We start from the raw sequence: 72,089 nt of genomic DNA, 5'->3' as shown, positions 1-72,089 counted from the left end.
AAGAATAATATATGGAAAGCTCGTAGGCAATGGATCGGTGATAGAGAATTATGCCGGATGTGGTTCATCATGTAACAGTCATAACCTAGGGTGACACAGACCTAGATCCAATTCATCAATGTAATGTAGGCATGTATTCCGAAGATAGTCATACGTGCTTATGGAAAAGAACTTGCATGACATCTTTTGTCCTACCCTCATGTGGCAGCGGGGTCCTAGCGGAAACTAAGGGATATTAAGGCCTCCTTTTAATAGAGTACCAGACCAGAGCATTAACACATAGTGAATACATGAACTCCTCAAACTACGGTCATCACCGGGAGTGGTCCCGATTATTGTCACTTTGGGGTTGCCGGGTCATAACACATAGTAGGTGACTATAGACTTGCAAGAGAGGATCAAGAACTCACATATATTCATGAAAACATAATAGGTTCAGATCTGAAATCATGGCACTCGGGCCCTAGTGACAAGCATTAAGCATGGCAAATTCATAGCAACATCAATCTCAGAACATAGTGGATACTAGGGATCAAACCCTAACAAAACTAACTCGATTACATGATAAATCTCATCCAACCCATCACCGTCCAGCAAGCCTACGATGGAATTACTCACGCACGGCGGTGAGCATCATGAAATTGGTGATGGAGGATGGTTGATGATGACAACGGCGACGGATTCCCCTTTCCGGAGCCCCGAACGGACTCCAGATCAGCCCTCTCGAGAGGTTTTAGGGCTTGACGGCGGCTCCGTATCTTAAAATGCGATGAATCCTTGTCCTTTATTTTTTCTCCCCGAAAGTTAATATATAGAGTTGGATTTGAGGTCGGAGGATCTCTAGGGGGGCCACAAGGTAGGGGGGCGCGCCCCCCACCCTCGTGGCTAGGGTGTGGGCCCCCTGGCCTTGATCTTTTGCTAGTATTTTTTATTATTTCCAAAAATATGCTCCGTAAAGTTTCAGGTCATTCCGAGAACTTTTGTTTCTGCACATAAATAACACCATGGCAATTCTGCTGAAAACAGCGTCAGTCCGGTTAGTTCCATTCAAATCATGCAAGTTAGAGTCCAAAACAAGGGCAAAAGTGTTTGGAAAAGTAGATACGACGTAGACGTATCAACTCCCCCAAGCTTAAACCTTTGCTTGTCCTCAAGCAATTCAGTTGACAAACTGAAAGTGATAAAGAAAGACTTTTACAAACTCTGTTTGCTCTTGTTATTGTAAATATGTAAAGCCAGCATTCAAGTTTTCAGCAAAGATTATGAACTAACCATATTCACAATAACGCTTAGGTCTCATGTGTACTCATATCAATGGCATAATCAACTAGCGAGCAATAATAATAAATCTCGGGTGACAACACTTTCTCAAAACAATCATAATATGATATGACAAGATGGTATCTCGCTAGCCCTTTCTGAGACCGCAAAACATAAATGCAGAGCACCTTTAAAGATCAAGGACTGACTAGACATTGTAATTCATGGTAAAAGATATCCAGTCAAGTCATACTCAATGTAAACTAACAGTAATGAATGCAAATGACAGAGGTGCTCTCCAACTGGTGCTTTTTAATAAGAGGAGGATGACTCAACATGAAAGTAAATAGATAGGCCTTTTCCAGAGGGAAGCAGGGATTTGTAGAGGTGCCAGAGCTCAGTTTTGAAATAGAGGTGAATAATATTTTGAGCGGTATACTTTCATTGTCAACATAACAACCAAGAGATGGTGATATCTTCCATGCTACACATTATAGGTGGTTTCCAAACAGAATGGTAAAGTTTATACTCCCCCTCCACCAACAAGCATCAATCCATGGCTTGCTCGAAACAACGAGTGCCTCCAACTAACAAGAGTCCCAGGGGTAGTTTTGTTTGCAATTATTTTGATTTGATTTGCATAAAGCATGGGACTGGGCATCCCGGTGACCAGCCATTTTCTCGTGAGTGAGGAGCGGAGTCCACTCCTCTTGAGAATAACCCGCCTAACATGGAAGATATGGACAGCCCTAGTTGATACATGAGCTATTCGAGCATACAAAACAGAATGTTTATTTGTAGGTTTAGAGTTTGGCACATACAAATTTACTTGGAACGGAAGGTAGATACCGTATATAGGTAGGTATTGTGGACTCATATGGCATAACTTTGGGGTTTATGGGATTGGATGCACAAGCAGTATTCCCGCTTAGTATAGGTGAAGGCTAGAAAAAGACTGAGAAGCGACCAGCTAGAGAGCGACAACCGTCATGAACATGCATTAAAATTAATCAACACTGAATGCAAGCATGAGTAAGATATAATGCACCATGAACATAAATATCGTAGAGGCTATGTTGATTTTGTTTCAACTACATGCGTGAACATGTGCCAAGTCAAGCCACTCAAATCGTTCAAAAGAGGATACCACCCTGTCATACCACATCACAAACATGTTCATTCATAATGGGCTGAATCAGGAATGATGAACCATTATAAGCTCCTAGCTAATTAAGCATGGCATAAGCAACTATAATCTCTAATTGTCATTGCAAACATGTTCATTCATAATGGGCGGAATCAGGAACGATGAACTAATCATATTTACAAAAAAAGAGGCTGAGTTCATACCAGCTTCTCTCATCTCAATCAGTCAATCATATATCATCATAATTGCCTTTCACTTGCACGACCAAACGATGTGGATAATAATAGTGCACGTGCATTGGACTAAGCTGGAATCTGCAAGCATTCAATAAACAGGAGAAGACAAGGCAATATGGGCTCTTTTGTTAGATCAACAATAATGCATATAAGAGCCACTTCAACAATTTAATCATGATCTTCTCCTATCGACCCCCAACGAAGAGAAAAGAAATAAAACTATTTACACGGGAAATCTCCCAACAAGCAAAAGAAGAACAGGAAATCTTTTTGGGTTTTCTTTTTAATTACTACTACAAGCATGGAAAGTAAACTAATTAAAAACTACAACTATTTTTTTGGGTTTTCCTTAAGGTTTATTAAATACACAAGAAGAAGGCATAAAAAGGAAATAAAGTAGCATGGATATTACAATGAAAAAGTATGAGCACCGACATCTAGCAATGAGTGTGTGAACATGAATGTAATGTCAGTGAGAGATACGTACTCCCCCAAGCTTAGGCTTTTGGCCTAAGTTTGTCTAATGCCACGGATGGCCTGGCGGATATCCAAAGTTGTAGTTGGGGTCGTACTGAGATGCGACAGTCATTGCATCGTGGGCTGTAGCTTGGAGGCAAGCTATCTCAGCTCTCCTCTTATACTCTTCTGCCTCCTCTCTGGTTATAAAATATCTCCCTTTTGCCTCCTCACAAAGGAACTAGTGAGATAGTGGTACTGACGGCATTTTTCTTCCTCAATGCTCACAAGATCAGCGTTACGCAAATATGCGTTAAATTCTTCCTGCATTCCCACTCGATCCATGAAGTCCTCTGAAGGACATTCACAAGGCCGCACTGGAGCATTCCTTGGTGGTTCATCATCAGCATCACGCATTGCAAGCCTGGGTCCTTGCTTCCTTGAAGAACCACCTTGCTACATTTTCCTAAGCATATTTATCCCTCAAGGAACAATCCCCCAAACAAGTTTTGTGAGAGGTGCTTTGAGCAAGGAAATCAAAATTGGCAGCAAAATGAGCTTGGACTCGGGTTTGAGCTGGATAATGGTGTTTGTGGGAGGAACCAGGAGTGTGTGGGTGCAGGAATAAGTGGAGGAGGGCCACCGTGGGCCCACGAGGCAGGGGCGCACCCAGGGGGTAGGGCACGCCCTCCACCCTCGTGTCTAGGTGGATGCCCCCCTGCTGTGTTCTCAGTGCCAAATATTCTCAAATATTCTAGAAAAAATCATATTTAAATTTCAGGGCAATTGGAGAACTTTTGTTTTCGGGGTATTTTATATTTCACGGATAATTCAGATAATAGACAGAAAATACTATTTTTATTTTATTGAATATAAATAATAGAAAGTAAAAGGAGGGTACAGAGAGTTGTGTTTTCTAAATTCATCCATCTCATGATCATCAAAAGGACTCCATTAACAAGGTTGATCAAGTCTTGTTAACAAACTCATTCTGAATTACATGGAACCGGAGAATTTTCGAATAATACTAGGTTACCTCAACGGGGATATTCCCATCCCCAACAATAAGAATATCATATTTCTTCTTGACAGTAGGAAGAGGAAATTCAAAACCTCCAAAAATAATCGATGGAATTTTTCCAATAGAATTGATATTGTGGACTTGAGGTTGTTTCCTCGGAAAGTGTACCGTATGCTCATTACCATTAACATGAAAAGTGACATTGCCCTTGTTGCAATCAATAACAGCCCCTGCATTATTCAAAAAGGGTCTTCTAAGAATAATAGACATACTATCGTCCTCGGGAATATCAAGAATAACAAAGTCCGTTAAAATAGTAACGTTTGCAACCACAACAGGCACATCCTCACAAATACCGACAGGTATATAGCAATTGATTTATCAGCCATTTGCAAAGATATTTCAGTAGGTGTCAACTTATTCAAATCAAGTCTACGATATAGAGAGAGAGGCATAACACTAACACCGGCTCCAAGGTCACATAAAGCAGTTTTAACATAGTTTCTTTTAATGGAGCATGGTATAGTGGGTACTCCTGGATCTCCAAGTTTCTTTGGTATTCCACCCTTAAAAGTATAATTAGCAAGCATGGTGGAAATTTCAGCTTCCGGTATCTTTCTTTTATTAGTAACAATTTCTTTCATATACTTAGCATAAGGATTCATTTTGAGCATATCAGTTAATCGCATACGCAAAAAGATAGGTCTAATCATTTCAGCAAAGCGCTCAAAATCCTCATCATCCTTTTTCTTGGATGGATTGGGAGGAAAAGGCATGGGTTTCTGAACCCATGGTTCTCTTTCTTTACCGTATTTCTTAGCAACAAAGTCTTTCTTATCATAACGTTGATTCTTTGATTGTGGGTTATCAAGATCAACAGCAAGTTCAATTTCTATATCATTATCATTAATAGGTTGAGCATCAACATGAACATCATCATTAACATTATCACTAGTTTCAGGTTCATTACCAGATTGTGTTTTAGCGTCAGAAATAGAAATATCATTTGGATTCTCAGGTGTTTCAGTAATAGGTTCACTAGAAGCATGCAAAGTCCTGTCATTCTTCTTTTTCTTCCTTTTAGAAGGACTAGGTGCATCTATATTATTTCTCTGAGAATCTTCCTCAATTCTATTTGGGTGGCCTACAGGATACAAGGGTTCCTGAGTCATTTTACCAGTTCTAGTAGCCACTCTAACATCAAAATCATTATTCTTACTATTCAATTCATTGAGCAAATCATTTTGAGCTTTAAGTACTTGTTCTACTTGAGTGGTAACCATAGAAGCATGTTTACTAATAAGTTTAAGTTCACCTTTGACATTAGCCATATAATCACCCAAGTGTTCAAGCATATCAGCACTGCATTTTAATTCTCTACCAAAATAAGCATTGAAGTCTTCTTGCTTAACCATAAACTTATTGAACGCATCTAAGCATGGGCTAGCAAACTTAGTAAATGGGATTTCAGCTTTATCATATCTATAGAGAGAATTTACCTTTACTACCTGTGTCGAGTTATCAAGACCATGTATTTCTTCAATAGGAGATGGATTAAAATTATGCATTTCTTCGACGGGCGGTAAATTAAGACCATGTGTTTCTTCAATAGGAGGTAAATTCTTAACATCTTCAGCTTTAATACCCTTTTCTTTCATGGATTTCTTTGCCTCTTGCATATCTTCAGGACTGAGAAATAGAACACCTCTTTTCTTCGGAGTTGGTTTAGGAATAGGCTCAGGAGTTGGCTCAAGAAGTATCCAATTATTTTCATTTGTCGACATATTATTCAATAGAATTTTAGCTTCATCCGGTGTTCTTTCCCTGAAAACAGAACCAGCACAACTATCCAGGTAATCTATGGAAGCGTCGGTTAGTCCATTATAAAAGATATCAAGTATTTCATTTTTCTTAAGAGGATGATCAGGCAAAGCATTAAGTAATTGGAGAAGCCTCCCAAAAGCTTGTGGGAGACTCTCTTCTTCAATTTGCACAAAATTATATATATATCCCTTAAGGCAGCTTGTTTCTTATGAGCAGAGAAGTAATAAATCATATCCTGGGGACTACGCACACAACCAGGATCAAGAGAATTAAACCATATCTTAGCATCACCCTTTAATGAGAACAAAAATATTTTAAGGATATAAAAGTAGCGAGTTCTCTCATCATTAGTGAACAGGGTGGCTATATCATTTAATTTAGTAAGATATGCCACAACAGTTTCAGATTCATAGCCATAAAAAGGATCAGATTCAACCAAAGTAATTATCTCAGGATCAATAGAGAATTCATAATCTTTATCAGTAACACAGATAGGTGAACTAGCAAAAGCAGGGTCAGGTTTCATTCTAGCATTAAGGGATTGCTGCTTCCATTTAGCTAATAACCTCTTTAGATCATATCTATCATTGCAAGCTAAAATAGCTCTAGTAGCTTCTTCATCCATAACATAACCCTTAGGAACAACAGGCAATTCATATTTATTAGGGGGAGAGTCTTCATCATCACTTTCATCAATATTATCAGTTTCAATAATTTCATTCTCTCTAACCCTAGCAAATTGTTCATCAAGAAATTCACCAAGTGGCACAGTAGTATCAAGCATAGAAGTAGTTTCATCATAAGTATCATGCATAGCAGAAGTGGCATCATCAATAACATGCGACATATCAAAATGAATAGCAAAAGCAGGTTTAGGTGTCGCAAGCTTACTCAAAATAGAAGGTGAATCAAGTGCAGAGCTAGATGGTAGTTCCTTACCTCCCCTCGTAGTTGAGGGATAAATCTTGGTTCTTGGATCTTTCAAGTTCTTCATAATGATAAGCAGATATAAATCCCAAGTGACTCAAATAATAGAGCTATGCTCCCCGGCAACGGCGCCAGAAAATAGTCTTGATAACCCACAAGTATAGGGGATCGCAACAGTTTTCGAGGGTAGAGTATTCAACCCAAATTTATTGATTTGACACAAGGGGAGCCAAAGAATATTCTCACGTATTAGCAGCTGAGTTGTCAATTCAACCACACCTGGAAACTTAATATCTGCAGCAAAGTATTTAGTAGCAACGTAATATGATAGTAGTGGTAACGATAGCAAAAGATAATGATAGCAAAAGTAATGTTGTTGGTATTTTGTAGTGATTGTAACAATAGCAACAGAAAAGTAAATAAGCGAAGAACAATATATGGAAAGCTCATAGGCAACGGATCAGTGATAGAGAATTATGCCGGATGTGGTTCATCATGTAACATTCATAACCTAGGGTGACACAGAACTAGCTCCAATTCATTAATGTAATGTAGGCATGTATCCGAATATAGTCATATGTGCTTATGAAAAAGAACTTGCATGACATCTTTTGTCCTACCCTCCCGTGGCAGCGGGGTCCTAGCAGAAACTAAGGGATATTAAGGCCTCCTTTTAATAGAGTACCGGACCAAAGCATTAACACATAGTGAATACGTGAACTCCTCAAACTACGGTCATCACCGGGAGTGGTCCCGATTATTGTCACTTCGGGGTTGCCGGATCATAACACATAGTAGGTGACTATAGACTTGCAAGATAGGATCAAGAACTCACATATATTCATGAAAACATAATAGGTTCAGATCTGAAATCATGGCACTCGGGCCCTAGTGACAAGCATTAAGCATAGCAAAGTCATAGCAACATCAATCTCAGAACATAGTGGATACTAGGGATCAAACCCTACCAAAACTAACTCGATTACATGATAAATCTCATCCAACCCATCACCGTCCAGCAAGCCTACGATGGAATTACTCACGCACGACGGTGAGCATCATGAAATTGGTGATGGAGGATGGTTGATGATGACGACGACGACGAATTCCCCTCTCCGGAGCCCTGAACGGACTCCAGATCAGCCCTCTCGAGAGGTTTTAGGGCTTGGCGGCAGCTCCGTATCATAAAACGCGATGAATCCTTCTCCTTTATTTTTTTCTCCCCGAAAGTGAATATATAGAGTTGGAGTTGAGGTCGGAGGAGCTCCAGGGGGGCCACGAGGTAGGGGGCGCTCCCCTCACCCTCGTGGCTAGGGTGTGGGCCCCCTGGCCTTGATCTTTTGCCAGTATTTTTTATTATTTCCAAAAATACGCTCCGTAAAGTTTTAGGTCATTCCGAGAACTTTTGTTTCTGCACATAAATAACACCATGGCAATTCTGCTGAAAACAGCGTCAGTCCGGGTTAGTTCCATTCAAATCATGCAAGTTAGAGTCCAAAACAAGGGCAAAAGTGTTTGGAAAAGTAGATACGACGGAGACGTATCAGACACCAACTCGTCGTCACCCTTGGGAGAGACGGAGTGAGCAGGTGGCGGAGACATGCTAGCCATCTCCTTTGAGTCTAGAGACCCCTCTGTCGAGGATCGCGAGGACCCATTGCGTGCTGGACTGCAATAACAAGGTTTAAGGTATATCAATATTACAAACCGGGAAGGCCAGATGTTTTCGGATTCTGGTACTTACGAGGCAGCCCGAGGCTTGGTCCGGTGAGGTCACTCCGGACTGCTATCAACATCCCACATGGATTTATCCACGAGGGAGCCTCTAACCCTCTTAGGCGCTTTCGTCTCTGGATTTGTGGGGGTCGCTCTCTTCTTCCTCCCCACTTCAGGTGGGGAGTCGCTTTCTTCTTCCTCTTCGTTGTCATCGTTAGCGGACGAAGAGGAAGTCTCGTCTTCGGACATCATGTCCGGAGCACCTTTTTAGCGAGGGCCCTTCTTGGCCCCTTTGGCCGCTTTCTTGGTCGTCTTCTCTGGCACCTCATAAGTGTTGGAAATATGCCCTAGAGGCAATAATAAAATGGTTATTATTGTATTTCCTTGTTCATGATAATTGTCTATTGTTCATGCTATAATTGTATTAACTGGAAACTGTAATACATGTGTGAATACATAGACCACAACATGTCCCTAGTAAGCCTCTATTTGACTAGCTCGTTGATCAATAGATGGTTATGGTTTGCTGACCGTGGACATTGGATGTCATTGATAACGGGATCACATCATTAGGAGAATGATGTGATGGGCAAGACCCAATCCTAAGCATAGCCCAAGATCGTGTAGTTCGTTTGCTAAGAGCTTTTCTAATGTCAAGTATCATTTCCTTAGACCATGAGATTGTGCAACTCCCGGATACCGTAGGAATGCTTTGGGTGTACCAAACGTCACAACGTAACTGGGTGGCTATAAAGGTGCATCACAGGTATCTCCGAAAGTGTCTGTTGGGTTGGCACGAATCGAGACTGGGATTTTTCACTCCGTATGACGGAGAGGTATCTCTAGGCCCACTCGGTAATGCATCATCATAATGAGCTCAATGTGACTAAGGAGTTGGTCACGAGATCATGCGTTATGGAATGAGTAAAGATACTTGATGGTAACGAGATTGAATGAGGTACGGAGATACCACGATCGAATCTCGGGCAAGTAACATACCGATAGACAAAGGGAATTGTATACGGGATTGATTGAATCCCTGACATCGTGGTTCATCCGATGAGATCATCGTGGAACATGTGGGAGCCAATATGGGTATCTAGATCCCGCTATTGGTTATTGACCAGAGAGATGTCTCGGTCATGTCTGCATGGTTCCCGAACCCGTAGGGTCTACACACTTAAGGTTCGGTGACGCTAGAGTTTGTTATGGGAAATAGTATGTGGTTACCGAAGGTTGTTTGGAGTCCCGGATGAGATCCCGGACGTGACGAGGAGTTCCGGAATGGTCCGGAGGTGAAGATCGATATATTGGACGAAGGGTATTAGAGTCCAGAATTGTTCTGGGGGTACCGGGTGACGACCAGCGTGTCCGAAAGGGGTTTCGGAGGCCCCGGCAAGCGTTGGGGGGCCTTATGGGCCAAGGGGAGGGGGAACATCAGCCCACTAAGGGGCTGAGCTCCCCTCCCACCCCATCTCACATAACTTGGAGAGGTGTGGGCGCCTCACCTAGGGCAGCCACCCCTCCCGGCTTGGGGGGCAAGTTTCCTAGGAGTGGGGGCGCCCAAACCCATCTAGGGTTTTCCCTGTGACCGCCACCCCTCCCCTAGGGAACCCTAGGGCGCCTCCTCCACCCCCTCTCCTCTTGCTGGATCAAGAATGAGGAGACGTCCCCGGTCTGTACGTGTGTTGAACGCGGAGGCACCGTCTGTTCGGCACTAGATCGGATCTTCCGCGATTTGAATCGCCGCGAGTACGACTCCATCAACCGCATTCTTGTAACGCTTTCGCTTAGCGATCTTCAAGGGTATGAAGATGCACTCCCTCTTTCTCGTTTCTAGCATCTCCTAGATTGATCTTGGTGACACGTAGGAAAATTTTAAATTTCTGCTACGATCCCCAAAAGTGGCATCATGAGCTAGGTCTATGTGTAGATTCTATGCACGAGTAGAACACAAAGCAGTTGTGGGCGATGATTTGTTCAATTTGCTTACCGTTGCTAGTCTTATCTTGATCCGGTGGCATTGTGGGATAAAGCGGCCTGGACCGACCTTACACGTACGCTTACGTGAGACTGGTTCCACCGACTGACATGCACTTGATGCATAAGGTGGCTGGCGGGTGTCTGTCTCTCCCACTTTAGTCGGATCGGATTCGATGAAAAGGGTCCTTATGAAGGGTAAATAGCAATTGGCATATCACCATTGTGGTTTTGCGTAGGTAAGAAACATTCTTGCTAGAAACCCATAGCAGCCACGTAAAACATGCAACAACAATTAGAGGATGTCTAACTTGTTTTTGCAGGGTATGCTATGTGATGTGATATGGCCAAAAGGATGTGATGAATGATATATGTGATGTATGAGATTGATCATGTTCTTGTAATAGGAATCACGACTTGCATGTTGATGAGTATGACAACCGGCAGGAGCCATAGGAGTTGTCTTAATTTATTTATGACATGCGTGTCAATGGAAACGCCATGTAATTACTTTACTTTATTGCTAACCGTTAGCCATAGTAGTAGAAGTAATAGTTGGCGAGGCAACTTCATGAAGACACGATGATGGAGATCATGGTGTCATGCTGGTGACGATGGTGTTCATGCCGCGCCTCGAAGATGGAGATCAAAAGGCGCAAGATGATATTGGCCATATCATGTCACTTTATGATTTTCATGTGATGTTTGTCATGTTTACATCTTATTTTCTTAGAACGACGGTAGCATAAATAAGATGATCTCTCACTAAAATTTCAAGAAAGTGTTCCCCCTAACTGTGCACCGTTGCAAAGGTTTGTTGTTTCGAAGCACCACGTGATGATCGGGTGTGATAGACTCTAACGTTCGCATACAACGGGTGTAAGCCAGATTTACACATGCGAAACACTTAGGTTGAGTTGACGAGCCTAGCATGTATAGGCATGGCCTCGGAACACAAGAGACCGAAAGGTCGAACATGAGTCATATAGTAGATATGATCAACATGAAGATGTTCACCGATGATGACTAGTCCGTCTCACATGATGATCGGACACGGCCTAGTTGACTCGGATCATGTATCACTTAGATGACTAGAGGGATGTCTATCTAAGTGGGAGTTCATTAAATAATCAGATGAACTTAATTATCATGAACATAGTCAAAAGGTCTTTGCAAATTATGTCATAGCTTACACTTTAGTTCTACTGTTTAAGATATGTTCCTAGAGAAAATTTAGTTGAAAGTTGATAGTAGAAATTATGCGGACTGGGTCCGTCAACTAAGGATTATCCTCATTGCTGCGCAGAAGGCTTATGTCCTTAATGCACCGCTCGGTGTGTTGAACCTCGAGCGTTGTCTGTAGATGTTGGGAAACATCTGACATACGCGTTTTGATGACTACATGATAGTTCAGTGCATAATGCTAATAGTTTAGAAGTGTGGCACCAAAGACGTTTTTGAAACGTCGCAGAACAAATGAGATGTTCCAAAGACTGAAATTGGGATTTCAGACTAGTGCCCACGTCAAGAGGTATGAGACCTCTGACAAGTTTCTTAAGCCGGCAAACTAAGGGGAGCTCAGTCATTGAGCATGTGCTCAGATTGTCTGAGTACTGCAATTGCTTGAATTGAGTGGGAGTTAATCTTCCAGATGAGATAGTGATGGTTCTCCATAGTCACTGCCACCAAGCTATTAGAGCTTCGTAATGAACTATAACATATCAGGGACAGACATGATGATCCTTGATAAACTCGCGATGTTTGACACCACGAAAGTAGAAATCAAGTAGGAGCATCAATTGTTGATGGTTAAACCACTAGTTTCAAGAAGGGCAAGGGAAAGAAGGGATACTTCATGAAACGGCAAATCAGTTGCTGCTCTAGTGAAGAAACCCAAGGTTGAACCCAAACCCGAGACTAAGTGCTTCTGTAATGAGGGGAATGGTCACTGAAGTAGAACTACCCTAGATACTTGGTAGATGAGAAGGCTGGCAAGGTCGACAGAGGTATTTTGAATATACGTTATATTATTGTGTACTTTACTAGTACACCTAGTAGCACCAGGGTAAAAAATACCGGTTCGATTGCTAAGTGTTAGTAACTCGAAATAAAAGGCTGCAGAGACTAGCTAAAGGTGAGATGACGATATGTGTTGGAAGTGTTTCCAAGGTTGATGTGATCAAACATCGCACGCTCCCTCTACCATCGGGATTGGTGTTAAACCTAAATAATTGTTATTTGGTGTTTGCGTTGAGCATAGACATGATTGGATTATGTTTATCGCAATACGGTTATTCATTTAAGGAGAATAATGGTTACTCTATTTATTTGAATAATACCTTCAATGGTCTTGCACCTAAAATGAATGGTTTATTGAATCTCGGTCGTAGTGATACACATGTTCATGCCAAAAGATATAAGATAGTAATGATAGTACCACATACTTGTGGCACTGCTATTTGAGTCATGTTGGTATAAAACGCATGAAGAAGCTCCATGTTGATGGATCTTTGGACTCACTCGTTTTTGAAAAGATTGAGACATGCGAACCATGTCTATTGGTAGATATGCATGAAGAAACTCCATACAGATGGATCATTTGGACTCACTTTATTTTGAATCACTTGAGACATGCAAATCATACCACATGGGCAAGATGACTGAAAGGCCTCGTTTTCAGTAAGATGGAACAAGAAAGCAACTTGTTGGAAGTAATACATTTTGATGTGTGCAGTCCAATGAGTGCTGAGGCACACAGTGGATATCGTTATGTTCTTACTTCACAGATGATTTGAGTAGATGCTGAGTATATTTACTTGATGAAACACAAGTCTGGATTATTGAAAGGTTTAAGTAATTTCAGAGTGAAGTTGAAGATCGTCGTGACAAGAGGATAAAATTTCTATGATATGATCATAGAGATGAATATATGAGTTATGAGTTTGGCACACAATTAAGACATTGTGGAAATTGTTTCACAACTAATACCGCCTGGAACACCATAGTGTGATGGTGTGTCCGAACATCATAACTGCACCCTATTGGATATGGTGCATACCATGATGTCTCTTATCGAATTACCACTATCGTTTATGGGTTAGGCATTAGAGACAACCGCATTCACTTTAAATAGGGAACCACGCAATTCCGTTGAGATGACACCGTATGAACTATGGTTTAGAAAAAACTAAGCTGTTGTTTCTTAAAAGTTTGGGGCTGTGACGCTTATGTGAAAAAGTTTCAGGTTGATAAGCTCGAACCCAAAGCGGATAAATGCATCTTCATAGAATACCCAAAGTAGTTGGGTATACCTCCTATTTCAGATTCGGAAGCAAAAGTGATTGTTTCTAGAAATGGGTCCTTTCTCGAGGAAAAGTTTCTCTCGAAAGAATTGAGTGGGAGGATGATGGAGACTTGATGAGGTCATTGAACCGTCACTTCAACTAGTGTGTAGCAGGGCACAGGAAGTTGTTCCTGTGGCACCTACACCAATTGAAGTGGAAGCTTATGATAGTGATCATGAAACTTCGGATCAAGTCACTACCAAACCTCATAGATCGACAAGGATGCGTACTACTTCAGAGTGGTACGTAATCCTGTCTTGGAAGTCATGTTGCTAGACAACAATGAACCTACGAGCTATGGAGAAGCGGTGGTGGGCCCGGATTACGACGAATGGCTCGAGGCCATAAAATCCAAGAGAGGATCCATGTATAAAAAAACAAAGTATAGACTTTGGAAGAACTACTGGATGGTCGTAAGGCTGTTGGGTGCAGATGGATTTTAAAAGGAAGACGGACAATGATGGTAAGTGTCACCATTAAGAAAGCTCGACTTGTCGTTAAGATGTCTTCTGACAAGTTCAAGGAGTTGACTATGATGAGACTTTCTCACTCGTAGCGATGCTAAGACTCTGTTGGACTTATGTTATCAGTTACTGCATTATTTATGAAATCTTGCAGATAGGATGTCAAAAACATTGTTTTCTCGACGTTTTTCTTGAGGAAAGGTTGTATGTGATACAACCAGAAGGTTTTGTCAATCCTGAAAGATGCTAACAAGTATGCAAAGCTCCAGCAATCCTTCTAAGGACTGGAGTAAGCATCTCGGAGTTGGAATGTACGCTTTGATGAGATGATCAAAGATTTTGGGTTTATACAAAGTTTATGAGAAACTTGTATTTCCAAAGTGAGTGGGAGCACTATAGAATTTTTGATGAGTATATGTTGTTAACATATTGTTGATCAGAAATGATGTAGAATTTCTGGAAAGCATACAGGGTTATTTGAAAAGTGTTTTTCAATGGAAAACCTGGATTAAGCTACTTGAACATTGAGCATCAAGATCTATAAGGATAGATAAAAAACGCTTAGTAGTACTTTCAAATGAATACATACCATGACAAGATTTTGAATGAGTTCAAAATAAATCAGCAAAGAAGGAGTTCTTTGCTGTGTTACAAGGTGTGAGTATTGAGTAAGACTCAAGACCTGACCACGGCAGAAGAGAGAGAAAGGACGAAGGTCGTCCCCTATGCTTTAGACGTAGGCTCTACAGTATGCTATGCTGTGTACCGTACCTAAAGTGTGCCTTGCCATGAGTCAGTCAAGGGGTACAAGAGTGATCCAGGAATGGATCACATGACAGCGGTCGAACTTATCCTTAGTAACTAGTGGACTAAGGAATTTTCTCGATTATGGAGGTGGTAAAAGAGTTCGTCGTAAAGGGTTACGTCGATGCAAACTTTGACACTAATCCGGATGACTCTGAGTGGTAAACCGGATTCGTATAGTAGAGCAGTTGTTTGGAATAGCTCCAAGTAGCGCGTGGTAGCTGCATCTACAAGATGACATAGAGATTTGTAAAGCACACATGGATCTGAAAGGTTCAGACCCATTGACTAACAAACCTCTCTCACAAGCGAGATATGAACAAACCCCATGGGTGTTGGATTCATTACAATCACATAGTGATGTGAACTAGATTATTGACACTAGTGCAAGTGGGAGACTGTTGGAAATATGCCCTAGAGGCAATAATAAAATGGTTATTATTGTATTTCCTTGTTCATGACAATTGTCTATTGTTCATGCTATAATTGTATTAACTGGAAACCGTAATACATGTGTGAATACATAGACCACAACATGTCCCTAGTAAGCCTCTAGTTGACTAGCTCGTTGATCAATAGATGGTTATGGTTTCCTGACCATGGACATTGGATGTCATTGATAACGGGATCACATCATTAGGAGAATGATTTGATGGACAAGACCCAATCCTAAGCATAGCACAAGATCGTGTAGTTCGTTTGCCAAGAGCTTTTCTAATGTCAGGTATCATTTCCTTAGACCATGAGATTGTGCAACTCCCGGATACCGTAGGAATGCTTTGGGTGTACCAAACATCACAACGTAACTGGGTGGCTATAAAGGTGCATTACAGGTATCTCCGAAAGTGTCTGTTGGGTTGGCATGAATCGAGACTAGGATTTTTCACTCCGTATGACGGAGAGGTATCTCTGGGCCCACTAGGTAATGCATCATCATAATGAGCTCAATGTGACTAAGGAGTTGGTCACGGGATCATGCGTTATGGAACGAGTAAAGAGACTTGCCGGTAACGAGATTGAACGAGGTATGGGGATACCGACGATCGAATCTCGGGCAAGTAACATACCGATAGACAAAGGGAATTGTATACGAGATTGATTGAATCCCTGACATCGTGGTTCATCCGATGAGATCATCGTGGAACATGTGGGAGCCAATATGGGTATCCAGATCCTGCTATTGGTTATTGGCCAGAGAGATGTCTCGGTCATGTCTGCATGGTTCCCGAACCCGTAGGGTCTACACACTTAAGGTTCGGTGACGCTAGAGTTGTTATGGGAAATAGTATGTGGTTACCGAAGGTTGTTTGGAGTCTCGGATGAGATCCGGATGTGACGAGGAGTTCTGGAATGGTTCGGAGGTGAAGATCGATATATTGGACGAAGGGTATTAGAGTCCAGAATTGTTCTGGGGGTACCGGGTGACGACCAGCGTGTCCGAAAGGGGTTTCGGAGGCCCCGGCAAGCGTTGGGGGGCCTTATGGGCCAAGGGAAGGGGGAACATCAGCCCACTAAGGGGCTGAGCGCCCCTCCCACCCCATCTCACGTAACTTGGAGAGGTGGGGGCGCCTCACCTAGGGCAGCCACCCCTCCCGGCTTGGGGGCAAGTTTCCTAGGGGTGGGGGCGCCCAAACCCATCTAGGATTTTCCCTGTGGCCACCGCCCCTCCCCTAGGGAACCCTAGGGTGCCTCCTCCACCCCCCTTCCCCCTATATATAGTGAGGGAGAGAGAGAGTAGCCGCACCCCTTCCCTGGCGCAGCCCCTCCCTCCTCCAACTCTTCCTTCTCTGTAGAGCTTGGCGAAGACCTGCAGGAATACCACAAACTCCACCACCACGCTGTCATGCTACCGGAGTTCTCCCTCAACTTCTCCTCTCCTCTTGCTGGATCAAGAAGGAGGAGACGTCCCCAGTCTGTACGTGTGTTGAATGCGGAGGCGCCGTCCGTTCGGCACTAGATTGGATCTTCCGCGATTTGAATCACCGCGAGTACGACTCCATCAACCGCATTCTTGTAACGCTTCCGCTTAGCGATCTTCGAGGGTATGAAGATGCACTCCCTCTTTCTTGTTGCTAGCATCTCCTAGATTGATCTTGGTGACACATAGGAAAATTTTAAATTTCTGCTACGATCCCCAACAATAAGGTGCTGGAAAAAGCATTTTCGTCAGTAATGGGAATTCTTGGTCTTCGAGCAGCGGAGCCGGGCAATTAATCCCCTCAGCTATCTTGATCCAGGCCTGAAAACACAGGTAGGAAAGCTTAGGCTTTTTCTCAAAATAGGCTAGTAAAGGGTACGCCTTGAAAACATTAAAAGAACTTACCGGGTTAGCCTGGCGTTTTAAGCTAAGCCCGCGATCTTCGGTCATGGGCGGTGGCGTCTCGCCGGCCTTGAAGAGAACTTTCTAGATTTCTTCGTGTGTCGTGCCGAAGAGCTCTAGTAGCGTCTGGTGCTTGGCCGGATCGTACTCCCACAGATAGCAAGTCCGGCGTTGGCACGGAAGGACCCAACGAATGAGCATGACCTGGACCATGTTGACAAGCTTGATCTTCCTATATATCATGTTCTGGACGCACATCTGGAGCCTAGTCAGCTCGTCCGCGGGACCCCAGGTTAGGCCCCTCTCTTGCCAGGAGGTGAGCCGCATAGGGATTCCGGATCAGAATTCGGGGGCCGCCACCCAGTTGGCGTCACGCGGCTCAGTGATATAGAACCACCCCGATTGCCACCCTTTCACCGTCTCTGCGAATGAGCCTTCGGGCCAGGTAACGTTGGGCATCTTGCCCACCATGGCGCCTCTGCACTCTGCTTGTTGACTGCTCACCACCTTCGGCTTCACATTGAAGGTCTTCAGCCATAGGCCGAAATGAGGCGGGATGCGGAGAAAGGCCTCGCACACGATAATGAATGCCGTGATGTGGAGGATGAAGTTGGGGGCTAGGTCATGGAAGTCTATCCCGTAGTAAAACATCAGTCCACTGACGAAGGGGTGAAGAGGGAAGCCCAGCCCGCGGATGAAATGTGTGAGAAACACAACCCTCTCGTGGGGCTCTGGAGCAGGGACGACATGTCCCTTGGCCGGGAGTCGGTGAGAGATCTCCTTGGCCAGATATCCGGCCTCCCGGAGTGCCTTGATATCCCTCTTCTTGACGGAGGAGGCCATCCCCTTACCCCCAGCTCGGGATCCGGACATCTTTGGAGTGCTCTCTCGGACGAGGGAAAAGCTAAAAGCTTGGGCGCTGGAGCTCAGGGACAGAAGGACTGAGGAGGAGCCGAGGTGTGGGTGAAGAAAGGGAATCTTTATCCCCTTATAAAGGCCATGAATATCAAGCGTCCCCCCACTCGTCTTAAACTCGCCTATTCCCAAGGGCTGTATAAACGGCACGGTTGGGTTACCCATGCCCGCATTGACGAGAATCCCACGATAAGGGGACACGATCTCTGCCTTGACAAGACATGCCAATGGCAACCGTGTCTCGAGACGTGGGGCGCTGAAACATGAAAGCGGTTTGGAACTATGGCCAGTCAGACGTAATATCGTGCTGCGAAAAAGTTGTCAGCAGACGGAACTCGTGTAAGAATATATTCTCTCTGCGGTTGTGTATGGTGTGTGTGACAGGTCCAGATACTATCATCGCATCTGAAGACTATCTTGAAGTTCGGATAGAAGGGAACCTGCCTTGCAATGCCGAAGACAATCTGCGCGTCGGACTCCTCGTCATTGAAAGCCAGGTTCGGGGGCTACTGAGGGAGTCCTGGACTAAGGGGTCCTCGGGTGTCCGGCCTATTATCCGTGGGCCAGACTGATGGGATGTGAAGACGTGAAGGCCGAAGAATGTACCTGCGTCCGGATTGGACTCTCCTTGGCGTGGAAGGCAAGCTTGGCAACTGACTATGAAGATTCCTTCTTATGTAACCGACTCTATGTAACCCTAGATCCCCCCCTCCCGTGTCCATATAAACCGGAGGGGTTAGTCCGGAAAGGATATACTCATTACCATAGGCTAGACTTCTAGGGTTTAGCCATTACGATCTCGTGGTAGATCAACTCTTGTAATACTCATATTCATCAAGATCAATCAAGCAGGAAGTAGGGTATTACCTCCATAGAGAGGGCCCGAACCTGGGTAAACATCGTGTCCCCCGTCTCCTATTACCATCGATCCTAGACGCACAGTTCGGGACCCCCTACCCGAGATCCGCCGGTTTTGACACCGACAGAAGGCGCGAGCGCAGCAAGATCAAGATCCCGACAACGTCTCGATGGCCTCTTCCGACCCTCGAGCACGTCCGGGCAAGCGGCGGACCCTGGAAGATAGGCAGCGGGGAGACGCACGCGTCGTCGTGGGATGGCCTCTCGACGACCCCCGCCAGACCGACGGGTGCGGCGCCCTCAACATCGACGAGCCTGTGTTCGGAGTTGGCGGCACCCTTCGAGGTCGGCTGCCCTGCCTTTACGCGCAAGCTGCGGCAAGTCCATTGGCCGTCCGTCCGCATGTTCAAGCCGGAGATACCCGAGAAGTACGGCGGGAGTGAACCCGGCAGAGTTCCTGAGCATCTACATCATCGCTGTTCAGGCTGCCGAGGAAGAGACGAGAAGGTGTTCACCAACTACTTCATGTTGGCTCTAAAGTCCAACGTGAAATCTTGGCTCATGCACCTGTAGAAGAACTCCATCTCATCATGGGTAGACCTGTGCCATGAGTTCATCGGCGCCTTCACCGGTGGCCACCAAGAGCCCGGCAGGCCCAGCGACCTACAACTTCTCTAGCAGAAAGAAGGAGAAACTCTCCGTAAGTATTTACAAAGATTCAGTAAAGTCCATAGGAATATTCCGAATATCCATCCTGCAGCTGTTATAGGAGCCTTCCAGTCCAATGTGCGTAACCGTCGCATTCATTCTAAGATGAATGTGCGGTTGCCCAAGACTATGAAGGAGCTGTACACACTAGTGGGTAAGTGTGCTCGGATGGAGGAAGGAAGTTTGCCGCTGAGGAAGTCCTGGATTATGGGGTCCTCGGGTGTCCGGGCTATGTGACGTGGGCCGGACAGATGAGCCGTGAAGATACAAGATAGAAGGCCTTCCCTCATGTCCGGATGGGACTCTCCTTAGCGTGGAAGGCAAGCTTAGCATGCGGATATGAAGATTCCTTTCTCTGTAAACTGACTCTGTACAACCCTAGCCCCCTCAGATGTCTATATAAACTGGAGGGTTTAGTCCGTAGAGGCAGTCACAATCATAATCATGCAGGCTAGACAATTAGGGTTTAGCCATTACGATCTCGTGGTAGATCAACTCTTGTAACCCCTATATTCATCAAAGTCAATCAAGCAGGACGTAGGGTATTACCTCCATCAAGAGGGCCCGAACCTGGGTAAACATCGTGTCCTCTGTCTCCTGTTACCATCGATCCTTAGACGCACAGTTCGGGACCCCCTACCTGAGATCTGCCGGTTTTGACACCGACATTGGTGCTTTCATTGAGAGTTCCACTGTGCCATCATCGAAAGGCTCGATGGCTCCATCAATCATCTACAGCAACGCTGCCGTGAAGGAGATTTTTCTCCCCAGCCAGATCTTTGTATTTGGCGGCTTCGCACTGCGGGCCAACTCGGTTGGTCATCTGGAGCAGATCGACGGCTACGCCCCTGGTCACCAAATCAGTTTTAGAAATCTGAACTATGTCACTAATATCCGAGGAGACTTTATCTTCCAAGGGTTCGCGGCCTCACCCAACGCTCCGGCCTTAGATCCGGAGCGCGTTGTCAGGTCCGAAGACGGGAGTCTAGAGCCCGCCGGACTCTCTGCGGCCTTAGAGCTCAACACTGAGAGAGTAACACCTCCGGCAATCATTGCAAGGCCGGACTCTTCTCCGGACACTAATTCTGAACCCTGGAGGCTCGTGTCATGCGAGCTCGGCCTAGAAACTTCCGACCCCGTCCAAACCCCGCTCTTAAACGAGGCTCTGGACTTAATGCGATCCCTCGTCATCACATCAGAATCGCTCCTGAATCACACCCAGCCCGTACTAGGGGCTAGAAACAAGGAATTTTACTTCCCACCCACCACCCACTTCATAGCCACTATCGAGGACCTAATCGACATGCTTGATTACGCCTCCGAAGACATCAATGGTATGGACGACGATGCTGGAGAGGAGCAGGCCCAAAACCCGTCGGTCACCGGACATTGGACGGCCACCTCCTCGTATGACGTATACATGGTGGATACACCTAAAAACGGCGATGGCGATGACGAGAAAAACTCAGTCGAGAATGAACCTCCTGAGATACCGCCAAAACATCGACGTCAGCGGCACCTCTCTAAATCGCGCCGCGGTAAGAACAGTAATACCGGCACCGAAGACAATGATACTCCGGAGAATGCTAAAGACCAAGAAGACCCTATCGAACCAACATCCGAACAGGATGATCGGGAGGACGGGCAAGTTGACCCTGACGAACAAACAGGGAACAACGACTCGGAGGACAGCAACTATCTGCCACTCTCCGAAGACGACGTAAGCCTCGATGACAAAGATTTTATCGTGCCAGAGGAACCCCTCGAAGAAGAGTGCTTCAAGCGCCGGCTAATAGCCATGTCTAGAAGCCTAAAAAATAAACAGTAGAAGCTTCAAGCTGACCAAGACCTGCTCAACGACAGATGGACTAATGTCCTGGCAGCCAAAGAATACGTCCTCGAGCGACCAAAAAAGAGTTACCCGAAGCGTAATCTGCTACCCCAATTCGATGATGAGGCATTGGAGCCCATACCACCCATGTGTAATGCGGCTGACGGACCCGATAGACCACCACGTGGCCGGGACAGAACGACAACTCAAGCCGAACACCAGCCCGCACCACCTCGCCGTAAAAGCAGAGAAACAACAGCTCGGGGAAACACATATGACCTACGAAAGGACCTGCAAACTAGAGCAGGTTAGACCAGGTCAATCTATGGATCGCGGGGGCACACCCCGGCGCGAGAGGAGGGCTATCAAGCCTCGTGCGATAAGCATAACCACCCCGGGCTGAAAACCGCATATGGACTCCATCCGAACTACGTCGTGACATGGCCCGATACAGAGGCGCCGCACACCCCCTATGCTTCACTGATGAGGTAATGGAGCGCAAGTTCTCTGAAGGGTTTAAACCCATGAACATCGAATCATACGACGGCACAACAGATCCCGCAGTATGGATTGAAGATTTCCTTCTCCACATTCACATGGCTCACGGTGATGACCTACACGCCATCACATACCTTCCCCTAAAACTTAAGGGGCCAGCTAGGCACTGGTTAAATAGCCTCCTAGAAAATTCTATTGGAAGCTGGGAAGACTTGGAAGATGCCATTAGAGACAACTTCCAAGGCACTTATGTCCGGCCTCCGGATGCCGATGATCTTAGTCATATAGTCCAACAGCCCGGAGTGTCGGGCAGGAAATTCTGGACCAGGTTCCTAATTTCAATGCTTGCAGAGAATACCTTACTGAAAACTACTTGTCATTTCCTTCTGCTCCTCGTTGGGTTCGACACTCTTACTTATCAAAAGGACTATGATAGATCCCCTATACTTGTGGGTCATCAGCCATCTTGCCGAGTAGCTTGTGAAGATACAAGCGATTTGTTGCATGACAAGTTGTCTCAACCGCTTCCGCCCAAAAGTGTTTTGGCGTCTTGTACTCATCAAGCATCATTCTATCCAGAGTCCGGTTCTTTCTCTCAACAACTCCATTTTGTTGAGGTGTGTACGTAGCCAAGAACTCATGTGAAATCCCTTCTTCGTCAAGAAAGGTATCCACATTTGCGTTCTTGAACTCTGTTCAATTATCGCTGCGAACCTTCTTGATCTTCACTTCAAAATGATTTTGAGCCTTTCTAACGAAGTTCTTGAAGATCTTTTGGACCTGAGATTTATCATCAAGAAAGAACACCCACGTAAATCTTGAAAAATCATGGACTATGACTAGACCAAATGAGTTTCCACCGAGACTTTTATAGGCATTGGGACCAAAAAGATCCATATGAAGCAGCTCAAGCGGTCTTCTCGTGGTCATGATGTTCTTCACGGGGTGCCTTCCTCCAACTTGTTTTCCTGCTTGACAAGCACTGCACAATCTATCCTTGTCAAATATAACATCTTTCACTCCAAGGATATGATCACCTTTAATAAGCTTATCAAGATTCCACATGCCCACATGACCTAACCTTCTATGCCACAACCAACTTTTAGAAGATTTAGCAAGTAAGCAAGTTCTATGTTGAGCCTTTTTAGTGAAATCAACAATGTATAGATCACCTCTACGTATACCGGTAAAGACCATTTTATGATTATCTCCACGAAACACTTGGCAATGTACTTCAGTAAATAGGACATTGAAGCCAAAGTCAACAAGTCTAGATACGGAAAGTAATTATAGCCAAGGGATTCAACGAGCATAACATTTTGTATGGAGCTATCATGTGAGATGGCCACCTGACCAAGTCCAACCACCTTACCTTTGAGTTGTCACCAAATGTGACATACTTTCGAGGGCCGTTGTTTTCAGCAAGCTCACGAAACATGTCCTTATCTCTGGTCATGTGATCGGTACATCCACTATCAAGAACCCATTCCTTTCCTCCAGTCATGTAGCCGTGAAGATTTGCCATAAGACCAAAATGTCTCATAGACTCATCGAGATCAAAGTCACTATCATCATCCTCATCATAGTATCCATGTTCAACATCGTCTTGTGATTGATCAATTCCTAGAGAGAGTGATTCATTAGATAAGTGATCATCACAATGTTCGTCTTTATGAATTCTAATGGCTTCGGAGATGATGTTGCTAATGATTCCAACATCTCTTTTAGCACGCATAAGGTTGGTAAGCTCAAATAAACAATCACCAAACTTAGGATCATTGGAATTCATCTTACTCAAAGCAATAGACTTGTGAAGAATCTCATCTAAGTTTTGCAAGGAATAATTTGGAAATTGTTCCTCAACAAATCTCCATATGGTGTAAGCACAATCAAGAGCAGGCAAGCTAGCAATCAAGTTTCTAGGTAATCCTCTAGTGATTAAATTGACAGTTTTAAGATTACGGATCATGTCAATAGACTCATCAACAGTAGGATACAAGGGGTCAACAAGGCGCACACAAGGAGTAGTAATGTACTTGTTCAAGTGATATTCATTGAAAATCTCAAGCATCTCAGTTTTCCACTCATGAAAGAACTCTCCATCAAGTATAGGCAATCTACGTCTAAGACTCCCCAACGTAGACTCATCCATCTTCCTCCAATGGTGATTAAACCAAAGCAATGGAGACCAATACTCTGATACCAATTGTAGGATCGAGAAGAGGTGTCTAGAGAGGGGTGATTAGACCCTCAACGAAGAAAAGTAGCAGTTTTTAATTTCTTTAAGTTAAGGTAGAGTTTTAGCATAGGTTTAAACATTCACAATACATTTCAAGCAAGCATGGCAAGAGTATATGAGCAGCGGAAAGTAAAGCATGCAACTTGCAAGAAAGTAAAGGGATGAGATTGAAGTGTGCAAACGCAATTGGAGACACGGAGATTTTTGGCGTGGTTCCGATAGGTGGTGCTATCGTACATCCATGTTGATGGAGACTTCAACCCACGAAGGGTAACGGTTGCACGAGTCCACGGAGGGCTCCACTCACGAAGGGTCCACGAAGAAGCAACCTTGTCTATCCCACCATGGCCATCGCCCATGAAGGACTTGCCTCACTTGGGTAGATCTTCACGAAGTAGGCGATCTCCTTGCCCTTACAAACTCCTTGGTTCAACTCTACAATCTTGACGGAGGCTCCCAAGTGACACCTAACCAATCTAGGAGACACCACTCTCCCAAAGGTAATAGATGGTGTGTTGATGATGAACTCCTTGCTCTTGTGCTTTAAATGATAGTTTCCCCAACACTCAACTCTCCCTCATATATTTGGATTTGGTGAAAAGATTATTTGAGTGGAAAGCAACTTGGGGAAGGCTATAGATCAAGATTCTTGTGGTTGGAATGGAATATCTTGGTCTCAACACATGAGTAGGTGGTTCTCTCAGAAAATATATGGTAGAAGTGTAGGCACATTCTGATAGTTCTCTCCCTGAATGGAGGATGGGTCGAGGGGTATATATAGCCTCCACACAAAATCTAACCATTATACACAATTTACCAAACTCGGTGAGACCGAATATACAAAATCGGTCAGACCGATTCAGTTCAAAATGTGAATGTTAGGCTTTTCGGTGGGACTGATATGATCAACTCGATGGGACCGATTTCATTAGGGTTAGGACATAACATAATCTCAGTGAGACCGATCACATAAACTTGGTAAGACGATTTCTGTAATAGGCAAACTGAGAGTTGGCCAGGCAAACTCGGTGGGACCGATCGCTCATTTCGGTGAGACCGAAACGTTACGAAAAGGAAACAGAGAGTTTGCATTGCGAACTCGGTGGAACCGATCGCTCATATCGGTTAGACCGAAATGTTACGAAGGGAAATAGAGAGTTTGCAATCCCATCTCGGTGAGACCGAGATCCCTATCGGTGAGACCGAACTGATTAGGGTTTCTGGCTATGGCTATGTCAAATGAACTCGGTGGCGTCGGATAGATCAAATCGGTGGGGTCGAGTTTGACTTTTGGTTTAGGACATATGTGGATATGATAAAGTGGTTGAGAGCTTTTGGAGCATATCACTAAGAATTTTGAGCAAGCAAGCCATTAAGCAACACATCATCCCCTTTTAATAGTACTGGCTTTTCCTATGGACTCAATGTGATCTTGGGTCACTAAAATGAAAATGTAGAGTCTTGAGCTTTTGCCAATCCTTGTCCTTAGCTTCTTGAAGGGGTTCCACATGCTCTTGTACATGCCACGCCTTTGTTGAACATTCTGAAATATACTAGATAAGAGTATTAGTTCAACAAGAGATATGTTGACATTAATTACCAAAATCACCCAAGGAGCACTTGTGCTTTCAAAGGGGAAGCACGACCACATAGCTGGGTCGTCTTCCACCTTCTCGGGGAGCACCACTCTGAACTCCACCTCATTGCCCCCTTCCCCTTCTCCCCTCCTGCCGTCGCACCTGGAATCGCTCGTACGTCAAGGTGGATATTTGTCGGCGTTACTGGGAGACGGCGACCCTGCACCCTTGGCCCGATGCTCAACTCCCCAATGGGGTGGCATTTGAGCCTGGATCGGTTGCCGGTGTCGGCCATCCCGGCGAGTGGTCATGCCCGCTTCTTGGAGATCAACCGCCGATGGGCACATATCCCGAGTCACCTCCCGGCCGATCGCAGGTATGTCATTTGCTTCCCCCTTGTGAGACACGTGGTTTCAGGACGAGCACGACATGCTTCGGCAAACTTTCTTTGCCGGTCGTACTCATAGCCCGCCACGTGATGCGTGTGCTCCCAACACGGTCTGTGCGCATGCTCCCAGCCCGCCCAGATCGCGTTCTCGTGCGCGGACTAACGCTGGCGCCCTCTCCCTCGGCATCCCTGCCGCCACCACCTCCCACCATGACCGCCGAAGAGGCGGAGCGGCTAGTGAGCAGGACAGCCTGGAGGAGATGCTGGCACTGTCGGTCCTCCTCGTCGTCGTCCCTAGTAAGGTCGATCGTCCCGCTCACCAGGGACGACGACGAGGAGGACGGTGGCGCCTGGAGATGGCCACGGCATCAGCGACAGCGGGCAGCAAATCTACCGTTTTTACGTTTATTATTATTTCAACTTAAGTACGGGCAATGACTATCATGGACTTTTTAATTGAGTTATAATATATTTATGTTTTAAATTATTGTGCGGTGCATTTTTCTTTTTTAAGTCTAAAACAGACATAAAATTTGAGATGCGGCCGCCCAATGGGTATATCTAACAGAGCCGAAAATAGATGAACCTTTTGTTAACCCAAACGAAAAGAATCCAGACAAAACAGGCCTTTTTTAGGTCGATGGAAGGAGACGTCTCTCTCCTAGACTAGCTGCTAGCTTAGCTGCATCTACGTAAAGAGTCGGCGATCAAAGTGCCTTTTCCCCATCATTTCCCATGCCGGTCCGGTCATGGACCACGGAAATCAGTCAAGTCTCGTGACGATGCAGCTAGCTAGAGTGGAGCAGGAAGAGCAAGATGCATATGAGAAAAGAGAAAATTGCACCGCGTTCGCGTTGGGTTGATTGATATTCTGGCATGCTGCGTCCAAAGGATTCCATCGCCAAGTGGCCTTCTTCGTAGTATTCTAAACACTCTTATATTAATTTATAGAGAAAGTACTCACTAGTTAACAATGTGCTTGCATGATCAACCTTGTAGTTCAATTTAATACAGTACAACTCTCTCCTTTTTAAATATAAGTCTTTTTAAAGATTTTAATACAAACTGTATATATAGATGATAGACATATTTTAAAATATAGATTTATTCATTTTGCTTCGTATGTACTCCTACTGCAAAAAAGACTTACTAGTACAGTCCATAGTACTGTATTAAAGTATATTCCAGAGTCCATACGAAGTTTATATTTTGCTTCCTATTTTAGAGTATAGACATATTTTGCTTCGTATGTACTTTGATATATATTTTTAGAGTAGTTTATATTGGAATCTCTAAAAAAAATGTAGAAAAGGAACAAGAGGCAGTATATTAGTAGTTGCTATAGCTTGTCATCACTCGTCAGCTTCGGATTCTGCAGGTTGAAGCACACTTGCATGGCGAATTACTACAATCCATTCATAATTAACTAAGCGCACGCGTCGATGCATGTCATGTTGTCTTCTCGGTCATCTTCTTGATCCCCCAACTCCAGCTCCTCGTCGGCGGCGGCGGGGTTGGCGAACCGGAGCCTGAGCCGGCCGCCCTCGCGGGACGCCTGCAGCAGCTCCTTCCCGGGGATCACCACCTGCGTCAGCACGAACCGCCCATCCGCGCGGAACGTCCGGAAGCACACGCACGGCTTCCCGCCGCGCCCGATCGACCGTATCGGCGGCGGGAACGACGGCGGGGAACCCACCAGCCCTGACTCCGCCGCGGCGGCGGCGTCCCTCAGCGTCGCCTCCTCCCTCTCCCTCCCGCGGAGGTCGGCGGCCGTGTCGGCGCCGTCATCCCTGACCATGTCGTCCGAGTCCACCGTGCTCTCGGACCCGAGCCCCTCCGTGCACAGCAGCAGCGACGCCGAGCTCTTCTTCAGGCAGAAGCTCGCGCTCCTCCTGACGCCACCGGCGGCGTCGCCGGCGCTCGCGGGCTTCGGCCTGAGGAGCGCGTCCAGCGACGAGTCGTCCTTGCTCTTCTCGGCCTGACTAGCGATGTCGAGCCACGACGCCGCCGTAGCGCGTGCGTCAGGGAGTGGCACCCGTGGCAGGACGGGTCGGGCGGCGCCGCCGTCGGGCTTCTCGTAGAAGTGTAGCTCACCGAAGATCTCGGTGAAGGACGCCGGGTCCACGGCCGGCAGCTGCTTCTTGTGGTGGCTGTGGTTGTTGCAAGCCGACAGCACCTCCAGCAGCGTGGGGTTCTCCGGCAACGGCTTCTCGAACAGCCGCCGCAGCGCGCCGTCCCCCACCGCCGTCGCCATGTGCGCCATCCAACAAGCAGCACTCCTCAGTCAGTCAGACAGACGTAATAAAAAGGCTGCGATATTTTTTGTGACCGTCGAATTTTGCTCAAGTAATCTCCGAGGAAGAGAGGTATATATAGTGAGAGAAAAGGAGAGGCCAGGAAAGGTGGATGCATTTATGTGGCTGTCGAATCGGAATTCGAAAATATGTTTCTTGTTTTTCAGGCTTTTCGTTTCACGAGTGGAGCCGGTATATACTCCTGCTGCAACTTGGGATGAGGAAATGGAAATGTGCATCTTGCACAGTTGTCACTGTTCTTCAGCACTGGCCTGCATAACATGTCAGAGGAAGGGAAATCTGCAGGTAGAGCTAATGCAGCATTGCATTTGCAGCTCGCACAAATTTGATGGTGATCCTGCCCTGGCATCACCGAATTTCTGATAAGGTTGGCATTCCTGTTGGTGAATGAATTCCGGCTCCAACTGGCGCAGGAACGGCTCAAATTCGCACATTCCGCGATGGTTAAAAACCCTGGGAGAAAATGGGGCGATTTTCCCCCGACCAGTGATGCACTTGTCACTGAAAATCGCACTGGTGTCAAGTGCTCCTGGAGACAGGAATCTGTTCCATTCCTAGCTGAACAGGCAGAAAGCTAGGTAGAGGAAAACGCACTGCAATTCCTCTCGCAGTGAGTTTTTGTTTCAGCAATTTCATTTTCTCCGTGAAAACTGGAAAAGAGTTCACGGTGGATTCGACGAACGACAAGGAACGAAGGAGAAAAGGTTAGAATAACTTCTTTTTTTTCTTGTGAAAATCTCGGGACAGATTCAACAAACGAAAAGGATGAAGGGCGGAAGGTGGAATAAAGCTATCTGATGCGATGAGGGGACATCGTGCATACAGCATACCATGGTTGAGACCTCACTTCAGAAAGGTCAGGGTGAGAATAACACATGTTCAGGACGTCCAGAAACTTCCGGGTCCAGGGAGTGAAGAAATGCATGTACAACAAAGGAAGCAAAGGCCACAAATTTACTCATAAGCAAGATACATATAAGTTAGTGAAGGCAGGGGGGGATGAGCCTCAAAACAACATGATGATGATCCAAACACGAAATGATAAGCGCGTCGAAAATTCAAAATGTGCAAGGAAACAACACTGGGTCAGTCATCTATTACACAACAACAAAGGCAGTCGCACCGGGGTTTCTACCTCCACGCTTCGATCCGTTCGACCTTGGAGTTTATCCGGCTCACAATGCTCGTGCCTCTCGATTTTTCAGCTGGAGGGGCGGCGGGCGTTCCGCACTGCCGCTTGCCCTTTCTAGTCCTCCTGCTATTCAGGCCTCGGCTCCCTCTGCTCGGAAGTAAGTTGGCAGCTGTAGCACAGGAAGCATCAGCAATGGCAGACGAAGCGACAAGAGCAGGCTGCGAGCAACTAGCGGACCCCTCCACGCTCGAACGGACATCACTTGTATGGACAACGGAAGCTACCGAATCGCCTTCCACAGGAAGCTTGTCTTCAGCACTGTGTGTAGGACTGTACACGAGAGGCTCCTCGCTGACAAAAGAGGGGCGCCCAGATGTTTCTTCAGGTTGAGGATTAATGGGAAGACTGGGGTTCTGATGGCCATTTTCATCAGATGGGTCCTTCTGTGGCAAAGGGGCATCTTCCAGGTTGGACTCTTCTCTATCCTTGAGGGTCTTCTGTATTAGCATCTTGAGGAAATTCATCACTTGCACCGCATACATCAGTGCAGTCAAAGGGTCTGCCATCTGCTTTACATGAGCGCAAGAGTTAGTATCCACCTAAATGATTGTTGCTAGTTTGCTGTTAGGAGAACGCATTACCTGGGTCATATTTGGAGCGAAAACCATAGCAACATTGCGATCGCTCATCTTGTTTATCTGTTCTTCTTGGACAACATCAGCCATCAAATTAACAGCCCAGTCAAGTAAGGCTGCTTCAGTTGGTGGAAGGCATTTGGCAACCCGAGCACAGTCCTCTTCAGATTGGCATTGCATCACCTGTTCAGGTGGGATAGAATCCAGCACCCCACTCGGCAGTTCCCTAAACCAGGCCTGAACAATTGAAAATATATGCAATGAGTATAACTTTTGTCATCAAGAGTACTGTTTGCAAAACGAAGTTGACTAACTCAAGGACATAAAATTGTGGCGTCAAACCAGTTAATAACACCACATAACTGCACTGAAAAGCAGCATTAGATTCTGCAACAGAATTTTGTTGGACAGAAGAGTCGTAACTTTGGTTTCCCTTTGAAAAAGAAGACTGGTTTCCACTAGAAAGAAAATCTGGACTGACAAGTGTTGAGATAGAATCCGGCTATTGAAGATAAGCATAATCAATAATAAATATGTGAGTGCTGCTGTCAACGGAATGTCGGAATGGCATAAAGCTACATGACAGAAGAAAGCTTACTTTGATTAGACCCGCCAAACAGTGAACATCAATGCCATCCGGCACAGTTCCACTATTTAAGTGATCTCTCACAAACTCTTCCTGGCTATTCTCCGCATTTATACGAAAAATACCCTCTGCCTGCAAAGTAAAAAACAAACAACATGAATGCAGTCAGCACTCAGGAAAAGCTACAGGATGCTTAAAAAATAAGCAAGTTACAGTTAGTTAAAATGCTAAAACGTCATACCCGAAGACCTCCTTGTTCATACAGACGTCTTTGCATCATCAAGAGAATCGTCGGAACACTGTTTCCTCTGGTATCATATGAACACTGCATCGATTGTGTTGAAACGCCGAAGACACTAGCACTGCATTTGAAGTTTGAATCAGCTAAAGAACACCAACAGTACAAGGAAGCATGAACTGGAACTAATCATAAACAATGCTCTAAAATACACCTTACATGTAGAAGTAAAGATCACATAGTCACTTAGGTCAAGGCATATTTCGTTTTTTGTTTTTTGTTTTGAAGACAAGTCAAGGCATCTTTTGAAGGAGCATATTTCAGCAATTAAGATGGTCTGTAAGAACATTGATGAATTCTCCCAAGTTATGCGGGAACTCTACATATCGTTGCATGCTTAAAAAATTGGCATCACCATAAAGATGTGGGCAGATTTCACATTATTATTAAGTGCCGGTTTCCTAACTCAAGTGTGTAAGCAATCCAGGAAATAGTTTTCAATTTTCTTTCAAGATCTTTGCACACTCCAGAAGTTTCCCGATTATTGAATGAGCACAACACATATGCTCCAGTTTTGTTGGTTGCAAATTTGCAATCCAGTTTGAACATGGGTTCTAGGTGTTTGTGCCACTTTATCTTCTTTTCAAGGCAAAATGATTCCATCCTTGCACAGAGAACCATTTAGCTTATTCTTTTTAGATTGCCTAGAAATAATAACCACATCCTGGAATTCCCAAGACAAACAATAGACAATATAATACCTACGTGTGTTTATTCTTTCTGCTCTTTTTCTAGTATAACCTCAAGAGGACCACAAAGCAAAAAAAAAAGTTATTCAAGCCACTAAAGTCTGCAAAACACAACAAACAGATGCAGACAAATGATAATGAGCAAGGTGGCGGAATCATCTAATCAAGACAAAATATGTCCATTCTCCATTGTAAATCACGAAATTCCCAACAGTTCTTCTTTGATCTTTCAACATGACTTAGCGTTTAATAATCTACTTCTTGATATTCCCAGGTCAATCAACTGAATTCCTACAAGTATACAGTGTTCCTTAAAAGGGGTCATTAGCGTGCCATGTAATGCATGTGCAACTGTGCATACAAAAGGAGCATGGGCTAAAGAACTAAAGAGCGGCGATGCAGTAATACAGGCACCATCGAGTACATCTTGCACTGAATGAAAAATACCTTAGTAGTTTAATATTTGTATAGCAAGCATAAGCACTCCTACCAAACAAAGCAAGAGGCGATACAGCTGAGCTGATCCAACAAGAAGTTAGACTTAATAAATGGCATGAGTGTGCCAACTAAGTACTACTACCTTTTGATTTTTCGGAACCCGATTAAAACAACCATGCACTTCACAACACATGGATGTTGGGCAAAAAACGCTTATTTGGTGGGTTTGCTTACAAGTCAAAACATGATTCAAGTTGATGGGAACACTAAAGCAACATGGACAGAATACCACCGCTGCGAAGGACAGGAAAAGACTAAAGTGAACAGAATGGCTGCTGTAACTAAATGTAGAGGCTTTGCGATTTTCAAATTTAATATTTTCTGTTTTTTTTTTCTCTACTTACAACTAATGAAGATTCCGTTGCAAGTGTTCTGTTCCATTTCCAGCCTCGCTAAAGTTATGGGTATTAATTTTTTCTTTCTTGATTTTATGAGTAACCTGTTACAGAAAAGCAATGCAACTCTGCCCATAACAGGCATGGAGAGCCATGATTGGCCAATTATTAATGAAACATGGGGAAAACTCAGCACAAACTATTTCTAGACAGAGTGGTGGTCCAAAGCGTGCCCATCATCATAATTCATAAACAGTTTTTCTACCATAGATCAACTCCAGCTCAGGCAGCCAAGTACCAGCAAAGGGGGGAAGAAGTCTACGGAGGCACCTAACCCGGTTGTGTGCGTTGGCCTCATATTAATATACACATAACTGAAATGAAATATAAATTCCACCTGAATTTATCTGCCTACCAAGCTTCAGACCAAAAGCACACAGAGGTCGCAATTCCAGCCAACGTACCATCTCTTTATCCCGATTAAAACCACTACCAAAATAGGCAAACAGTAGCATCTAATATAAATGTTGAAAAGTGAAAACTACTTCAGAAATAACAGCGGGAACTGGATGATACTGAATATGCAGAAACATTCTGAGTTCAGAAATACAAGCATGTTTTCGAAGCTTGTGTACCAGCTGATGAAGGAACATGAGAAGAGACAGAGAAGAGAGCGCGACGGACCTAGCACTGGGCGCGCGGCGGGGCACCTCGGGCTCGAACTCGACGGGGAGCCCGAGGAATCCATGGAACCTGTCGAAGGTGACGTGCGCCACGTGCTGCACATCCGTGGGCAGCCCTATCTCCATCCCGCCCTGGCCTTGGCCGCCGTCCTCGGCTCTGCACCGGAGCAGCGACTTCCGCAGCAGCTCGAGAAGCAGCGCCAAGAAGGACCAGCGCTCCTCCTCCTCTTCCTCCTCCTGCAACCCTCCGGCCTGTCGCTCCGCGGATCCTGCAGGGCTCTGGTCGCTGCTGGTGGTGCCTCTCTGGAGCACGTCGCTGTCGGCTAAATAGCGCAGGGAGGTGGAGGAGGAGGAGGAGGAGCCGCGGCTTGCGGGCGAAGCGAGGTTGGTCGGGCCCCGGAACAGCGCCACCTCCGTCATTGCTTCCGCCCCTTTTCCGCCCGAGCTCCCCTTCTTCTTCTCGGGGAATTATTACGGTGCAGCCAGTAATCTGGCGCGGCGTAGGACCAATTCGGCCCGGATATGTGAGCTTTCTTCCTCGATGGTGGTGGTGGTGGTGGAGTGGGCCAAATGCCTGGGATGATTGGATCCTGGTAGTGGAGTTCTTGGTGGCGGGACGCTAATTTAGGATTGATTTCTGCTCCGGTGGCTCTCCATTGGAGATTGCTGGGACGGGGAGGGGACGGGATTTGGGTGCTGCATGCGGCCGCGTGGTCCAAATCCACAGCGGGGCGGGGCGGAACGGAACGGGTATTCTAATCTGGGCTGCGCTGGGGACAAAAAATAAGAAAAGGAATCCAAGTGGATCTGTGATTAGGGAGGGTTTCTTGCTGTGGTGGTGCGTTGGGTGGGTAATGGTGGATAGGATTTGTGTGGAGGTGGAGCTGGAGTTGGATTGAAGGGAGGGTCAGGCCGGGGTCGACGACGACCAAGATGATGATGATGATGATGATGATGATGTGAATGTGATCATCATCATCCTTGGTCTCCTCCTGCCTTCACGCGTGCGGTGCGGTTCTTCTCTTCTTTCTGCTATTTATTTACAGTTAGTTAGTTATTTAAGCGTGCTATCCAAGAGAGAGACGAGAGCTAAATTAACCCGAGAGTAATGATTTGATGTGATGTGGCCATGAGCAAATTAACTAAGTAACTACCTAGTGTACTTGATTCATTCGACTGACGGACGGACGGACTGTTTGGTTGGTGCCGTGCTCCCTTTTCGACCATGACTATCGCTTTTCGTTGGCAGCACTTTTAGGACTATACTTCGTAGATTTTCGTGCGGGTGGTGCCTTTTGGCAGGTTTGGTATTCACACGTTGAATTGAAGGAACGACCGTGTGTGAGTCGAATGAATTTTTTTTGTAAGACACTTTTTCTAGCCGCTGGATTTTCATCCAACAGGCATGATCACAATGCCATTGTTCATCTTCTTCCTCTTATGCCACCGCCCAACCCTAAGAGCAACTCTAGCAGACCCCGCATCCTCCCAGCCCGCAAAACGTGTTTGCAATTCACGCAAAAACGTCTTTGCGGGTTGGCGTGGACGGCCACAGTTGTAGACCCGGCATAATGAATCCGTAAAAAGGGATATTCCCGAAATATCTTTTTTTACGGGTCGGCTTTGCGGTGTCTGATCTGGCGCAACTCCTTCTGGCCCGCAAAACTTAGATTTACAACTTGAATTGATCTAGCATAATGTATTTCTTTGCTTTTGCAACAACATTAGATACAAAAGACATCACCAAATCTTTGCTAGAATAGCAAAACCAAAGAAAACAAGAACCACAAGTATGCATTTCAGAAGATTTCCAACTTCCATAACTGCTCCCACAAGTTGGACTAATATCTTCTCCATGCACTCATTGTCGATCTGCGGATTCATGATTTTGCATTCTTCTTTCTTCATCTTTGGTTCGAAAGAAGTAGACGTTGCTTCCCCTCTAGTTGCAGATGCAGCCGCATCATTGCCTTCGATTGTACTAAGGAGTGCACTAACATCTATTAAGTTTCTTTCTATCAACAAATCAATGTATTGGCCTTCCCAAAACCAAAATGAGCATCCATCGTCCTACACAAAAGAATGAGCAAGCTCGAAGTGAGCTACCGTAATTGAACTAAAGAATAAGCTATGAAATGAGCTACCGCAAGTGCACGTACCTCGTGGTTTTCGCATTTGAAGAACACCCATCCGGGGTGCTTCGGCGTGTCCGAAGTGAGCCGCAGCACTTTCCGCGTGCAGTCGTCGCACTCTATGAACGGCATCGGCAAGCCACAAAGACGTTGCGCGAGCGCCGAGCCCGATGGACGGCCGGACGAATCCATGCCCGCAAACCTTCGGCGGCGGCGGGCGGACGAACCCGTACCTGCATGCGGCGATGCGCCCTTGCCTGGGCTGCAGGAGAGGCTCCCCGATCACTCCATCGCTTGGGGCAGCAATAGGCGGCCGGAAAATGCCAAATACGGCGACCCGTGATGAAGTGCCGCAGATCTGCAAATCCGGCGGCCCGCCGACGCAGGGGGGAAGAGATGGGAGGCCTCGTGCGCGTGGCGGCCTTCCGGCGTGCTCCTGCTGGCTGCTTTCGCCGAAATCTTGGGCGGCGGCGCGAGGGGGAGAGGAGAGGTGGTTGGTGGGGGAAAGCGCGGGATGAAATGTCCCCCACCAACCGCTTCCGCTTATATGCAGGGCACCGCAGCCGCGAGGGAGAAACCTGCATTTTCCCCGGTTGGGGTCGGGATTTTGCCGCGCCCCCTAAAATTTTTTACGGGCCGGGGCGGGATGCGGGGTCTGATCGGGCTGGTTTTTCCGTCCTGGCCCATATTTTGGCGGTTATTTTACGGGTCGGGGCGGGATGCGGGGTCTGCTAGAGTTGCTCTAACAGTCGGCCTCCACCACCCGTGGCTGGTGGCGCTCCCTCGATGGCCTCGCCGCCCTACCCTCCTTTCGATCCCCCCCACACACACAAACACACACAAATCATTATCATGTTGGCCGCTGGCGAAGGCCATCCCTCTAAGACCCCCCCAACCACCACCACACCTGATCCAATGCTGACAGGCCCCACCCCCACTCCCCGCGCGTGCTTGCACCCGCACTTGTCTCCAACTGTGGCGCCGCTACTCGTTGCCGCTCACAGCATTGTCCCTTATCTCCGACGAGGTCTTGGCTCGGTCTTGCTGTCGACATCGCAACTCACTGTCGCTTGGCAATTTTTTTCGTCTCGTGCTCTGCGCGACTTCCTTCTTCCTTCGCAGGAAAAATCGAGCTAGAATTGTATTGATTGGAAACTTAAATACATGTGTGAATACATAAACAAACATCGTGTCCCTAGTGAGCCTTTACTAGACTAGCTCGTTGATCAAAGATGGTTAAGGTTTCCTAACCATGGACATGAGTTGTCATTTGATAATGGGATCACATCATTAGGAGAATGATGTGATGGACAAGACCCATCCGTTAGCTTAGCATAATGATTGTTCAGTTTTATTGTTATTGCTTTCTTCATGTCAAATACATATTCCTTCGACTATGAGATTATGCAACTCCCGGATACCGGAGGAATGCCTTATGTGCTATCAAATGTCACAGCGTAACTGGGTGATTATAAAGATGCTCTACAAGTAACCCCGACATGTCAGAGTTCTGCCTGTTTTCCTGGACCACCAACCCCGACAACATCTCACGCTCCTCTGAGCCACTCTTGCCGGCGCGCAATGGCGTGAATCACCGCGCCGACCTAGACCATGTCTCTCGATTTTCCAGGCCCCTCATTCGCTACCCAGTCTCCATTCATGTCAAGGAGACGGAGGACAACCGCTTCCCACCCACACCGCCGCCCCGCGCGCGGATCCTGATGGTGGCAACAATTCCGACCGTGGCTCTCCTCCGGTTCCTGGTCCATGGCCACGGTGGCACGAGCATCCCCCCAGGCGCTTCGGTGGTGCTGCAACCCGGCGCCAGCGACACTCTAGCTCCGGCGGCGGTGCTAGTTTTCGCCGGTGATCGCTCCCGTATCGGGGCTGGCAGGGTGTGCTGGGCCCGCATCCTAGCGTCACCCCACCTGCCGCTTGGGTCCCTCCTGCTCTTCGCCTGACGTGGCCCTGAAGGAAATATGCCCTAGAGGCAATAATAAAGTTATTATTTATTTCCTTATATCATGATAAATGTTTATTATTCATGCTAGAATTGTATTAACCGGAAACATAATACATGTGTGAATACATAGACAAACAGAGTGTCACTAGTATGCCTCTACTTGACTAGCTCGTTAATCAAAGATGGTTATGTTTCCTAACCATGGACAAAGAGTTGTTATTTGATTAACGGGATCACATCATTAGGTGAATGATCTGATTGACATGACCCATTCCATTAGCTTAGCACCCGATCGTTTAGTATGTTGCTATTGCTTTCTTCATGACTTATACATGTTCCTATGACTATGAGATTATGCAACTCCCGTTTGCTGGAGGAACACTTTGTGTGCTACCAAACGTCACAACGTAACTGGGTGATTATAAAGGTGCTCTACAGGTGTCTCCAAAGGTACATGTTGGGTTGGCGTATTTCGAGATTAGGATTTGTCACTCCGATTGTCAGAAAGGTATCTCTGGGCCCTCTCGGTAATGCACATCACATAAGCCTTGCAAGCATTGCAACTAATGAGTTAGTTGTGAGATGATGTATTACGGAACGAGTAAAGAGACTTGCCGGTAACGAGATTGAACTAGGTATTGAGATACCGACGATCGAATCTCGGGCAAGTAACATACCGATGACAAAGGGAACAACGTATGTTGTTATGCGGTCTGACCGATAAAAGATCTTCGTAGAATATGTAGGAGCCAATATGAGCATCCAGGTTCCGCTATTGGTTATTGACCAGAGACGTGTCTCGGTCATGTCTACATTGTTCTCGAACCCGTAGGGTCCGCACGCTTAAGGTTTCGATGACAGTTATATTATGAGTTTATGCATTTTGATGTACCGAAGTTTGTTCGGAGTCCCGGATGTGATCACAGACATGACGAGGAGTCTCGAAATGGTCGAGACATAAAGGTTGATATATTGGAAGCCTATATTTGGATATCGGAAGTGTTCCGGGTGAAATCAGGATTTTACCGGAGTACCGGGAGGTTACCGGAACCCCCCGGGAGGTATATGGGCCTTAGTGAGCTTTAGTGGAAGAGAGGAGAGGTGGCCAGGGCTGGGCCGCGTGCCCCTCCCCCCCTAGTCCGAATAGGATAAGGAGAGGGGGGCGGCGCCCCCCTTCCTTCTCTCTCTCCTCTTTTCCCCTCCCGAATCCTATTCCAACTAGGAAAGGGGGGAATCCTACTCTCAGTGGGAGTAGGACTCCTCCTGGCGCGCCCTCCTCCTGGCCGGCCGCACCCCCCCTTTGATCCTTTATATACGGGGGCAGGGGGCACCCCTAGACACACAAGTTGATCCACGTGATCATATTCTTAACCGTGTGCGGTGCCCCCTTCCACCATAGTCCTCGATAATATTGTAGCGGTGCTTAGGACAAGCCCTGCGACGGTAGTACATCAAGATCGTCACCACGCCATTGCTGATGGAACTCTTCCCCGACACTTTGCTGGATCGGAGTCCGGGGATCGTCATCGAGCTGAACGTGTGCTAGAACTCGGAGGTGCCGTAGTTTCGGTGCTTGATCGGTCGGGCCGTGAAGACGTACGACTACATCAACCGCGTTGTGCTAACGCTTCCGCTGTCGGTCAACAAGGGTACGTAGATCACACTCTACCCTCTCGTTGCTATGCATCACCATGATCTTGCGTGTGCGTAGGAATTTTTTTGAAATTACTACGTTCCCCAACAGTGGCATCCGAGCCTAGGTTTTATGTGTTGATGTTATATGCACGAGTAGAACACAAGTGAGTTGTGGGCGATATAAGTCATACTGCTTACCAGCATGTCATACTTTGGTTCGGCGGTATTGTTGGACGAAGCGTCCCCGACCGACATTACGCATACGCTTACGCGAGACCGGTTCTCCCGACGTGCTTTGCACAAAGGTGGCTAGCGGGTGACAGTTTCTCCAACTTTAGTTGAACCGAGTGTGGCTACGCCCGGTCCTTGCGAAGGTTAAAACAGCACCAACTTGACAAACTATCGTTGTGGTTTTGATGCGTAGGTAAGATTGGTTCTTGCTTAAGCCCGTAGCAGCCACGTAAAACTTGCAACAACAAAGTAGAGGACGTCTAACTTGTTTTTGCAGGGCATGTTGTGATATGATATGGTCAAGACATGATGCTAAATTTTATTGTATGACATGATCATGTTTTGTAACCGAGTTATCGGCAACTGGCAGGCGCCATATGGTTGTCGCTTTATTGTATGCAATGCAATCGCGCTGTAATACTTTACTTTATCACTAAGCGGTAGCGATAGTCGTGGAAGCATAAGATTGGCGAGGCGACAACGATGCTACGATGGAGATCAAGGTGTCGCGCCGGTGACGATGGTGATCATGACGGTGCTTCGAAGATGGAGATCACAAGCACAAGATGATGATGGCCATATCATATCACTTATATTGATTGCATGTGATGTTTATCTTTTATGCATCTTATCTTGCTTTGATTGACGGTAGCATTATAAGATGATCTCTCACTAATTATCAAGAAGTGTTCTCCCTGAGTATGCACCGTTGTGAAAGTTCTTCGTGCTGAGACACCACGTGATGATCGGGTGTGATAGGCTCTACGTTCAAATACAACGGGTGCAAAACAGTCGCACACGCGGAATACTCAGGTTATACTTGACGAGCCAAGCATATACAGATATGGCCTCGGAACACGGAGACCGAAAGGTCGAGCGTGAATCATACAATAGATATGATCAACATAGTGATGTTCACCAATGAAACTACTCCATCTCACGTGATGATCGGACATGGTTTAGTTGATTTGGATCACGTAATCACTTAGAGGATTAGAGGGATGTCTATCTAAGTGGGAGTTCTTTAAGTAATATGATTAATTGAACCTAAATTTATCATGAACTTAGTACCTGATAGTATCTTGCTTATTTATGTTTGATTGTAGATAGATGGCCCGTGCTGTTGTTCCGTTGAATTTTAATGCGTTCCTTGAGAAAGCAAAGTTGAAAGATGATGGTAGCAATTACACGGACTGGGTCCATAACTTGAGGATTATCCTCATTGCTGCACAGAAGAATTACGTCCTAGAAGCACCGCTGGGTGCCAGGCCTGCTGCTGGAGTAACACCAGATGTTATGAACGTCTGGCAGAGCAAAGCTGATGACTACTCGATAGTTCAGTGTGCCATGCTTTACGGCTTAGAATCGGGACTTCAACGACATTTTGAACGTCATGGAGCATATAAGATGTTCCAGGAGTTGAAGTTAATATTTCAAGCAAATGCCCGGATTGAGAGATATGAAGTCTCCAATAAGTTCTATAGCTGCAATATGGAGGAGAACAGTTCTGTCAGTGAGCATATACTCAAAATGTCTGGGTATAATAATCACTTGATTCAATTGGGAGTTAATCTTCCAGATGATTGCGTCATTGACAGAATTCTCTAATCACTGCCACCAAGCTACAAGAGCTTCGTGATGAACTATAATATGCAAGGGATGAATAAGACTATTCCCGAGCTCTTCGCAATGCTGAAAGCTGCGGAGGTAGAAATCAAGAAGGAGCATCAAGTGTTGATGGTCAACAAGACCACTAGTTTCAAGAAAAAGGGCAAAGGGAAGAAGAAGGGGAACTTAAAAAAGAACAGCAAGCAAGTTGCTACTCAAGAGAAGAAACCCAAACCTGGACCTAAGCCTGAAACTGAGTGCTTCTACTGCAAGCAGACTGGTCACTGGAAGCGGAACTGCCCCAAGTATTTGGCGGATAAGAAGGATGGCAAGGTGAACAAAGGTATATGTGATATACATGTTATTGATGTGTACCTTACTAATGCTCGCAGTAGCACCTGGGTATTTGATACTGGTTCTGTTGCTAATATTTGCAACTCGAAACAGGGACTACGGATTAAGCGAAGATTGCCTAAGGACGAGGTGACGATGCGCGTGGGAAATGGTTCCGAAGTCGATGTGATCGCAGTCGGCACGCTACCTCTACATCTACCTTCGGGATTAGTATTAGACCTAAATAATTGTTATTTGGTGCCAGCGTTAAGCATGAACATTATATCTGGATCTTGTTTGATGCGAGACGGTTATTCATTTAAATCAGAGAATAATGGTTGTTCTATTTACATGAGTAATATCTTTTATGGTCATGCACCCTTAAAGAGTGGTCTATTCTTATTAAATCTCGATAGTAGTGACACACATATTCATAGTGTTGAAGCCAAAAGATGCAGAGTTGATAATGATAGTGCAACTTATTTGTGGCACTGCCGTTTGGGTCATATCGGTATAAAGCGCATGAAGAAACTCCATACTGATGGGCTTTTGGAACCACTTGATTATGAATCACTTGGTACTTGCGAACCGTGCCTTATGGGTAAGATGACAAAAACACCGTTCTCCGGTACTATGGAGAGAGCAACAGATTTGTTGGAAATCATACGTACAGATGTATGTGGTCCGATGAATGTTGAGGCTCGTGGCGGATATCGTTATTTTCTCACCTTCAGAGATGACTTAAGCAGATATGGGTATATCTACTTAATGAAACACAAGTCTGAAACGTTTGAAAAGTTCTGAGAATTTCAGAGTGAAGTTGAAAATCATCGTAACAAGAAAATAAAATTCCTACGATCTGATCGTGGAGGAGAATATTTGAGTTACGAGTTTGGTATACATTTGAAACAATGTGGAATAATTTCGCAACTCACGCCACCCGGAACACCATAGCGTAATGGTGTGTCCGAACGTCGTAATCGTACTTTACTAGATATGATGCGATCTATGATGTCTCTTACTGATTTACCGCTATCGTTTTGGGGATACGCTCTAGAGATGGCCGCATTCACGTTAAATAGGGCACCATCAAAATCCGTTGAGACGACGCCTTATGAACTGTGGTTTGGCAAGAAACCAAAGTTGTCGTTTCTGAAAGTTTGGGGCTGCGATGCTTATGTGAAAAAGCTTCAACCTGATAAGCTCAAACCCAAATCAGAGAAATGTGTCTTCATAGGATATCCAAAGGAAACTATTGGATACACCTTCTATCACAGATCCGAAGGTAAGACTGCTAAATTCGGAAACTTTCTGGAGAAGGAGTTTCTCTCGAAAGAAGTGAGTGGGAGGAAAGTAGAACTTGACGAGGTAACTGTACCTACTCCCTTATTGGAAAGTAGTACATCACAGAAACCTGTTTCTGCGACACCTACACCAATTAGTGAGGAAGCTAATGATAATGATCATGAAACTTCAGAACAAGATACTACTGAACCTCGTAGATCAACCAGAGTGAGATCCGCGCTAGAGTGGTACGGTAATCCTGTTCTGGAAGTCATGCTACTAGATCATGATGAACCTACGAACTATGAAGAAGCGATGGTGAGCCCAGATTCCGTAAAATGGCTTGAAGCCATGAAATCTGAGATGGGATCCATGTATGAGAACAAAGTATGGACTTTGGTTGACTTGCCCAATGATCGGCAAGCAATTGAGAATAAATGGATCTTCAAGAAGAAGACTGACGCTGATGGTAATATTACTGTCTACAAAGCTCGACTTGTCGCAAAAGGTTTTCAGCAAGTTCAAGGGATTGACTACGATGAGACCTTCTCACCCATAGCGATGCTTAAGTCTGTCCGAATCATGTTAGCAATTGCCGCATTTTATGATTATGAAATTTGGCAGATGGATGTCAAAACTGCATTCCTGAATGGATTTCTGGAAGAAGAGTTGTATATGATGCAACCAGAAGGTTTTGTCGATCCAAAGGGAGCTAACAAAGTGTGCAAGCTCCAGCGATCCATTTATGGACTGGTGCAAGCCTCTCGGAGTTGGAATAAACACTTTGATAGTGTGATCAAAGCATTTGGTTTTATACAGACTTTTGGAGAAGCCTGTATTTACAAGAAAGTGAGTGGGAGCTCTGTAGCATTTCTGATATTATATGTGGACGACATATTACTAATTGGAAATGATATAGAATTTCTGGATAGCATAATGGGATACTTGAATAAAAGTTTTTCAATGAAAGACCTCGGTGAAACTGCTTACATATTAGGCATTAAGATCTATAGAGATAGATCAAGATGCTTAATTGGACTTTCACAAAGCACATACCTTGACAAAGTTTTGAAGAAGTTCAAAATGGATCAAGCAAAGAAAGGGTTCTTGCCTGTGTTACAAGGTGTGAAGTTGAGTAAGACTCAATGCCCGACCACTGCAGAAGATAGAGAGAAAATGAAAGATGTTCCCTATGCTTCAGCCGTAGGCACTATCATGTATGCAATGCTGTGTACCAGACCTGATGTGTGCCTTGCTATAAGTCTAGCAGGGAGGTACCAAAGTAATCCAGGAGTGGATCACTAGACAGCGGTCAAGAACATCCTGAAATACCTGAAAAGGACTAAGGATATGTTTATCGTTTATGGAGGTGACAAAGAGATCATCGTAAATGGTTACGTTGATGCGAGCTTTGACACTGATCCGGACGATTCTAAATCGCAAATCGGATACGTGTTTACATTAAACAGTGGAGCTATCAGTTGGAGCAGTTCTAAACAAAGCGTCGTGGCGGGATCTATGTGTGAAGCGGAATACATAGCTACTTCGGAAGCAGCAAATGAAGGAGTCTGGATGAAGGAGTTCATATCCGATCTAGGTGTCATACCTAGTGCATCGGGTCCAATGAAAATCTTTTGTGACAATGCTGGTGCAATTGCCTTGGCAAAGGAATCCAGATTTCACAAGAGAACCAAGCACATCAAGAGACGCTTCAATTCCATCCGGGATCTAGTCCAGGTGGGAGACATAGAGATTTGCAAGATACATACGGATCTGAATGTAGCAGACCCGTTGACTAAGCCTCTTCCACGAGAAAAACATGATCAGCACCAAGGCTCCATGGGTGTTAGAATCATTACTGTGTAATCTAGATTATTGACTCTAGTGCAAGTGGGAGACTGAAGGAAATATGCCCTAGAGGCAATAATAAAGTTATTATTTATTTCCTTATATCATGATAAATGTTTATTATTCATGCTAGAATTGTATTAACTGGAAACATAATACATGTATGAATACATAGACAAACAGAGTGTCACTAGTATGCCTCTACTTGACTAGCTCGTTAATCAAAGATGGTTATGTTTCCTAACCATGGACAAAGAGTTGTTATTTGATTAACGGGATCACATCATTAGGTGAATGATCTGATTGACATGACCCATTCCATTAGCTTAGCACCCGATCGTTTAGTATGTTGCTATTGCTTTCTTCATGACTTATACATGTTCCTATGACTATGAGATTATGCAACTCCCGTTTGCCGGAGGAACACTTTGTGTGCTACCAAACGTCACAACGTAACTGGGTGATTATAAAGGTCCTCTACAGGTGTCTCCAAAGGTACATGTTGGGTTGGCGTATTTCGAGATTAGGATTTGTCACTCCGATTGTCGGAGAGGTATCTCTGGGCCCTCTCAGTAATGCACATCACATAAGCCTTGCAAGCATTGCAACTAATGAGTTAGTTGTGAGATGATGTATTACGGAACGAGTAAAGAGACTTGCCGGTAACGAGATTGAACTAGGTATTGAGATACCGACGATCGAATCTCGGGCAAGTAACATACCGATGACAAAGGGAACAACATATGTTGTTATGCGGTCTGACCGATAAAAGATCTTCGTAGAATATGTAGGAGCCAATATGAGCATCCAGGTTCCGCTATTGGTTATTGACCGGAGACTTGTCTCGGTTATGTCTACATTGTTCTCGAACCCGTAGGGTCCGCACACTTAAGGTTTCGATGATCGTTATATTATGAGTTTATGCATTTTGATGTACCGAAGTTTGTTCGGAGTCCCGGATGTGATCACGGACATGACGAGGAGTCTCGAAATGGTCGAGACATAAAGATTGATATATTGGAAGCCTATATTTGGATATCGGAAGTGTTCCGGGTGAAATCGGGATTTTACCGGAGTACCGGGAGGTTACCGGAACCCCCCGGGAGGTATATGGGCCTTAGTGGGCTTTAGTGGAAGAGAGGAGATGTGGCCAGGGCTGGGCCGCACGCCCGTCCCCCCTAGTCCGAATAGGATAAGGAGAGGGGGGCGGCGCCCCCCCCTTCCTTCTCTCTCTCCTCTTTCCCCCTCCCGAATCCTATTCCAACTAGGAAAGGGGGGGAATCCTACTCCCGGTGGGAGTAGGACTCCTCCTGGCGTGCCCTCCTCCTGGCCGGCCACCCCCCCCCTTTGATCCTTTATATACGGGGGCAGGGGGCACCCCTAGACACACAAGTTGATCCACGTGATCATATTCTTAACCGTGTGCGGTGCCCCCTTCCACCATAGTCCTCGATAATATTGTAGCGGTGCTTAGGCCAAGCCCTGCGACGGTAGTACATCAAGATCGTCACCACGCCGTCGTGCTGACGGAACTCTTCCCCAACGCTTTGCTGGATCGGAGTCCGGGGATCGTCATCGAGCTGAATGTGTGCTAGAACTCGAAGGTGCCGTAGTTTCGGTGCTTGATCGGTCGGGCCGTGAAGACGTACGACTACATCAACCGCGTTGTGCTAACGCTTCCGCTGTCGGTCTACAAGGGTATGTAGATCACACTCTACCCTCTCGTTGCTATGCATCACCATGATCTTGCGTGTGCATAGGAATTTTTTTGAAATTACTACATTGCCCAACAGGCCCACCCTGCTTTTTGACCATGCAACGACCGAGCGTGGGGCCCCTTCGGCCGAGCCAGTTCAAATTTTGCAGCTAGACCCACCTCCCCCCTCCCCTGCGCGGGCGCCCCCCAGTCCGCGCGTGCCACGTGACCCTCCCGCGGTTCCGGAAGCTTCCCGGGCAACGACACCAGCCAATCTGGCTCTGTCGGCAGCCGGGCCATCCGGGGATCCTGAGAAATCCCCACCTGCCCAGTCTGCGGTACCGGACGTGATTCCCCCGGTCCCCGAGACTGCCTGTCTTTCGGATCCTGTCTCCGGGCCCGTGCAGACTGGAGTTTTTCAGTCACTAGACTCAAATGGCAACGTGGGCCCGTAAGGCACATAGCCATGTTAGTAAAAGTTTTTCAGTCACTAGACTCAACTTCGTCCAAGGAGTTTGGAAGGGAGATTCCTACAGGAAGTCGGCTCTGATACCAACTTGTGACGTCCCCGACTTGACCGTACACTAATCATACACGCAAACGTGTACGATCAAGATCAGGGACTCACGGGAAGATATCACAACACAATTCTACAAATAAAATAAGTCATACAAGCATCATATTACAAGCCAGGGGCCTCGAAGGCTCGAATACAAGAGCTCGATCATAGACGAGTCAGCGGAAGCAACAATATCTGAGTACAGACATAAGTTAAACAAGCTTGCCTTAAGAAGGCTAGCACAAACTGGGATACAAATCGAAAGAGGCGTAGGCCTCCTGCCTGGGATCCTCCTAACTACTCCTGGTCGTCGTCAGCGGGCAACACGTAGTAGTAGGCACCTCCGGTGTAGTAGGAGTCGTCGTCGACGGTGGCGTCTGGATCCTGGGCTCCAACATCTGGTTGCGACAACCAGATAGAAGGGATAGAAGGAAAAGAAGGAGACGCAACCGTGAGTACTCATCCAAAGTACTCGCAAGCAAGGAGCTACACTACATATGCATGGGTATATGTGTAAAGGCCATATCGGTGGACTGAACTGCAGAATGCCAAAATAAGAGGGGGATAGCTAATCCTGTCGAAGACTACACTTCTGGCAGCCTCCGTCTTGCAGCATGTAGAAGAGAGTAGACTCAAGTCCTCCAAGTAGCATCGTATAGCATAATCCTAACCGATGATCCTCTCCTCGTCGCCCTGTGAGAGAGCGATCACCGATTGTATCTGGCACTTGGAAGGGTGTGTTTTATTAAGTATCCGGTTCTAGTTGTCATAAGGTCAAGGTACAACTCCAAGTCGTCCTGTTACCGAAGATCACGGCTATTCGAATAGATTAACTTCCCTGCAGGGGTGCACCACATAACCCAACACGCTCGATCCCATTTGGCCGGACACACTTTTCTGGGTCATGCCCGGCCTCGGAAGATCAACACGTCGCAGCCCTACCTAGGCACAACAGAGAGGTCAGCATGCCGGTCTAAATCCTATGGCGCAGGGGTCTGGGCCCATCGCCCATTGCACACCTGCACGTTGCGTACGCGGCCGGAAGCAGAACTAGCCCCCTTAATACAAGAGCAGGCTTACTGTCCAATCCGGCGCGCGCCACTCAGTCGCTGACGTCACGAAGGCTTCGGCTGATACCACGACGTCGAGTGCCCATAACTGTCCCCGCGTAGATGGTTAGTGCGTATAGGCCAGTAGCCAGACTCAGATCAAATACCAAGATCTCGTTAAGCGTGTTATTTTGAAATAACCGCGAACACCGACCAGGGCCAGGCCCACCTCTCTCCTAGGTGGTCTCAACCTGCCCTGTCGCTTCGCCACAAAGATCCACACAGAGGGCCGTTGGGAAAGTATGTCCTTCCAGCCCCCAATTCGTGAATCAACTGCGGGTACTCCTCGAGCCAACCCGACTTTGGTCATCACATGTATCATGTATAAAGTATATAGTATATACCCGTGATCACCTCCCGAGTGATCACGGCCCGATAGTATAGCATGGCAGACGGACAAGAATGTAGGGACACTGATGATAAACTAGCATCCTATACTAAGCATTAGGATTGCAGGTAAAGGTAACAACAGTAGTAGCAAGGACAGGCTATGCATCAGGATAGGATGATAGGAAAGCAGTAACATGCTACACTACTCTAATGCAAGAAGTAGAGAGAAGAGTAGGCAATATCTGGTGATCAAGGGGGGGGGGCTTGCCTGGTTGCTCTGGCAAGAGAGAGTGGTCGTCAACACCGTAGTCGTACTGGGTAGCAGCGGCGTCGGTCTCGGTGTCTAGCGAGAGAAGAGGGGGAAGAAACAATAAATATAATGCAAACAAATGCATGACGATGCATGACATAGCAAAGCGTGATGCTAGGTGTGCCCTAACGCGGTACGAGGTGGTACCGGTGAAGGGGGAAAACATCCAGGAACGTATTCCCGGTGTTCCGCGTTTTCGGACAGATGAACCGGAGGGGGAAAGTTGCATGTTCGCTATGCTAGAGATGCGTGGCGGACGAACGGGTTGCGTATCCGGGTTCGTCTCGTCATTCTGAGCAACTTTCATGTACAAAGTTTTTCCATCCGAGCTACGGTTTATTATATATTATTTTTCAAAGTTTTAATTCATTTTTAGAATTATCAAAATTAATTTAATTAGGAAATGCCATCATGATGTCAGCATGATATCAGGGTGATGTCAGCAGTCAACAGTCAGTTGACTTGGTCAAACTGGCGCGTGGGTCCCGCATGTCATTGACTGTTTTAGATAATTAAGGATAGTTAATTAAGTTAATTAGCTAATTAGGTTAATTAAGCAGGATTAATTAAGTTAATTTAATTAATTAATTAAATTAATTGTTTTTATCTTAATTATTTTCTCTCTTAAAAAAACGTTCTGTGGGGTGGGGCCCCCGTGTCTGTGACCAGTGGAGTCCATAGCGGGTTCTGGGCAGTGGATACGGGGCGGGCGCCGGGTGCCCACACACCCGAGCTAACAGGGGGTTGCAGGCGAGGCTGCAGAGGCGGGGTGGTCGCCGGAGCGCGGCCACGGCGAGTACAGCGGCCGCGCGGGAGGGCAGGGGCGCGTGCAGGGTTGCGCTGGGCGCGGAGAGAGGGGAGTGCAAGGGGAGCAAGCGGGCACGGCAAGGGGTCAGCGCGGTGGCGCAGCGCAGGCCGGCGGTCAGCAGTGGGGCGGCGGCCGCGGCGCGAAGCAGACGACACGACGCAGGCAGCGAAGATTCAGGCGGGGGGCGCGAGCGGCGAGCCGCGGTGCAGAGCGGGCGCGGTGGCACGGCCGGGCGAGGACGGCGCCGGAGTAGGGGCGGCCCCAGACGACGGCGGCCCTGGTGGGCGCGGCCAGGCGCTGCGGGACGGAGGCGATGGTGGCCGGGCGTAGGCGGCTCCCGGGGCAGCGCTCGCGGCCGGTGAGCGGAGCAACAGCGACGGTGGCAGTGGAGCTCGGTAGCGGTTGGCGTGGGCGGCTCCGAGGCGGCGCGGGATGGAGCCGAGCATGAGGGGAGAGGGCGCGGCCACGGCAGAGAGAGGAGGGAGGGGAGCTCACAGGGGAGGAGTAGGGCACGGGCAGTGGGGCTCGGGGAGGAAGACGTGGACGGCGCGCGATGGGGAGGCAGTCCGGCGAGGAGGCTCCGGCGTCGAGCAGCGGGGCGGCGTCGGGCGTCGAGCAGCGGGATTGATCCGATCTAGCTCGAGTCGAGGTGGGGCGGGCGCCATGCGGGGGAAGATGGGGAGGCGGGCGCCGGCGAGGGGGGTGGCCAGAGGCACTGGGCAGCGGCGGCGGCCAGGCGAAGGGATCGGGGCCCTCTGCCCCGATCCAGGCGGGGAAGGGGAGAGAGGCGTGCGGGGAGCGAGTGGGGGAAAGTGGGGGTGGGTGGTTAGGGTTTTCCCCCAGTGGGGTGGATATGGGGGAGGGTGCGGGGTGCGGCTGGGCCGGCCTGGCGGCCCGATGGCCTGCTGGGCCGTGGCCCAGCGTGGGGGGTTCTTCTTTTTCTTTTTCTTTTTTTGTTTTGTTTTCTGTTTTTTTTAATATTTTCTTTTCTTTTATTTATTTCCCTTTTCTGTTTTATATCTTACAGTTTTACAAAAAGTGAAACCCTACCTAAAATAGAGTTACAATTATAACTACTACCACAAAAGGTTTTATCCCTGAACAAAATAGTATATTATTTTATAAAATCCAAAACGCATTTGTTTATTTGTTTTACCTACTATTTTAGTTACTTAAGTGCATTTAAACCTTTTATAAAAATGTGGTTTTCTTCAAAACAATTACCTATATAATATTTGGCACTTACCGAACATTTTTATTTTAATGTTTGAAAACTTTTATTATTTACCAAACTTTGAATTTGAATTTTGGACTGGTTTTGATCTAGCGCGAGATTAGCAATAGTAACCAAGGTGACGTGGTGACATTACGTGGGATTACTGTAGCCTAATTATCCGGGCGTCACAATTCTCCTCCACTACAAGTAATCTCGCCCCGAGATTTAGGAGCGGTTATAAGGGGAAGGGATCTGGTTACGAAATTCTAACGATTCTTCTCGGTCATAGTTGCTCTTCTCGAAGAGGTCGATCCATTACATTGATGTCTTCAGTCCTCTGCTTTAGGTCATCATGATGAAGTCATCGTCCTTCCTTCAGGATCTTCACCGTACTTACAAAAGGATAAGAAGGGAAAACTCTATATGGATGGATTCTAACAAGATCGAGCATCACACGGTTACTCAGGGAAGAAGCATAAGTATCTCTCGATTTGAAACTGAAGAAGATATCGAGAGCAAAGTAAGAAGGTACCATGAGAAGTTTCAAATGGATAGGCAATCATTCGATGCCTAATCAAAAGGTGAAAGGGTTTCAGGGCAGCGAGAATAGGTACTGCGCCTCATACCAGAATAGATCACTAGACAGGTGGACGGTGAATTACATACGAAGTCAAGTGTGAGGAATAACTTTGACATCAGGGTGTACAAGAGAGTCAGGTTTCGATCCTGTGGAACTATGGGTTATGGGCCCACCATGTTGGTTAAAAGTAGGAGGAGCGGTGACATCTTGCATGGTCATGATAGCAAGGCATGTCAGAGGGTAGCCTGTCAGTTATGTTGGCAACAACGTCGGTACTAAGGGAGAGGGACGAAGATAACCATTTTCCTGCTCGTTGAACGAGGCGGACCAATAGGCAAAGTTCTCGTCCAGCAGTGGTTACCGGAATGTCATCAACAAAAGTATCAGGGTCTTGCTAACAAAAGTGTACACCAAGGTGTTTACATAAGCAGGAGAATATTATTGCTTAGACCATAAATAGATCACCAGAAAGGTCAAACAAACCAATGTAAGGGAAATGTGATCATCAGATCAAACAGAACAATGGAAAGGAAAATGTGTTTAAACACATATTTCAGGGGTATATCCTTCCCAAGGACAAGCAGAACATGATATCTATGACAGGATATAACATAGAAAACCCTTTAGGTAAGGGGGGAGGAATCTCATGACATTACCCATACAGTGGTGTTTGGGTAATTGAGCAGGAAACATTTAGCATTGGGCTTCAAATGTTCTCTTTGAAAATCGGAGTACCACAGACATGCTTCGAGATAGCATTGACATGGTCTTCAATCAAAGGTCAGACTCTGCATACACGAAGGGATTCATCATTAAGCCAAGGAGAGGATGAGGAGGTGGCTGATGGACTCAGCAATAATTCAACGAGGTATCCAAAAAGATGGATTTCCACAGTTATGTGAACAAGGAGATAACATTTGTTGGATCAAATGACATAATGATGTATGCTCAAGGAAAAACATACACAATTAAACATTAGTTGAAAAGGGTGCCCAAAGTATGGCCTTAGGTAGCATGATCAAATGTTAGAATGGTGATTCAGTGCTCAATAGTCTAAGAATGAACGTTCGACCATTAACTTCAAAGCAATAGGGTTGCTAGAAGGGTAGAATCCAAACAGCACTGTTCACCTGTTGGTATCTCGGTTAGAACCAACACGGGGACCAAGAAAGAAAGGTGATGGTGAGAAGTATTACCTGTATCAAGAATCCTTAAGAGGTGGTGAAATTCTCACGACTTTCTTGACATTAAAGATGGTAATAATCCAAGGTAAAGAAGAACAAATGCTGGATAGCAAGGAAATCAAGGTATAACACAAAACACGAACAAGTTTGTGTTGGAGGGAAGTCAATAAAGTGGTCGATGGTAACACAAATCATCGAGGGCAAGGATGGTATTTCTTCATCATGAACTCAATTGATATCTTGGAAGATCTCGGAATGCTGATGATGATCATGACACATTTGTTGAGAGATTTCATGAAGATGTAATCAATCAGTGATGACATCTAGTCAAACGACTGATAAGCGGAAGGTTATGGGAACCATGGTTACGACACAAACTTGAAATCAAGCTTGCGGTTCAATCCGAAATGATATGATGAGGAAAATCGACGTAAGCTTAGCTCATCGTCGAGAATTGTGCTCCGTGAAGAAGGACCAGGTAGCACAGTTAAAATTTAGCACAATGATGATATAGCCGATCAGGCTAGGAATGACTTAAATGATTATTAACTCATAAGCAACAACAATTACTCAAGAGTTATTGAATCAGAGTGCGGAATCGATTCACTTATTGGTGTCCTCGGTTGACGACAACCCAGAACCCAGGAAAACTGGAATCGGTGAGAAATAATAGTTGATGAAGATCCCATAAGAAGTTATGCAGTTCTATGATATTCTTGAGATACCAGAGTGTAATACACGATGGTAGATCAAAGTAAAGGTTGGTCGGGTGCAATGATCTATAGAAGAAAATTACTTCAACCTGTCCGAGAAATGGTATTTAAAGGAGAACATGGTCGGAACCACGTCCAGAGATACAAGATGAACTTATAACAAGGGGATAATTATTTTAAGAGAAGCTTCCATGATAAGGTATACATCGGGTCCATGGGCATGAAGACAGGGTTCAAGGTTGACTCCCACTTGTTCAACATATAATCTTTCATTCACTGCTCTAGATAAAAATTATTTCAGTGTCAAAACCTACCTGGTGAATTACCAGAGGAGTATGACCCGTGAAAACTTTCGGGTTCACATAGATTAATAAAGGCATAGGTTCAACCCATCAGGGCATCGTGGAAACATATACCACAAGCTTTAATAGTAAATAACAGATGCTCAAAAGCAGAGCATGGTTGGAAAAAGTAGAGGATACAATTTACCAAAGGCATTATGTATCAGGGAAAGAACTCATGAGGTTATTGAATAAGGAGGACACTGTCGAATAATAATCCAATAAAGGATCTGACGGTCCATAGCAGAGCTGATGTGAGCATTGGCACACAATCAGTTGAAGAAAGGATGCAAGGGCATCAGATTATAGAACACCTGAATGATTCGATGCTTAGATATCAAAGGAATTATGATTTCCAAATAGAAGGATCAGAAGCAGACGCTCTGATCAAGGGTGGATAAGTTCAATAGACCTAAGGGTACAATTGATGACAACAGACTGGTCGAGATCCAGCTCATGTTTAAAATGGTGTTTGAGTCGGAAGGATGAATTCTAGCATCTGGTTGATGATTGCGAGCATTCACACTTATTGAATCGATGGGCTCAAAATGATAATGGAAAAGGATGCCAATAAGATTACTACACTTATGGGATTAACCATAATGCAAGAAAGCAAGCAAGAATTTCAAGAGCAACAAGCTGCTGAGGATTTTTGGAAGATCAAATAGTATTTCGAAGACTTTGGTGAAACACATGAACAACTGGGGAGAAACAAATCATCGGTGTGTGTGTGAGGATTAATTTGTAGCTGTATTCAGGTGACAAGGAACTGCAAGGCAGTAGGTACAAGGATTCTCGGAACAACAACGAGTATTTTGGGGTATCTTGTAATAACAAGAGCAACTAGGGACTAAGGTAAAAATGGCAATTGCATGTAGTTATCTATAGGGGTTGATGGTGGAAGGAAATTGCAAACGCAATGAGTACAAGTTCTTGGGATAACACAGGGGAGTATCTTCTGAATCTTCTGGTGCAGCAGGCGATCATCTGTAATAAGGGGCTCTCCGGAAGGAAGTAATTACGAGAACCTAGAGTTAGAGTTAGCAAAACCTCTTACCCCGAATAGAAGAGTGATCAGAGTCCCAGAGTATAGGCAAGGAATAAAAGATCCTAATACCACCCAAATGGCAACGTGGGCCCGTAAGGCACATAGCCATGTTAGTAAAAGTTTTTCAGTCACTAGACTCAACTTCGGCCAAGGAGTTTGGAAGGGGGATTCCTATAGGCAGTCGGCTCTGATACCAACTTGTGACGCCCCCGACTTGACCGTACACTAATCATACACGCAAACGTGTACGATCAAGATCAGGGACTCACGGGAAGATATCACAACACAACTCTACAAATAAAATAAGTCATACAAGCATCATATTACAAGCCAGGGGCCTCGAAGACTCGAATACAAGAGCTCGATCATAGACGAGTCAGCGGAAGCAACAATATCTGAGTACAGACATAAGTTAAACAAGCTTGCCTTAAGAAGGCTAGCACAAACTGGGATACAGATCGAAAGAGGCGTAGGCCTCCTGCCTGGGATCCTCCTAACTACTCCTGGTCGTCGTCAGCGGGCAGCACGTAGTAGTAGGCACCTCCGGTGTAGTAGGAGTCGTCGTCGACGGTGGCGTCTGGATCCTGGGCTCCAACATCTGGTTGCGACAACCAGATAGAAGGGATAGAAGGAAAAGAAGGAGAAGCAACCGTGAGTACTCATCCAAAGTACTCGCAAGCAAGGAGCTACACTACATATGCATGGGTATATGTGTAAAGGCCATATCGGTGGACTGAACTGCAGAATGCCAGAATAAGAGGGGGATAGCTAATCCTGTCGAAGACTACACTTCTGGCAGCCTCCGTCTTGCAGCATGTAGAAGAGAGTAGACTCAAGTCCTCCAAGTAGCATCGTATAGCATAATCCTAACCGATGATCCTCTCCTCGTCGCCCTGTGAGAGAGCGATCACCGATTGTATCTGGCACTTGGAAGGGTGTGTTTTATTAAGTATCCGGTTCTAGTTGTCATAAGGTCAAGGTACAACTCCAAGTCGTCCTGTTACCGAAGATCACGGCTATTCGAATAGATTAACTTCCCTGCAGGGGTGCACCACATAACCCAACACACTCGATCCCATTTGGCCGGACACACTTTTCTGGGTCATGCCCGGCCTCGGAAGATCAACACGTCGCAGCCCTACCTAGGCACAACAGAGAGGTCAGCACGCCGGTCTAAATCCTATGGTGCAGGGGTCTGGGCCCATCGCCCATTGCACACCTGCACGTTGCGTACGCGGCCGGAAGCAGAACTAGCCCCCTTAATACAAGAGCAGGCTTACGGTCCAATCCGGCGCGCGCCACTCAGTCGCTGACGTCACGAAGGCTTCGGCTGATACCACGACGTCGAGTGCCCATAACTGTCCCCGTGTAGATGGTTAGTGCGTATAGGCCAGTAGCCAGACTCAGATCAAATACTAAGATCTCGTTAAGCGTGTTATTTTGAAATAACCGCGAACGCCGACCAGGGCTAGGCCCACCTCTCTCCTAGGTGGTCTCAACCTGCCCTGTCGCTTCGCCACAAAGATCCACACAGAGGGCCGTCGGGAAAGTATGTCCTTCCAGCCCCCAATTCGTGAATCAACTACGGGTACTCCTCGAGCCAACCCGACTTTGGTCATCACATGTATCATGTATAAAGTATATAGTATATACCCGTGATCACCTCCCGAGTGATCACGGCCCGATAGTATAGCATGGCAGACGGACAAGAATGTAGGGACACTGATGATAAACTAGCATCCTATACTAAGCATTAGGATTGCAGGTAAAGGTAACAACAGTAGTAGCAAGGACAGGCTATGCATCAGGATAGGATGAACGGAAAGCAGTAACATGCTACACTACTCTAATGCAAGAAGTAGAGAGAAGAGTAGGCGATATCTGGTGATCAGGGGAGGGGCTTGCCTGGTTGCTCTGGCAAGAGAGAGTGGTCGTTAACACCGTAGTCGTACTAGGTAGCAGCGGCGTCGGTCTCGGTGTCTAGCGAGAGAAGAGGGGGAAGAAACAATAAATATAATGCAAACAAATGCATGACAATGCATGACATAGCAAAGCGTGATGCTAGGTGTGCCCTAACGCGGTACGAGGTGGTACAGGTGAAGGGGGAAAACATCTGGGAACGTATTCCCGGTGTTCCGCGTTTTCGGACAGATGAACCGGAGGGGGAAAGTTGCGTGTTCGCTATGCTAGAGATGCATGGCGGACGAACGGGTTGCGTATCCGGGTTCGTCTCGTCATTCTGAGCAACTTTCATGTACAAAGTTTTTCCATCCGAGCTACGGTTTATTATATATTATTTTTCAAAGTTTTAATTCATTTTTAGAATTATCAGAATTAATTTAATTAGGAAATGCCATTATGATGTCAGCATGACATCAGGGTGATGTCAGCAGTCAACAGTCAGTTGACTTGGTCAAACTGGCACGTGGGTCCCGCATGTCATTGACTGTTTTAGATAATTAAGGATAGTTAATTAAGTTAATTAGCTAATTAGGTTAATTAAGCAGGATTAATTAAGTTAATTTAATTAATTAATTAAATTAATTGTTTTTATCTTAATTATTTTCTCTCTTAAAAAAACGTTCTGTGGGGTGGGGCCCCCGTGTCTGTGACCAGTGGAGTCCATAGCGGGTTCTGGGCAGTGGATACGGGGCGGGTGCCGGGTGCCCGCACACCCGAGCCAACAGGGGGTTGCAGGCGAGGCTGCAGAGGCGGGGTGGTCGCCGGAGCGCGGCCACGGCGAGTACGGCGGCCGCGCGGGAGGGCAGGGGCGCGTGCAGGGTCACGCTGGGCGCGGAGAGAGGGCGGTGCGAGGGGAGCAAGTGGGCACGGCAAGGGGTCAGCGCGGTGGCGTAGCGCAGGCCGGTGGTCAGCAGTGGGGCGGCGGCCGGGGCGCGAAGCAGACGGCACGGCGCAGGCAGTGAAGAGTCAGGCGGGGGGGCGCGAGCAGCGAGCCGCGGTGCAGAGCGGGCGCGGTGGCACGGCCGGGCGAGGACGGCGCCGGAGTAGGGGCGGCCCCAGACGACGGCGGCCCTGGTGGGCGCGGCCAGGCGCTGCGGGACAGAGGCGATGGTGGCTGGGCGTAGGCGGCTCCCGGGGCAGCGCTCGCGGCCGCTGAGCGGAGCAACAGCGACAGCGGCAGTGGAGCTCGGTAGCGGTTGGCGTGAGCGGCTCCGAGGCGGCGCGGGATGGAGCCGAGCGTGAGGGGAGAGGGCGTGGCCACGGCAGAGAGAGGAGGGAGGGGAGCTCACAGGGGAGGAGTAGGGCACGGACAGTGGGGCTCGGGGAGGAAGACGTGGACGGCGCGCGATGGGGAGGCAGTCCGGCGAGGAGGCTCCGGCGTCGAGCAGCGGGGCGGCGTCGGGCGTCGAGCAGCGGGATTGATCCGATCTAGCTCGGGTCGAGGTGGGGCGGGCGCCATGCGGGGGAAGATGGGGAGGTGGGCGCCGGCGAGGGGGGGTGGCCAGAGGCACTGGGCAGCGGCGGCGGCCAAGCGAAGGGATCGGGGCCCTCTGCCCCGATCCAGGCGGGGAAGGGGAGAGAGGCGTGCGGGGAGCGAGTGGGGAAAAGTGGGGGTGGGTGGTTAGGGTTTTCCCCTAGTGGGGTGGATATGGGGGAGGGTGCGGGGTGCGGCTGGGCCGGCCTGGCGGCCCGATGGCCTGCTGGGCCGTGGCCCAGCGTGGGGGGTTCTTCTTTTTCTTTTCCTTTTTTTGTTTTCTTTTCTGTTTTTTTATATTTTCTGTTTTTTTATTTATTTCCCTTTTCTGTTTTATATCTTACAGTTTTACAAAAAGTGAAACCCTACCTAAAATAGAGTTACAATTATAACTACTACCACAAAAGGTTTTATCCCTGAACAAAATAGTATATTATTTTATAAAATCCAAAACGCATTTGCTTATTTGTTTTACCTACTATTTTAGTTACTTAAGTGCATTAAAACCTTTTATAAAAATGTGGTTTTCTTCATAACAATTACCTATATAATATTTGGCACTTACCGAACATTTTTATTTTAATGTTTGAAAACTTTTATTATTTACCAAACTTTGAATTTGAATTTTGGACCGGTTTTGATCTAGCGCGAGATTAGCAATAGTAACCAAGGTGACGTGGCGACATTACGTGGGATTACTGTAGCCTAATTATCCGGGCGTCACAACAGCCATGCAACGTACGACTGCTCACGTTGCTCCCCTGCAAGGATTCTTGGACTCGATCAGCACTGCCGTTGATCCTATTCTGCCCACTCCCACGCCGCGACGGGGAAGGTGTGTTGTGCCCCCCAACTTCACACCCCAACGCAGTGTGTGGATCGCAAAGACAGATCGTGGACTGGACTCCGAGGCGAAAGCCAAGCGTGTTCTACTTCTCCGCTTGGGCCTCTTGAAGGATGACGAGCTAGTGTCGGATGCCATCTTGGAACGGTATTACAAGCTTTTTGAGCGCCCCCTTGCGACCGAGGTGGTTTGCGTCTTTGTAGATTTCTATGGGTGGCATCTCCCCCAGGGGTCATCGATGGCCTAGCCCCCCACTCCTCCCAGTTGTGCCGAGTCTTGGCATGATTGAGGCTTATTGGGCCTTTCTCCCGCGTACCAACCTTCTCCCATGGATGTAAACCTCAAGATAATTTTTTGGAATGTCCGCGGCCTCAATAGCCGGGCCAAGCGTGTTGTTGTTCGCACTGTTATTAACTCCGCGTCACCCTCCGTGGTGTGTTTGCAAGAGACCAAGCTTTCGATGGTTTCGTCGGCCCTTGTCCTCGAGACTCTTGGCAGCTTATTTGATGGGTTCTACTTCCTCCCGGCGACCGATACCCGGGACGGCATCATCCTTGCCTGGAAAATTAGCCAGATCTCCCTCTCTAACCCTATGCTTGGCGATCACCATGTTTCCGCGGTTGTGACTCCTACCTTGGGCGGGCCACACTAGTGGATCACTAGCGTCTATGGCCCCCAGGGAGAAGACGCGAAGCTTGCTTTCCTTACCGAGCTTCAAGACCTCCGATCCAGCATCTCCGACCCCTGGCTACTAGGAGGAGACTTCAACATGATAACCTCGATGGCCGACAAGAATAATGATCGTGTTTCCCGTAGAACGATGAACCGCTTTCATCGCTTCATCTCCGATCATGGCCTATACGACATTTACATGCATGGCCGACGTTATACTTGGTCCAATGAGCAAGCGAACCCCACCCTTGTTCGGAATGACTGTGTCCTATGCACCCCCTCCTGGGAGACAGCACATCCCCAATGCCTTCTGCGATGCCTTTCTTCTGCGGCCTCCGACCACTGTCCGCTGCTCATCGACTGCATCGTCCGCTCTCCCGGAGGCAGACGCTTTCACTTCCAAAATTTTTGGGCGGGTTTGGATGGATTACATCACACTATCGAGGAGGCTTGTACTTCGGTGGCTCCTGACCCGGACCCCTTTCGGTGTTTCTTCGCGCGCTTGAAAGCCACGGCTCGCAGTCGTCAGAGGTGGAGCTCACGGACCGCCAATAGCATCTACACCCAACTCGGCGTCGCCCGCGAGCTCATCACGCGATTTGATGTTGCCCAAGATTCGAGGCCTCTTCCTACCACCGAAGCCTGGCTTCGACGCGAGCTTAAGCGCAAATACCTCAACCTCGCATCCCTTCACCGCTCCATTGCTCGCCAGCGGCCCTGTCTCCGCTGGCTCAAGGAAGGAGAAACTTCTTCGGCCTTATCCAAGATCCATGCATCACACCGTGAAAAAAATAATACGATCCTTGATCTCACTATCAATGGACAGCGGGTCTCTGGAGAGACCGACCTCGCCCGCGCTGCGTTTGACCACTTCTCCACTATCCTTGGCTCTCGGGATGGACGCACCGCCATGCTCGATCTCCAGGCCATTGATCATCCCTCCTTCCACTTGGCCGAGCTTGAGGTCCCGTTCACCTCCGACTAGATTTGGGAGGCTATCAAAAAGCTTCCTTTCGGCAAGGCACCAGGCTCGGATGGGTTCATCGTGGAATTCCTCCATTCTTGCTGGGATATCATCAAACATGACCTCTGCGCCGTCTTCGACAAGCAATACACCCTCAATGGACAAGCCTTCCAGAGGCTTAATGAGGCTCTGATCACTTTGATCCCCAAGAGGCCGGACGCAGCCACCTTATTTGACTACCGCCCCATCAGCCTCATCCACATTGTTGCTAAGCTATTTGCCAAGGTTCTCTCCTTGCGGTTGGCTCCTAGACTCGGCGAGATGGTCTCCTCCAACCAAAGTGCATTCATAGCGTGTAGGAGCGTGCACGACAACTTCATTCTTGTTCAGCAAACAGCGCGGCAACTTCACCGGCCCCGGCTACCACGAGTCCTCCTCAAATTGGACATAGTCTGCGCCTTTGACTCTGTTTCATGGCCATTTCTTCTCTAGGTCCTTGAGCATCTTGGCTTCAGACCCAGGTGACATGAGTGGGTGTCCATCCTTATATCCACGGCCTCCACTCGAGTGTTGATCAATGGCATTTCGGGCCCTCCCATTGCACACTGCCAAGGCCTTCGACAGGGCGACCCTGTTTCACCGATGCTCTTCGTCCTCGTGATCGATGCTCTCAACTCGCTCTTGCAGCACACGGTGACCAAGGGCATCATCCGGGGACTAACTGGCCGGCTGGCTACCTCTAGTATCTCCCTCTTTGCGGATGACGTGGTCATTTTCTGCCACCCAACCCCCTGATCTTGTTGTTGTTAGCAGCCTACTCGACTTCTTTGGGGCCATGTCCGGGCTCCGCACCAACTTCACCAAGTGCTCGGCAGCACCAATCCAATGCACTCCCAAGGTCTCTCAAGCTGTGGGTTCCTCCTTGTCTTGTCCGGTCGTGGCCTTCCCCATCCAATACTTAGGCCTCCCCCTCTCCCTCTGCAAGGTGCTCGTCACCCACTTGCTACCTCTCATCGACAAGCTGCTCCACAAATTGGCGACTTGGAAAGCCGCACTCCTCTCGCGTGGTGAACGGCTTGCCTTGGTCGGACAAGTCCTCACAGCCATGCTGGTTCACATCTTGCTGGCCATGTCACTGTCTCTCCCCCTTCTCAAGAAAGCTAATCGGATCATTCATGACTTTCTGTGGCATGGACGTAATGATGCCCGTGCTGGCTCCTGTCTCGTCAGCTGGGCACGAGTTTGCCATCCAATTGAGCTTGGTGGGCTCGGAATTCGTGATCTCCATCGCACTAGCATCTCTCTTCATGTCCGCTGGCTTTGGCTACATGCCTCGGACAGCTCTCGCCCTTGGTCCCATCTTCAGCCGCCCTCTGACCCCGAGGCCCTACGGTTCTTTCGCGCCTCTACGACCTGGTCTCTTGGCAATGACACTTCTTGCCTCTTCTGCATTGACAAGTGGCTCCATGGCTGCTCTATTGTTGACTTCACCCCGAGTCTTACAACCCTTGTTCCTAGCCGGCGCCGCCGATCGCGCACTGTCGCTACAGCCTTGCAAGATCGCATGTGGATTAGTGACATTCATGGACATCTCAGTCCGGCTGTTGCGCTCGAGTACTTTGACCTCTGGTGTCGACTGCAGGCCGTCACCCTATCCCAAGAACCTGACACCATTGCTTGGCGGTGGACAGAGAACGGAGTTTACTCCGCTTCCTCTTGCTACAATGCCCTATTCACCGGCTCTACGTCCTCTGAACATTGGCGCCTCATTTGGAAATCAGGGGCCCCCCTCTCTGTCAAGTTCTTCCTCTACCTCGCCTCCGTTAGTCGATGTTGGACAGCTGACCGGCTCGAGAGACGTGGTCTGTCGCACGAGCCAGCTTGTGTACTATGCTCCCAGCATGACGAGAGCCTACACCACCTCTTGATTGGGTGCGTCTTCTCCCGCACCATCTGGCACGATGTCCATTCCTGGTGCTGCACTGAGATCCCCGCGCCGGATGGTGCTCTTGATTTTCTGAACTAGCTCAGCTCGGCTCTCGATACAATAACCATGGACAAATGGCGCGGGCTATCCACTATTGCCGCGCTCACAACCTGGTCCCTCTAGCGTCATCCCAATGTGGTCATCTTCGACAAGATCGCGCCCTCCTCCGCCTCCCTCCTGATGGCGATCTAGGATGACGCCCACTCCTGGGCCTACGCAGGAGCCAAAGGACTTAGTAATATCATTCCTGTAACGTAGTTTCTACTGTCTGGGCTAAGCAACCCACTCAATGTTTTCTTTGTATCGTGTGCACGCCTTGTAGTGTACGTGCTCACGATGCCACTCTATATGTTCTCACCCCTCTATCAATGCAATGATACGCTGACAATAGCGTATTCGAGAAAAAAATCTACTGAAGGTGTTTGTTGAGTTGGCATAGATCGAGATTATGTTTTGTCACTCCGAGTATCGGAGAGGTATCTCTGGGCCCTCTCGGTAATACACATCACAAGCTTGCAAGCAAACGACTAAGGAGTTAGTCACGAGGTGATGTATTACGGAACGAGTAAACAGACTTGCCGATAACGAGATTGAACTAGGTATGAAGATACCGACGATCGAATCTCGGACAAGTAACATACCGATGGACAAAGGGAATTACGTATATTGTCATAACTGTTCGACCAATAAAGATCTTCGTAGAATATGTAGGAGCCAATATGGGCATCCATATTCCTCTATTGGTTATTGACCGGAGAGGTGTCTCGGTTATGTCTACATAGTTCTCGAACCCATAGGGTTCGCACGCTTAACATTCGTTGACGATATAGTGTTATATGCGTTATGTGATTTGGTAACCGAATGTTGTTCGAAGTCCCGGATGAGATCACGGACATGACGAGGAGTCTCGAAATGGTCGAGAGGTAAAGATTGATATAAATAAGACGAGGGTATTCAGACACCGGAAGTGTTTCGGGGGGGGGGGTGGTGGTATTGGGTACTTATCGGATCACCGGAAGGGGTTCCGGGCACCCCCGGCAAATGATATGAGCCTTATGAGCCAAGAGGGGAAACACACTGGCCACAAGGGGCTGGTGCGCCCCCCATATGGGCCGGCCTAAGGAGGGGAAGAAAAGGGGAGAAGGGAAAGGAAAGTGTGGATTAGGATTCCCACTTCCTTCCCTCCCCTCCCCCTCTTTCCTTCTCCCTCGGTTAAATATGGCAGGGGGCGCCACTTGGGGAGGACCCCAAGTAGGATTCGGCCTACTTGGGGCGCCTCCTGGCAGCTTCCCCTCTCCCTCCCACCTATATATATGTGGGAGGGGGGTGCCTAGCAGACACCAGATCAATTGTTAGCCGTGTGCGGCGCCCCCCTCCACCATTTACACCTCCGATCATATTTTCGTAGTGCTTAGGCGAGGCCATGCGGAGATCACTTACCATCACCGTCACCACGCCGTCGTGCTGACGAAACTCATCTACTACCTCGGCGTCTTTCTGGATCAAGAAGGAGAGGGATGTCACTGAGCTGAACGTGTGCAGAACGCGTAGATGCCGTGCGTTCGGTACTTGTTGACGTGAGAAGAAGTTCGACTACATCAACCGCGTTGTGAAACGCTTCCGCTTACGGTCTACGAGGGTATGTAGACACACTCTCCCCCTTGTTGCTATGCATCTCCATGAAGAGATCATTGTGTGTGCGTAGAATTTTTTTTGTTTTCCATATAATGATTCCCATCACCTTTCAACATGGCTCATGTTGCGAAGCACTTGTGCAAATCCTCAAGCACAATATGACCCATACGATGCAAAACTCCAAGCACAATATGACCCATATTGCAAACCTCGTGAGCTGGATCAGACAGCTATCCCGCAATGGATCCAATCGCTCGTGACTTGGCTGATCTTTTGAAAGATCAGCGACCGACGCGTAGCGTCGACGCCTTGCCTGGCGGGGTATGAGGTGACATTGAGCTGACGTCTAGCGTCAACGCCCTACGTGTTGACGAGGTATAAGGTGACAATGGTAGATTAAGGCGGCCAAGGAGGTGTTTAAGTGTCCACGAAGAAGCAATATCAAGTAGAAACACTCGTGCAAAAGGATGGGCTAGTTCGTCGCTCTTTGACAGGTCATGTGGTACTTGCATCATTGCACTGCAAGTGCAAGCAAAGGGCTCAAAGTTGTTCAGACTTCCAAGTGTATACAACCATATGTATCCTAGACTTGGCATTGGTACTCGTATTTTCTGTATTTATTTCAAGCTTTCCGACAATATTCATTCAGAGAGAGGAAATCTTTCGTCGACTATGAGACGTCTATAATGACTTCGTCAATCTTTTTTATAAATTGTTTGAATTGCTTACCACATGTGTCACATGATAACTTCGTCAATCTTAAAATATTGTATCGGCAAAGCATCAAGATACTCATAAGGGATAGGATATGTGTGTACATTTATAAAGATGAATGTATATGTGTGTGTGAGAGCATCTGTGATTGTCTGTGTTAAAAGAATGTGTACCATATCGTTATAGTTATCAGAATCATTTCTGTTAATAAGCCGTCCGCGCCTCTCCAGCTTAAATCAAGGATACAACTGTGTGACAAAGTATAAACTTCAAACCTATCCTGGTGGCGCACTATTATATTATTTTTCTAGTTTGATTAGCCGGCGGCACAAAATGTAGCTACTTATTTTGGTAATGTTTTTTAATATGCTAGTTTGTCCGTGTGGCATAATTATTTTTCATGTTACTACCTTTTGTTAGATCAAAATGTCGGCTAACTGGTACATATAGATAGTCATGCTTTCCTCGACGATGGTGTCTCCTCTGATGGGAGAATATTATATACATACCTTTTTTTGAATAAAAGTGTATTCATCTTTGACTATTTATCATGGTTGTAAACATTCATGTGAAGAAACTTTTGGAAAAATAAAATGAGTGATATGAAAAAGTAAACTTTTAGCACTAAACTTGTCTTCACGCGGCACCCCCATATGACCTTATACGTTTGGGCCAACCGGCATGCGGCACCCTTCGTATCCAGCCCATATCTAGGGCAGATATGGGGAGATCCGGACGCACCTGGGCGTGTCCGCCACGTCGGATCCAGCCCACGCTGGCCTGCCTCGACCCCACATATATTTGTTCATATCCGCATCTCGAACGAAACCCTAGACACTCCACTCCACCCTGCCCCCAAGCTCCATTCCGGCGATTTCAGGCCTTCTCCGACATGACGGGCAGCGGATCCGACTTCGAGATCTCTCAATCCGTCGATTAGAACCTCGTCCCATGTGGGGATGAGGAGGAGATTGCCGTCAGCATGGCTCTCTTCCACTCCCGGAGGAGTGCGCTCGACCGCGGTCGGACTCGATCCGGTGGAAATCCATTGTGTTGGCAGCGGATCCGACTTCGAGATCTCTCAATCTGTCGATTAGAACCTCGTCCCATGCGGGGATGAGGAGGAGATTGCCGTCAGCATGGCTCTCTTCCACTCCCGGAGGAGTGCGCTCGACCGCGGTCGGACTCAATCCGGTGGAAATCCATTGTGTTGGCACAAATGACACTCAGATCCGACGGGGTTGGTGGCGCGAGGCGTGTGATCACGGCCTCGCTAGACGCAGTGACCACCATATGTCGCCCCAACTCCAGGTTGGCGACGCAACCCCTTCGGTGGCGCCTCGTCCCCGTGGCGTCGGGATCCAAGTCGGAGGTGAATAGGGCTGGAATTCGAGCCGAGTCGAGCCAGATCGACTCGACTCGCTAGAGCTCGTTTCGTTAACGAGCTAACTCGACTCGACTCGTTATTATAACGAGCTCAAATCCAAGATTGGCTCGACTCATATAACTCGCGAGCTGGCCCGTTTAGCTTGTTAAGCTCGTTAAAGATATGAACATAAAACCTTCAAATATTATAAAAATAATTATGTATATATTAAACATATATATCACTAACAATAGTAATTTCTTTTTAACGCATGAGTCTCCTAGGCGGTTGGGCCTTCAATGGCTAGGCCTTGTGTTGTGCGCCTAGGACATAGGATGCTGAGTGGCTGATATTTTTTGTATTGGGAGTGGCTGATCTTTTGTACCGAGCCTAACGAGTCACACGAGTACTCGTGAGATTGGCTCGTTTAACTTGGTCTATAAACGATCTTAAACTAAAGCTTGGCTCGACTCGTTATTCTTCGAGTTCGAGTCGATTCGAGCCGAGTCACGAGCTACTCGTTTAGCTCACGAGCTTCGAGCTTTTTTTCCAGCCCTGGAGGTGGACGCCGACATTTTGCATTTTTGACCTCTACTTCCGCAACAAAGACAACAAGGGCGGCAACAAGGAAAAGGTCAAGGGAAGCGGTGGATGATCTTTCTGCTTCACAGCTTTCGTATGTAGAACATGTCAATTTTTGATAGTGTGATGGCATGTATTGATGTAGTAGAGCGTATCAATTTTTGGTAGTCTGATGGCATGCATAATGAATTAGCTGCACGCTATGTGCGGAATCGAGATGTATTTAAGCAAACGTGGTTTATGATGCATGTGATTGTATGTATTATAGGGTTTGCTAATAAGCTACCCGATGTAAAAGTGGATATTTAATGATTGACCGGTCACTGTCGTTGCGCGTCAACGGGATTTTTAGGGCCGGATTAGCTAAATCCGGCTGTTGATGCTTAGGCATAGGGTTTCTTCATACTCCTAAACGTTAGAGGCTTCATTAACTGGACAATCACTATTCTTATCCAATCCGTTATGCTGGACAGATCTGACACTTCATTAACGGAAGGAGGCATATGATTCTTCTACCCGTGATGTGCTCAGCATGTGTGGGCTCACCTGAGAATTGACACTAGTTTTCTTTTCATTCGAGTCGAAGTTTCTCTGCACTATATTTACAGCAGTCAGCAGGCGATTAAAAGTCTCTGCATTGCTGGAACATTACATCCCAGTTCCACAGACAACAGAAAAGACATAAAAATAACAAAGAGTTCTAGGGATTTTGCTCACACGCTTTAAGGCTTTAAGCTGATGCATTCAATTCAATCTTGCAAAAGCAGCATGCATGGCGTGACCGAGAAGCAAAAGTTACAGGTGAAGATGCACTCTGACTGACAATATTTCTTTTCAGAAGTTAGGCATTCCGATGGTTTGCAACTTGCACCATACGTTCCACTGTTTGCGTTGACCAGAATAACCGGGGTTCTGAACAGCTAATTTACACCCTTTTAAGCTAAGGTTTGACCCTGAAGCTGCCAGTTCTAGTCTTCATACGACGTACCCGGCTCTACAATTTGTGCACTTCCTGTTTGTTCAGAACAAGCCCAAAGCTGCATTTTAGAAATGCCAACCCGACGGTTGTATATTTTTTGCATGAAAAGTTTGATTTATGGACTTGCACTATGTGATGGCACGATCAATATAGTTTATTATAATTTTTGACAGCAATAACATAACCCTTTCTGGGGATGGGATGTCTGGCTGCTTTTGGGTCTGTAGAGAGAATATGCGGTGCAACTCAATTGTATTCCTCGAAGTAGGTCACAATATATACAAGAGATGTCTTGCGTGACAAGGAAACTAACCCTACCATATCTCTAGGAGTCAACTATACAAGGCTAGAGAAGATAGGATTAGAAGTACAAATATGTCATGTTCAACACCCCCCGCAGTCAAAGCGTCGGCGTTGGCGATGCAAAGACTGGAACGGAACTCCTGAAATGCAGCGGTTGAGAGCTCTTTGGTCATAATGTCGGCGAACTGTTGGGTGGTCGATACATGAAGAACCCGGAGCTGACCCAACTGAACCTTCTCGCGAACGAAGTGAACATCAAGTTCAATGTGACTGGTGCGCTTATGCTACACCAGGTTGGCCACGAGGTAGGTGGCCGAAACATTATCACAAAAAACCACCGTAGCTTTCGGGATTGAGACCTGAAGTTCGCCAAGTAGTTGATGTAGCCAACAAGTCTCGGCAACGACGTTGGCGACGGCACGATACTCGGCCTCAGCACTCGAGCGGGAGACGGTGGGCTGCCGCTTAGAGGACCATGAGATGAGAGAGTCGCCGAAGAAGACACAATAGCCCGATGTAGAGCGTCGAGTGTCAGAACAACCGGCCCAATCCGCATCAGTGTAGGCATACAACTCAGTGAGGGCGGAGGCACGGAGACGAAGACCAAAGGTCGGTGTGCCGCGAATGTACCGAAGAATGCGCTTGACCAGAGACCAGTGAACATCACGAGGCGAGTGCATATGCAAGCAAACTTGCTGCATGACAAACTGAGTGTCTGGTCTGGTAAGCATGAGGTACTGAAGAGCACCAACAATACTGCGGTAAAGAGCGGCGTTAGTGACAGGCTGTCCGTTAGTGGCAGAGAGCTTCAGCTTGAGCTCGGCAGGAGTAGCAGCAGGTTTGCAATCGGTCATGCCAGCATGATCCAGGAGATCAAGAGCATACTGTCCTTGATGAAGAAAAAATCCGGAGGAATCACGTCGCACATTAATGACGAGGAAGAAGTGCAATGCGCCCAAGTCCTTCAGCCGAAACTCAGAACCGAGGCGACCAATGATGTCGCGAAGTAAATCCGCGCGAGAGGCAGTGATGACGATGCCATCAACATATAGAAGAAGCATGGCGACATGATCAGCTCGATGAAGCACAAATAGCGACATGTCAGAGGTAGTGGTGCGAAGCCCAAGAGCGGTGAGAAATGCTGCGATGCGTTGATACCACGCACGAGGCGCCTATTTGAGACCATAGAGAGACCGTGATAGCAGACATACATCATCAGGCCGGGTAGGATCAACAAAACCAATAGGCTGCTGGCAGAGAACACACTCCTGGAGATGACCGTATAGAACAGCGTTGTTGATGTCTGATACGTCTCCAACGTATCTATAATTTTTGATTGTTCCATGCTATTATATTATCTGTTTTGGATGTTTATGGGCTTTATTAAACACTTCTATATTATTTTTGCGACTAACCTACTAACCCAGAGCCCAGTGCCAGTTTCTGTTTTTTCCCTTGTTTCAGTGTTTCGCAGAAAAGGAATATCAAACGGAGTCCAAACAGAATAAAACCTTCGGGAGCGTGATTTTTTGAACGAACGTGATCCAAGAGACTTGGAGTTGAAGTCAAGGAAGCTTCGAGGTGGCCACGAGGCAGGGAGGCGCGCATGCCCCTGGGCGCGCTCCGCACCCTCGTGGGCCCCTCGTAGCTCCCCTGACCGACTTCTTTCGCCTATAGATGTCCATATACCCTAAAAACATTGGGGAGCAGAATAGTGTTGGGGAACGTAGTAATTTCAAAAAAATTCCTACGCACACGCAAGATCATGGTGATGCATAGCAACGAGAGGGGAGAGTGTAGTCTACGTACCCTCGTAGACCGACACCGGAAGCGTTATGACAACGCGGTTGATGTAGTCGTACGTCTTCACGGCCCGACCGATCAAGCACCGAAACTACGGCACCTCCGAGTTCTAGCACACGTTCAGTTCGATGACGATCCCCGGACTCCGATCCAGCAAAGTGTCGGGGAAGAGTTCCGTCAGCACGACGGCGTGATGACGATCTTGATGTTCTACTGTCGCAGGGCTTCGCCTAAGCACCACTACAATATTATCGAGGACTATGATGGAGGGGGCACCGCACACGGCTAAGAGAACGATCTTGAAGATCAACTTGTGTGTTTAGAGGTGCCCCCTGCCCCCGTATATAAAGGAGCAAGGAAGGAGGCCGGCCGGCCCTTGGGGTGCGCCAAGGAGGAGGAGAAGGAAAGGGGGGCGCCACCCCCCCTCTCCTAGTCCAATTCGGACCAGAGGGGGAGGGGGCGCGCGGCCCACCCTGGCCGCCCCTCTCTCTCCCCACTAGGGCCCATAAAGCCCATTACTTCTCCCGGGGGGTTCCGGTAACCCTCCGGCACTCCGGTTTTCTCCGAAATCACCCGGAACACTTCCGGTGTCCGAATATAGCCGTCCAATATATCAATCTTTATGTCTCGACCATTTCGAGACTCCTCATCATGTCCGTGATCACATCCGGGACTCCGAACAAACTTCGGTACATCAAAATGTATAAACTCATAATGAAACTGTCATCGTAACGTTAAGCGTGCAGACCCTACGGGTTCGAGAACAATGTAGACATGACCGAGACATCTCTCCGGTCAATAACCAATAGCGGAACCTGGATGCTCATATTGGCTCCCACATATTCTACGAAGATCTTTTATCGGTCAGACCAGATAACAACATACTTTGTTCCCTTTGTCATCAGTATGTTACTTGCCCGAGATTCGATCGTCGGTATCTCAATACCTAGTTCAATCTCATTACCGGCAAGTCTCTTTACTCGTTTCGTAATACATCATCTCGCAACTAACTCATCAGTTGCAATGCTTGAAAGGCTTATGTGATGTGCATTACGGAGAGGGCCCAGAGATACCTCTCCGACAATCGGAGTGACAAATCCTAATCTCGAAATACGCCAACCCAACATGTATCTTTGGAGACACATGTAGAGCTCCTTTATAATCACCCAGTTACGTTGTGACGTTTGGTAGCACACAAAGTGTTCCTCCGGCAAACGGGAGTTGCATAATCTCATAGTCATAGGAACATGTATAAGTCATGAAGAAAGCAATAGCAACATACTAAACGATCAAGTGCTAAGCTAACGAAATGGGTCAAGTCAATCACATCATTCTCCTAATGATGTGATCCCGTTAATCAAATGACAACTCATGTCTATGGTTAGGAAACATAACCATCTTTGATCAATGAGCTAGTCAAGTAGAGGCATACTAGTGACACTCTGTTTGTCTATGTATTCACACATGTATTATGTTTCTGGTTAATACAATTCTAGCATGAATAATAAAAATTTATCATGATATAAGGAAATAAATAATAGCTTTATTATTGCCTCTAGAGCATATTTCCTTCAGTCTCCCACTTGCACTAGAGTCAATAATCTAGTTCACATCGCCATGTGATTTAACATCAATAGTTCACATCACCATGTGATTAACACCCATGGTTCACATCGACATGTGACCAACACCCAAAGGGTTTACTAGAGTCAATAATCTAGTTCACATCGCTATGTGATTAACACCCAAAGAGTACTGAGGTGTGATCATGTTTTGCTTGTGAGAGAAGTTTAGTCAACGGATCTGCCACATTCAGATCCGTAAGTGTTTTGCAAATTTCTATGTCAACAATGCTCTGCATGGAGCTACTCTAGCTAATTGCTCCCACTTTCAATATGTATCCAGATTGAGACTTAGAGTCATCTGGATCAGTGTCAAAACTTGCATCAACGTAACTCTTTACGACGAACCTTTTGTCACCTCCATAATCGAGAAACATATCCTTATTCCACTAAGGATAATTTTTGACCAATGTCCAGTGATCTACTCCTAGATCACTATTGTACTCCCTTGCCAAACTCAGGGCAGGGTATACAATAGGTCTGGTACACAGCATGGCATACTTTATAGAACCTATGGCTAAGGCATAGGGAATGACTTTCATTCTCTCTCTATCTTCTGCCATGGTCGGG

At 46.9% G+C, this 72,089-nt stretch overlaps 2 protein-coding genes across 2 annotated transcripts; both read right to left on the bottom strand.

Annotated features, from left to right (window-relative positions):
* Positions 1-27,819: 27,819 nt before the first annotated feature.
* Positions 27,820-28,869, bottom strand: LOC125550982 (uncharacterized). Its single transcript, XM_048714121.2, has one exon. The coding sequence runs from the start codon at positions 28,774-28,776 to the stop codon at positions 27,940-27,942; it is 837 nt and encodes a 278-aa protein (XP_048570078.2). The 5' UTR covers positions 28,777-28,869; the 3' UTR covers positions 27,820-27,939.
* Positions 28,870-29,754: 885 nt separating this feature from the next.
* Positions 29,755-34,716, bottom strand: LOC125551066 (rho GTPase-activating protein 4-like). Its single transcript, XM_048714215.2, has 5 exons — positions 33,686-34,716; positions 31,423-31,543; positions 31,194-31,313; positions 30,602-30,832; positions 29,755-30,526 (listed from the first exon to the last, which is right to left on the bottom strand). Exons 1-5 carry the CDS (start codon positions 34,102-34,104, stop codon positions 29,960-29,962), a joined length of 1,458 nt encoding a protein of 485 aa, XP_048570172.1. The 5' UTR covers positions 34,105-34,716; the 3' UTR covers positions 29,755-29,959.
* Between the last annotated feature and the right edge of the window lie 37,373 nt (positions 34,717-72,089).

This window comes from Triticum urartu, chromosome 4A (genome assembly GCF_056163025.1).
Source record: "Triticum urartu cultivar PI428250 chromosome 4A, HENAU_Tu73, whole genome shotgun sequence".
NCBI classification, from domain to species: Eukaryota; Viridiplantae; Streptophyta; class Magnoliopsida; order Poales; family Poaceae; genus Triticum; species Triticum urartu.
The sequence above is the reverse complement of the archived record's forward strand: the minus strand, read 5'-3'. Positions and strand labels throughout refer to the sequence as shown.

Coding starts and splice junctions, on each gene's coding strand:
- LOC125550982 (XM_048714121.2), bottom strand. CDS start 28,776: ATGGCGCACATGGCGACGGCGGTGGGGGACGGCGCGCTGCGGCGGCTG.
- LOC125551066 (XM_048714215.2), bottom strand. CDS start 34,104: ATGACGGAGGTGGCGCTGTTCCGGGGCCCGACCAACCTCGCTTCGCCC. Junction 31,544..33,685: donor CGCCGCGCGCCCAGTGCTAG/GTCCGTCGCGCT, acceptor CTTCAAATGCAG/TGCTAGTGTCTTCGGCGTTT. Junction 30,833..31,193: donor GTTTGGCGGGTCTAATCAAA/GTAAGCTTTCTT, acceptor TCAATTGTTCAG/GCCTGGTTTAGGGAACTGCC.